At 39.4% G+C, this 69,758-nt stretch overlaps 11 protein-coding genes across 13 annotated transcripts; 7 read left to right on the top strand and 4 right to left on the bottom strand.

The window, feature by feature from the left end:
* Positions 1–13,682: 13,682 nt before the first annotated feature.
* Positions 13,683–20,053, bottom strand: LOC6565140 (the record flags this gene model as incomplete). The annotated part of the gene is made up of 5 exons (XM_001990978.2): positions 13,683–15,540; positions 15,938–16,337; positions 16,409–16,868; positions 17,100–17,680; positions 20,017–20,053. Coding segments are annotated over 5 exons (2,955 nt in total), but the record flags the coding sequence as incomplete, so codon positions are not given.
* A 173-nt stretch (positions 20,054–20,226) lies between these two features.
* On the bottom strand, positions 20,227–29,228 carry LOC122322558 (probable serine/threonine-protein kinase samkC). 2 transcript variants are annotated; one of them, XR_006246696.1, is made up of 2 exons: positions 29,022–29,228; positions 20,227–20,890 (listed from the first exon to the last, which is right to left on the bottom strand). XR_006246696.1 is itself a non-coding variant. In XM_043215302.1 (2 exons), the coding sequence occupies exons 1-2, from the start codon at positions 28,599–28,601 to the stop codon at positions 20,390–20,392; spliced, it is 537 nt and encodes a 178-aa protein (XP_043071237.1). In that variant the 5' UTR covers positions 28,602–28,657; the 3' UTR covers positions 20,227–20,389. The 2 variants fall into 2 exon arrangements, 1 of the variants encoding a protein (XP_043071237.1); XM_043215302.1 differs by lacking the exon at positions 29,022–29,228 and adding an exon at positions 28,566–28,657.
* Positions 29,229–30,746: 1,518 nt separating this feature from the next.
* LOC116805553 (vacuolar protein sorting-associated protein 4) lies at positions 30,747–33,831 on the bottom strand. The gene is made up of 5 exons (XM_043215641.1): positions 33,625–33,831; positions 33,118–33,324; positions 32,099–32,960; positions 31,778–32,006; positions 30,747–31,663 (listed from the first exon to the last, which is right to left on the bottom strand). Exons 2-5 carry the CDS (start codon positions 33,251–33,253, stop codon positions 31,562–31,564), a joined length of 1,329 nt encoding a protein of 442 aa, XP_043071576.1. The 5' UTR covers positions 33,254–33,324; positions 33,625–33,831; the 3' UTR covers positions 30,747–31,561.
* A 473-nt stretch (positions 33,832–34,304) lies between these two features.
* LOC6565041 (protein prenyltransferase alpha subunit repeat-containing protein 1) lies at positions 34,305–36,417 on the top strand. The gene is made up of 3 exons (XM_001990977.2): positions 34,305–35,008; positions 35,077–35,465; positions 35,550–36,417. The coding sequence occupies exons 1-3, from the start codon at positions 34,905–34,907 to the stop codon at positions 36,293–36,295; spliced, it is 1,239 nt and encodes a 412-aa protein (XP_001991013.2). The 5' UTR covers positions 34,305–34,904; the 3' UTR covers positions 36,296–36,417.
* Positions 36,418–39,238: 2,821 nt separating this feature from the next.
* LOC122322822 lies at positions 39,239–39,664 on the top strand. The gene is made up of 2 exons (XM_043215979.1): positions 39,239–39,570; positions 39,633–39,664. Exons 1-2 carry the CDS (start codon positions 39,261–39,263, stop codon positions 39,662–39,664), a joined length of 342 nt encoding a protein of 113 aa, XP_043071914.1. The 5' UTR covers positions 39,239–39,260.
* Positions 39,665–40,805: 1,141 nt separating this feature from the next.
* Positions 40,806–47,165, top strand: LOC6565040 (protein unc-93 homolog A). The gene is made up of 4 exons (XM_001990976.2): positions 40,806–41,388; positions 41,982–42,443; positions 44,465–45,785; positions 46,474–47,165. Exons 1-4 carry the CDS (start codon positions 41,242–41,244, stop codon positions 46,839–46,841), a joined length of 2,298 nt encoding a protein of 765 aa, XP_001991012.1. The 5' UTR covers positions 40,806–41,241; the 3' UTR covers positions 46,842–47,165.
* Positions 47,166–50,597: 3,432 nt separating this feature from the next.
* LOC6564637 (alpha-tocopherol transfer protein) lies at positions 50,598–54,031 on the top strand. The gene is made up of 6 exons (XM_001990975.2): positions 50,598–50,813; positions 52,083–52,242; positions 52,314–52,395; positions 53,120–53,473; positions 53,547–53,683; positions 53,754–54,031. Exons 1-6 carry the CDS (start codon positions 50,675–50,677, stop codon positions 53,821–53,823), a joined length of 942 nt encoding a protein of 313 aa, XP_001991011.1. The 5' UTR covers positions 50,598–50,674; the 3' UTR covers positions 53,824–54,031.
* Positions 54,032–55,762: 1,731 nt separating this feature from the next.
* LOC6565239 (alpha-tocopherol transfer protein-like) lies at positions 55,763–57,840 on the top strand. The gene is made up of 6 exons (XM_001990974.2): positions 55,763–55,954; positions 56,306–56,465; positions 56,525–56,606; positions 57,024–57,326; positions 57,397–57,533; positions 57,595–57,840. Exons 1-6 carry the CDS (start codon positions 55,852–55,854, stop codon positions 57,674–57,676), a joined length of 867 nt encoding a protein of 288 aa, XP_001991010.1. The 5' UTR covers positions 55,763–55,851; the 3' UTR covers positions 57,677–57,840.
* Positions 57,841–58,137: 297 nt separating this feature from the next.
* LOC6565238 (protein crooked neck) lies at positions 58,138–60,510 on the top strand. The gene is made up of 2 exons (XM_001990973.2): positions 58,138–58,286; positions 58,352–60,510. The coding sequence occupies exons 1-2, from the start codon at positions 58,251–58,253 to the stop codon at positions 60,437–60,439; spliced, it is 2,124 nt and encodes a 707-aa protein (XP_001991009.1). The 5' UTR covers positions 58,138–58,250; the 3' UTR covers positions 60,440–60,510.
* A 3,764-nt stretch (positions 60,511–64,274) lies between these two features.
* Positions 64,275–66,144, bottom strand: LOC6565237 (DNA-binding protein K10). Of its 2 annotated transcripts, none has more exons than XM_001990972.2 (2): positions 64,860–66,144; positions 64,275–64,482 (listed from the first exon to the last, which is right to left on the bottom strand). In XM_001990972.2, exons 1-2 carry the CDS (start codon positions 66,006–66,008, stop codon positions 64,357–64,359), a joined length of 1,275 nt encoding a protein of 424 aa, XP_001991008.1. In that variant the 5' UTR covers positions 66,009–66,144; the 3' UTR covers positions 64,275–64,356. The 2 variants fall into 2 exon arrangements, with proteins under 2 accessions (XP_001991008.1, XP_032594414.1); XM_032738523.1 differs by lacking the exon at positions 64,275–64,482 and adding an exon at positions 64,584–64,731 and having other exon boundaries at positions 64,860–66,095.
* A 762-nt stretch (positions 66,145–66,906) lies between these two features.
* Positions 66,907–69,251, top strand: LOC6564496 (vacuolar protein sorting-associated protein 33A). Its single transcript, XM_001990971.2, has 2 exons — positions 66,907–68,503; positions 68,619–69,251. Exons 1-2 carry the CDS (start codon positions 67,067–67,069, stop codon positions 69,030–69,032), a joined length of 1,851 nt encoding a protein of 616 aa, XP_001991007.1. The 5' UTR covers positions 66,907–67,066; the 3' UTR covers positions 69,033–69,251.
* Positions 69,252–69,758: the final 507 nt, after the last annotated feature.

Here is a 69,758-nt window from a genome sequence, read left to right as displayed (position 1 = left end):
ATGCACCTTTAAGTTGTATATAAGAAGACTATGATTAATATTGTAGCATTTACAATCAAGCCATCAATCAATCAATCATGCCAGTTTAATTGCCCCAACCACTTCATTAGCGCCCATTGTACAACTCTATACATACATCCCACCCACTAGTATCTAGTATCTATAATAGTTTTAGAGCAGTCCAGTCGCATTATCCAAAGTAGTACCCATCTAGCTTGAATGACAAAAATCTATGAAAATTTAAACACATGCATATATACGTGAATAAGATTAATTATGAAATTCATTAAAAAAAAAAAAACGGCCGTCGATGCGACGCATGCTGCAATTACTGAATATTGAGCTAAGATGCCATTCCCCTCCACAAACGGTGAGTCTGTCCAGATGGTATTCGTGTAAAGAAAAGAAACAATGTGCCCAGACAGGTTGTACGAGTACCGAACTGTCTTTGCCAGCTGGTCTCTTTTGCCCGTTTTCGTCGTTATCGTTATCGTATATCGTAATCGTTGATCGTATCCTTTATTGGCTTTGGTTCTTATCATACGTAATGCACTATGGAAACGCTCACCCAACTTTGATTTGATAATTACGATATATGTCTGAAATATGTGCATATGTACATATGTAAAAACACATATGCATATACATACATTGATAAGTATATAAGTATGTCTGATATATGATATTGTTTGTGCGCTGCGCTTCTGTTAAACGCTACCACGGCCAGCTACAAATTTTTACTTAATATACCGAACCATCTAATATATGTATATATATATATATATATATATATATATATATATATATGTATATAAACGACTATATATATATATACATATATATATATATGTATATATGTATATGTATATAGCTACTTTTATCAATATACAAATATTATCTTAATGCCTTTTAGTTTCCGTTCGTTTCATACACTTTTTGTTTTCATCTCCTTTTTATTTGTATATCTTGAATTTTTGTGGTTTTCTTAACGTTTTACTGTAAGAAACGCTTCAGCGCTGCCTGCACTCGCCGACATCAAAATCCTGCTACAGCTACAGCAACAGTAACAGTTAAAGTAACAGTAGATGCAACAGTAACAGTAACAGTAACAGTAACAGCAAGAGCTAACAGCATTAAGCGCAATGCATACTGCAACAGCAGCTACAACCACAGCAGCAACAACAACAGCTTGAAACAAATATTGTTAAACAAAAAATGCAAACTGAATGAAAACTGAAAGAAAAACGCCTGCTCTGGCTATTCTGGCTAAGACTAAGGCTTTCGACGGCTCCTGCTTCTGCTCCTAAGTCCCGTTTCCCTGTGCTTCCCGAATCCGGTGCATGTGCGTTAAGTTGCTATAATTAAATAATTATGGTCGAGCAATCGACAAATCACAATTACCAAACAAAAAACGAGCAAATCAATGCAAAATGCAGCTACAAAATAGCAAAACAAATGAAAGCAAAGAAGTTAAAATGAAAAACTGATATGTAACTACAAAAAACCGCTCGCAAAAGCAAAGACAACAACTTTAACAGCTCCAACAAAAAAAAAAATTAAAAAAAAAAAAAACAAAACAAAAAATAAACAACACTTGGAGCACGCTAAGCACATTTGCATCTAATACTAACTATCAGCTACACACACTCAGACACACACAGAAAAAGACACACACTGACAGCTACACTTAAAGTTTTTGTTGCCTAACTCCTCACACTGAAATCTAACGCTTTGATTTATGATATGGTTTTTTGCGCTTACTTTTACCAAATACTCTACTCTACTCGAATGAGCATTATCCAACTACTTGCCTAACTAACTACTTGAAATCGCTTAAATATTCTTAACTTATATATATTTATATATACATAGTTAAATATATACTTATTTAACAAAAGCAACTGCCACATTTACAATCACCGAATAAAATAAAACAAAGAAACATACACACACCTAACCCGTAAATCCCCTCACAAGTTTACAAATTTATTTATTCTTAATTGACACGAACGGCGAACAGAGCGTTAAGCGCTGTTAAAGGCAACAGTGCATCACTGTTGACGGATGTTAACAGCTGTTAACTTTGTGCCAGCTGCCTGCTCATTATTTGGCACAACTCGAGCACCTCACATTTTTTTTGAAAGCACACAAACGAACACAAATTATTCAACAATCAAGGAATCAATCAGTCAGTCAGTCAGCCAACCAATCAATCACACGCCAATACCAATACCAAATCATACACACACTCTAACTAACTCTTTCTCTCTGTCTCTCTCATGCCAAATACTAACTCTGTTTTCTTCAACGTACGTCGTAATCTCTGCCGAAGACACACTGGACTTGTGTGCGATTGATCAGTACTCGCGTTTGACGTAGTACTGATTGATCGCAAACACTCCTAACCGAAACTGGTCTGATCTAATCTGGATCGGATCCGGTTTGGTACCGTTTCGGATCGGTTCGATATTCTTTGGTTTTTCTCTATTATTTTCTGTATGTCAAGTTTAACAGCGACGACGCCAAACGCCGGCACATTTTGTTTAATTCCATTTTGGCAATACGCTTTCGGTTTTTTGTTGGCCAACTCTCTAGACAACTTTTTGAGTTCCATCGTTCAAGCGGTACAATCTAAGCGCAATCTTTTAAGCAACTGCAATTTGCTTTCGATGTGTACATACCAACAATATATACAATAATCAATGATCCACACACACTCTCACTTACACACACACACATACATACACACACACACTCTTATACTTATACTTATTACTTATATAATACTTCGAGTTGGAAAAAATTACACATTATTTGTTTTGGCTTTTTCTGTGTTTCAGTGTACTAATTTATTTTGATCATATAATATTATTTCTAACAAGTTTTTGTGTTCAACTTCAGTGAAGTTCTAATGATATGATAATAATATATCAAATCGAAAAATCTTAAATACTTAAAAACTTACAACCTTTAACTTATTTCTGTTTCTTTTTTTTTTCTTATATATATAAATATATAAATATACTACCTTATTTACACACTGCGTTCTTCTTCTACGTTCTTCTTCATACCAAATCGACAAAAAAAAACAAAAAAAATATAAAAATAACAATAATAATTACAAATAACTAAATTGAAAATAAATATATATGACTAACACATGCGAAAATATATATTTATATATATCAAATCGAATCGAAAACAAATTTGCATATTTAAATACATTCTTTAAATATACAAAATATACAAAAATTAACAAAATCGAAAATGAAAATAAATACCACAAATCGAATACTTGAATATTGCCACACGAAAAATGAAAAAAAAAAAAAAACCAAAATAAATGCAAATGCAAATGAAAATGCAAAAATGAAAAATGAAAAATGCAATATGATAAATAGGCCCGTCGGCTTCTGGGGCAAAATTGTCGGCTCTTTGTGCGTGATCGCTGGTGTGCTGACAATCGCACTGCCGGTACCGGTTATCGTCAGTAATTTCAATTACTTCTATCACCGCGAAACGGATCAGGAGGAGATGCAGAGCCAAAATTTCAACCACGTTACAAGTTGTTCATATTTACCTGGTGCACTAGGTACATATATATAACTACCATATTAAATCGTTTGCCAAAATGACTACACGCCCATTTGAGTCATACAAAACCAAAGCAATGCTAATCGATTCCTTTTCTATATCATCCCAATAAAAAAAATACGACCCAACGTTCGTTACCCCCGAACGCACACACACACACACACACACACACACACACACACACACACGCATACAAATACAAACGCCAACACCCAAAACTAGGTCAACATTTGAAAAAATCCTCACTCTCCGAATCGTCATCGGACATTATGGATTTGGATGATGGCATTGATGCAACCACGCCAGGTCTGACTGATCATACTGGCCGCCACATGGTGCCATTTCTGAGAACGCAGCAATCGTTTGAGAAGCAACAACTGCAGCTCCAACTACAGCAGCAGCAACAGCAGCAGGGACTCCAGCAGGGACAGCAGCAGCAACTGGGCCAGAACGGCCTGAGGAGCACAAATAGCTTACAGTTGAGGCATAACAACGCAATGGCCGTCAGTATTGAGACCGACGTTTGACTACGAAGTGAGTACAAATCCGATATCCTATTCAAATGACACTAGCTGAAAATCGTAACTTAATATTGCCTTCATTCGCCGTTGTGACTTTTAATCTCTTAATCTGATATCTGATAAGAGCAATATTCAGCTACTGTAATTTCTACAACATATTTCCGAAAATACTTTACTTGATTTTCTTTTACTATGGTATGCATGCAGTCAAACAATTGGAACACGAACGAAACTTGCGCAGTGAAATGTTACGTTGGATGCCAGAAACGTCATCAAAAGCAGTCTAATCTAGAATTTTATTAATAAATAAATATTAAAGTAATAATAACAATAATAATAATAATAATAGTAAGCAGCGTAGTTGTAAATTAAACAGCAAATGTAAAACAAACTACACACGCACTCACACACACACACACACACACACACACACACACAAACACACACACAAACACACAGCGCCATTTGCAGCAGCGGCTTGATAAAGTAGCAAAATGTCGAGTTAGCGATAGTTTTTTTATAATACTCAAATTCGGCAGCCAAAATTCACACAGCTGCTCAATGAAGACCGCAGTACACACACACCCACACACACAAACACACACATAGACACAACACAGAAAGAAACAGATACAAAGAAAGTCAACTTAATACCTATGTTCAAATTTAGCAATTAACAACTAACAATCGTTATAGTCAAACAAACAAAATGAAAGAAAAAAAAAAAACAAAAAACTAAAAAATGAAAATTATCTTAGTAGTCTAATCTAATTGGAGTTTCTTCCTTTCTTTAGAACCTAGCTACAAACAAAAAAAAACCAAAAACAAAAACAAACAAATAAACAGACAAAAAAGCAACAATACATACAATACATACAATATCTGCTAATTTTATTTTCAACTTTGAATTATGCTCTATTATTAAATATTAGTCAAATGTTAGTAAATGTCAACAAAAAAAGAAAAAACACAAAAAAATTAAACAAAAAAAAGCTAATGAAAACTAAGGCAATGCAAAAGAGAACATATATAAAAAGCGAGTGCAGCTGACAACGCCCTCATCCTAATCCTTTTATATGTATGTATGTGGGGAGCAGGAAGTCTACTGAAAACCATTATTTGTTAACTCTTCTTTGACTAAATTAAATATTTTCCTAGAGATTTCTTGTTGAACAGAAATTATATAGTTAAAATTATTTAAAAATGCTATTAGCAAAAAGTTAAAGGACAACGTACAATTAAAAAATTGGTATGAACAGCTTAGGTTCACATGCGAGCGAGCGAGTCACGAGTCCAATTGTTAGATCGAAAATAGATAAATACATTCGATTCGTAAAAAATTGAAAATGAGTAGAAATAACGTTCTCAGATGCTCTCAATGAGACAGAGAGAGGTCCCTTTGTACTTACAGAGTACATATGATTATGCATAAGTATCTTAAAATTCAATAGTCCCCGATTGGCAGTCAATATTTATCCATATGAAGGTTGAGGGCGCAGTCAAAACTCATTCGTTACCATTACACACACACACACATGCACACACAGTCACATATACACATAGAGAAACATGAAAATGCTAAAGCATCAAAACTGCCGTTAAGTTAAAAATAATGAGTAAAACCAAAGGATTATATATATGTACAAATATATGTATATATATATTAACATATATAAATGTATATGTGTACACAAAAGCATATACATATAAATAATTATACAAACGGAACTTAAATGCTATTTTGTAAATAAGTAAGTCGGAGCTGAAGCTTAACATATAGACATAGACAAACCCAAAAACCAAAGCAAACAAAAACAACAAATAAAAATAAACATTTACAACAAAAAGCTGCTAACGATACAAAAACAATAATTAAAATTAGCAAACTGCTACACGACAACAAAGAAAAATAAATATCAAAATCATAAAAAAGTTTAAAAAAAAAATACTAAAGAACACGGCAATTACGCGAACCACAAACGATTAAGAACAGGGCCGTTGATCTTCCAGCAGACCCAACCCAAAACCAAATCTCTACAAATTAAACACACATGCTTATAGCAAAAGCTAACCAAGATTTAGGTCACTAGAACTTATAGTTTGTAGTCTCTTTGTATGTCTTTTATGTCTCACATACTTCAGAACCTAATAGATTTATCTGCAACTCGGCTAACCAAACGAGAATCTAATTTTATGAGTTCAACTTTATGTAATATGTCTTACTTTCCAAAAACGTATACTTATATTTTATTTTAACGTTCAATCTAGCGACTTCAACTTTTGTCAAGCTCAGCTTATGGAATATATCTATATATATATATGTATATATATATATATATATATATATATATATATATCTTTAGATATATACAACCGAAACGAAACGATTAATTTTGTGACACCTTTTCCGATTCTAGTTAGTACACACAAAGAGAGATATAATACTTATTTCAAATTCAAATTTCTTGAGATATTCATGAACTTATACACATACATACTTGGTATGCTTCCAAAAACTATAGAAACTAATACGATTTCGATTCTATTCCAAAAGAAACTTTTCAAATTGCTGTGCATTTCGGTAATAACTTCCAAGAATAAAATACGCTTTGCTTGCAACATAATATCAAAGAAAGCAATAATTACTTTTCGATCATCTAGCATCTCACAAAACGAATAGAACAAATTAACTAAGCTGAAGCATACGCAAATGTTTCTGTTAATAATGCGACTGAATAACAACGTTTTTATTGATTTGCTGCTTGTTGTAATTAAAACAAAAAACAAATAATAATATTTATACAAAGGAAAGCAAAAACAAAAACAAAACACAAAACCTGTAAATATGTAAAGAAAAGGATAAAAGACAAGAGAGTTAAATAAATCAAATCAATTTACAGCTTTGAATACCGTCCACACGCACACAGTAAATGATTAAAGCAAACACAGAAGCGATCTCTGATGTGAGACAGAGGGAAAGAGAGACATAGAAAGAGAGTGAGAGTGAAAGAGAAGGAGAGAGAGAGAGATAGAGAGAGAAAAAGTGAGGGGGGGAGATCAAAAGCAAGAGCAGGAGACTCTTATTGAAACACTTTTTAATTCAAAATTAAAGAGCCAAATGAGAATAATGAGATGAGTGAAGCAGAGGTATAGAGAACATTTTAACGTATACTTAATTTGGCCTTAAAATGATATATGCAAAATTTAGTTACATATATACAAACAAAAGTTGAAGTAACCGTTTTGGGCGCCCATACGTGTATTTTTTTATATTATATATTTTATATATACATACATATATATGCATATAAATTGTATATATATATGTATATATTAAAGTTTTCCTTATGATTAGTTTTGTGAGTTTTGGTTCGGTTCCTGAGATCAATTGAGATGAGTTGTTCAAGTGCAGTTCAGCCAATTAATTAGTAAATGAATTAAACTAAAAAACAAAGAGCAATGATACACATATAATATGCATATAAATTCTTAATGATACTATAATATATTATTAATTATAACTAAATATCGTATGGTACACAACAACAACAACAAAACAAATTGCAAACAATAATAAAAACATATCGTCTTCAAGTCATGCAAGAATAGTTGTTTTTTTTTGTTTTTTTTTACCAAATAAATTATTCTAATGCTAGACAAGGCTTACTTAGTAGTAACAAAGGATAAAATAGAATGAGAAGGCAGCAGAGTGCAAGTGTGAGTGCGAGTGAGAGAGTACCACAATAAGAGCACAGAGCGAGAGGGCGAGACAAAATCTGGGCTAACTTGGCCAGGCCAGACATAAAAAAGTGATATAAAACATACATATAAAAGAAAAAAACAAATTAAAAACAAAATTTAACTTGCCAAAATAATTAAGTTTAATACATAATAACACACAAGAACACAAACAAACCCAAAAATTAAAACAAAAACTCTGCTCTCTCAATAACTGAGAAAGCATTTAGTCTATGGCCTAAAGTAAAAGTTCAGCCAGCAGCATAATTATATATCTAGTTTAATAGGCATTTTAATATAGGCAATCCTTATTATAATACTACTAATAATACTAAACAGCAAATACTAAACAAAATACTAATAATCACTATAAAATCTAATACTAATACTGCAACCTTCAAGCTGAGCTTTGCTATCAAGTAACAATTTCCGAAACCGAACTACCAGCAAAATACATAATGCTAACAAAAAACACCAACAACAACAAATACTAACTTATAATGAGATAATTATCTTATAATCTTACCAATAAAGTTGTCAATTTGCGTTGCCTATTTTCAAATTTGGTTTAGAAATTCATTAATAAAGAAGACTGGAATAAATGCAAAAGAAAAAACAACAACACATAAATATATATATATATACATACATATATTTATTTATGTATATATATATGTATATGTATATATATATGTATATATGTATATATATATATATATGCATATATATACATTCAACTTGTGTATATGTAATATGTATACACATACATATAAAGATAACAAGGTCAATACAAATACATATGCGTAGCGTTCGAAATGCATTCGAATTATAAGCAAGGATAAAAACTACTTACTAGATACATATATACAATATATATTAGTGTATATACATACATATATACGTGAAGGCATCCATATGTTATATAAGTCCAAGCCAGTTAACCCAGTTAATTTTGATAAGCATTTTATCCATTCAATTAATTCTCATCATTTTTCACTCTCCACACAAACGTAATAACAGAAACCAAACCAATAATTAGCTCAATATACGAAAGTGAAATCAGAATGAAGGTAGCGCTTTTTTTCGGCATGCCGAATATAAAATTCTCTTGCAGATATATTTGAAATCGATTGTACCTCTGGAAAGCAATCATTATAATCCGATTTAATGTAATTAAATTTTTAGACAAATCCTCAAGACAGATAAACAAATTTTTCCTTTAATTTTATTACATTTACTCAACACATTTGTAAACTTCTGATCAATAATATTCTAGTCTCTTTTATTTGAACGAATACGTCCTGTGAGTGAACTCAAATGTCTGCAGGGGCAAATAGAAAAGAAAACAATTTCAATTACGAATAGTTATATTATGATCTAAATACACACAAGCATATACACACACACAAACACACATACACACACACACCTACAGAAAAGTATTAGAACACGTGCAATTTAATTTTTCAAGCGTCAGCAACAAACAATTTTTTGACTAGTTATAAAATAACAAAACACAAAATGAAACAAAAATAAAAACATGTCATGAGATCTATAAAAAGCGCAAAGGGAAAGCTGCGTTAATATCGCAATGGGGTTAAAGAAAATCCATGTAAATTATGCGTACAACAATAAAAGATAAACAAAGGAAGAGAAAAACTAATTATTTAATAAAGCATAACAAAGATATAAATACATATATATGTATATATTACATACATATATAAAAGTAAATACGCCGCAGCAATTAACATATAAAAAGAAAAAAAGCAGAAGTAAAAAACAAAAAGTTGTTAAGATTCTAAAAGTGAAATGTTTTATAAATAGTTAAACCAAAACAGAAAAGCGAAACAAAAAAAAATATTATATATTAAATATAAAAACAACAGAAACAACAAAAAGACACAACCACAACAACAATGCCCCAAAAAACAATAAGCAACAACACAACATAGAATACAAAAAAAGTCTAAATACAACATGAGCAAGCACAAAATTTACCGTTTGACTTTCAACAAATCTCAATAAATTTTTACAAGCCATATTAAATTGTAAGCGAATCGGATCCAAAATTTAGCAGAATAGAAATGAAATAAAAGCAGATCAAATCTTAGTACAACACTCTCTCACATATACAGACAACATACACACACACACACACATACACCGACACAGACAGTGGCAGACACACGTTACTTTATGAACATAAAAGCAAATTAAATGAAAAGTATATAAAAATAAATTATGCTAAAAAGAACAACTTACAAAAATACAACTCAAATTGCAAAGAATGACTTTCATTTTGCTATCGTTTATACGTAAGTCCTATACGCTGATCACTCTGATGCGAATTGTTAAGCAATGATCACACAAATGTGCCTATCTGCATCAGTTCCTCAACTGGCCACCTCGGAGTATTGAAAAATATGAATCAAGACTGATGGGTTTCATTAAGAAGAAGAACGAGAACGCAATTCACAGCTTGATGTATATTATACATTTTTCTAAATTTAGAGGCGCATAAAATTTTTGGACACACATTTTTATTGTATAACTCATTTTTTAGGAATTTTTCTTTTCAGATAATAAGGAATAGGTGGAAAATATACTTTAATAAATGGAAAATAATAAATTCAAACTGTCTTCTATTGCGTTTACTTTGGGAAAGTAACCAATATTAAGTTATGCCTAAACATTCATATTCAAAACAAGAGAGAACGTTGCAGTCTGTCGTAACCGACCGTGAAATACTCTGTGAAATTCTCTGACACCATCTGATAACAGGTGTCGATCTTTAAAGGAAGTTCCTAATAAACTATATTCCAAGTTAGCCATTAAAATTGTGGTAGATATTGGCTTTTAGTCGTTTTGGGGAGGCCACGCGATAAAAATTGTTGATGGGATTTTCTAGTAATATTTCTTCGAAGTCTGGTAACTGCAGCTCTTAAATTGCGGGAGATAAAAGCTATTGAGAATTTTAGCTCTAAAAAATGTTTGACGATCTTTTATATTTTGTTGTTGACAGGAGTGGGTGTAGTCCAACAATATACCTTTCAAATTTGGTGACTCTATCCTTAACATTATGAGATATATGGTTTTATCGATTTACACTAACAGGTGTCTCGGCTTGGAGAGGCGAAGTGGACGTGACCAGCAAAATACTTTCAAAATTTTAATGACCTTAGCTTACAAATTATGGATGCAAATTGTGGTGCCAATCTTTGAAGGAGTTATTTTTTCACTTTTGGTGACTCTATTTTTAAAATTGTGGGAGATATGCGGTCTTATCGATTTACACTTTCGGAAATATCCACTTTGATGATTATGGGCGCAGGTAAACATTTTTTATCGATTCTTAGCGGCGACTACCAGTAAAATATCTATCAAATTTGACGGTTCCAATTCAAAAACAGCGATGTAGCCATTGCCATTTCAAATTTGTAAGGGCGAGAAACCTGGGGGCGGCGGAGGTGGGCCGATCATATGCCGATCTTTAAAGGACATAACCAATTACCTACAAACCAAATTTGGTGGCTGTATTCTTCAAAATGTGGGAAATATGTGGCTTTTCCTAGGAGGGTAGGACGTTGGACGTAGCACTTCAATTTTTACACTTTGGCGCGGTCATAGATCAGTATATGTTCCAAGTTTCAAGTCTTTGTATCTAAGGGCGTCGAAAAAATTGCGTTCATGCAGACTGATATCGAAGGTATCAGAATGAGGACGCCAGTTCAATTTAATAATACTGCAACATACTTTTATGGCAGAGTAATAAAGTCAATTGTGATTAATAATTAAGAATTAAGTTTTAAGGCATACTTTCAGGCTGAAATGCAGGGAATGGTACAATTTTTGAAAAATGACTTTAGCTCGGCAATATTCTTACAGATTTTTGAAAGTTAAGGTGCGTTAGAATCATAAGGATGAACTCTATCAAACTGCATTCATCGAGCATCTAAGAACCCATCTAAGAACCCATACTCTTGTAGGAACTTCATTGCAGGGCGAACGGAACCAATTTGATATCAGAAAATCATTATTCTTTACATTGTCGTCCTTGTTTAGGACATTCCTTGGCCAATGGGTAGCACTGGTCAAAATAAAGTGTTAGACACCAGTATCTATGAGAATTTGACCAAATTTTAAGCAATTTTCTGCTCTAACAAAAGTCTATTTATTTCAGCCATTTGAAATAATTTAGTCCATTCTATGTACTTTAGTCGGAACGGCAGTCCCAGCATTGTTCGTAGTCCAAAGGACATCCGGATAGTCCTTCAAATTGTCTTATTACGTCGGCTTTTTCGATTTTTCTCATATTCCCTGTGGAATTTTTGCCAAAATTTCCAGAACTTTAAAAAATAAACTGCAACTTTGCCGAATTCTTACATTCGAAGGATGCAGTGCGTTAGAATCACATGGACAAACGCTATCGAACTATATTCAACGAAAATTTGATCATCTTGTTTGTTCCACAAAAGTTAGCTATTCAACGAAAATTTGATCATCTTGTTTGTTCCACAAAAGTTAGCTATTTTAAATTTACGTCAAATAAAAAAGCAATTAAATTTGTAATAAAATTAATATAATATATGGAAATGAAATGAAAATAACAACTTAATAATGTGTCCAGTCGATTTTACATCGATTCAACTACTATTTAGAACTCAGATAGATTGATTTTGGACCGTTTCTTAACGACAGCCTTCGTAGCTACTCAACTGTCTCAAACTGTCGATTACCTACTTAAACTCGAAGGCACAGGATTCCCCACATGTTTTCTATGTGATTCAGGTCGGGTGGTCTTGCTGGCAACTCTAAAAGCTTAAAAGTTTTATCCTGTTGGAAAAAGGCATTTGGGTCTGGTTGGCGCTCCATAAAGTTCACCAACCCTCCGAGCTCATACGGTTTGAAATTTTACAAATCAGGGTCCTGTTGTGATGACTGAATGCAGCCCATATCAAGAATGAAGCACCGCCATAACTTCGAGTAGGGAAGAATCTCTCAGCCTTTTTTAAATAATGCCTGTAGTAATTTAAACCATTTCGACCGTCTAAATTACATTTTTTCTTATCTGAAAAAACCACATTTCCACACTTTTTTCCAGACATATGCTTTTTTTTTACCAAAATTCAATCTGGCTACTTGGTGTGACATCATTAATGCTGGCTTCGACTCAATTTTCTTGCAAACCAATCGATTACTTCCTGACAAAATTTGTTGAACACGACGTTGAGATACTTGTAGCCTTAAATCAATCAAAATTGTAGATGCCGTAGCATTTTTAAGCCGCCCAGCAAGTAAGATTACTGATTTAATTAGTAATTTAATTGATATTTGCCGGTTGCTCATTCCAGTATCCTTGTATGCCAGTATCTTAGCTATTTGCTCAGGTGAGAGTGTTTTTCCCCTTCCCATTTAAAATTTTTGTATGCAATTAATCTATTTTAATCTGTGGCTTTGTGTTAAACATTATATAAATATGTATACTTTATTATCGCATTCACTTTTCCAAAGGCTTGAAAGTGGCTGCCTATATTCGAATTTTGCACCCAAACTAAAAAAAGGAAAAACCGCAAAAACTTGCATTCCAGTGCATCAAAACAGTGTAAGAAGAAGCATCGTTATAAACTGAGTAAACAAAGTCCAGTTAGGAGTGCAAGGGGCACTCGAATTTCGCGGAGTGTATATATATATTTCCCGAGTAAAACCCATCGATCAAATTCATTTAAGCGGCAACATCTCTCAACAAGTCCATAGATGCTTTCTGTAAACCGAAAAAACAACCTCTTCAGTCTTGGGCCCGTCAATGGTCTTAAGATCGTGTTTCTGATTTTCTTAATATGCTAATAATTTATTTTAATGCTCACATTATAAACTTAGCAGCTAAACTAAAGGTGAATAAGACTCGTGTCAGCAGCACAATGCTGTTGCATGAATTTCAAATTCCATTAAACGGTTATTTACAGTGCAAGGAGAAGTTGAAATATTGTTTTTTTTTTTTTTGTTTGGTACGACGAGTTCAACCTACCGACAAGGACACTTGATTGTTCATTTTTTTAATTGCAGGCAGGCGATGCTCGCCGTTCGAAAACGCTGATCAGTTCCACTGTGCGGCGTCTCTCAGATAGTCGATATCACATAGTGTTTACTTATATGTAGCTGGCTACCCTCCCCCTACTTCCCCTCGCGGCCAACCCACAGCCCGACAGCTCAGGGATTAGGCTGCATGCGTGCGCGTCGCAAGGACTTCGTCGCCCTGTTGCCTTTCGCTTTGGACGCGGCGGAGGAGGAGGAGGAAGTGGAGGAGGTGGGCGGACGAAACGTGGGCAGATCAATAAAGATCGGACGATACTCGGGAGCCTCGGGCCGCATCGAGCGCGATTCCGACAGCAGCACATTTGTGTAGTAGTTGAAGTCGCCCTGCTGCGGCGGCTGTTGCTGTTGCTGTTGCGACTGCGGCTCGCTACTTGACAACGTACGCTGGGAGGCGGAACGACCACGGGCCGCATCCGAGCGCAGTAGCCGAAAGAGATTACGACGTGCGGCCTGATCCGTTGTGTCCTGCGTGTCCTGCACGTCCTGAGAGTTGCGACGCTGCTGACTGCTGCCGTTAAGGAAAGCCGCCTCCTCGTAGCGCGGTATGTAGCGGGGCTTGCGGGACTCACCCCGCTCGTGGGGGGTCACATTGAAGCCAAAGAAACGCGGCGCCTGCACCGAAATTAATGGCAGCAGCGTTTCCCGTGCATAGCGCTCGGCACGCTGCAGCAGCTCACCCAGGCGAAATGGCAGCAATTGCACTGTTTGCGGCTCCTCTGCACCGCCAGCCAACTGTGCCATCATTTTGGGTGGATGTGCAGCACCGGCGACAGCAGCAGCGGGAACTGGAGCTGCAACTGGAGCATCAGGTGAGCCCGTTGTCGTGGAATTGCTGTTACCCGGCTCGGGCAGTTGAAGATCCTTGCCGTGCTTAGCTCTCGGCGTGGTCGCCTTCAACACCGGCTCAACAATCTCCTCCGTGGTGGTGGCATATTCGTGTAGATTGCGTCCACGATTTAGAGCCAAGCGGCGGTCCTTGAGCACCGGCTCAAATATCTCATCGGTGGGTGCACTGAGCGCGTCGGACAGGCTGCGACTGGACTCGGCCGCCTCCGCCTCGTTGTTGTCCTTGTCGAGGGAGTTGCCGACGAGTATGGGCTGCCATGGCAGCTCGTCTGTTTGGGTCAGCGGATAGGTTTGATTCTGCGACAGCTTGAAGCTGGTGCCCAAATTGAAGATGTTCTTGCGCTGCTTGACGCTCTCGACGCCATCAACGTTGGTGCTCAGGCCCGACTCCTGCACGCTCGAGTCCGCCAACGGGGTATCTGTGCTAGGCGGCAGCGAAGCCGGCGCTTGGGTGGTGTAGGCACCATAATCATCCTGATTGTCCAGCTCACAGTTGCCCGCCTGCAGGCGCATGCGGACGGGACTGCCGCTGCTCAGCTTGGTGCTGGGGCGGCACAGCGAATGGCTGCGCCCAAAGCTATCTGTCAGCACCACCTTGTCGATGTCCCAGTGGGGCAGGCCCTTCGACAACCACCCACTGTACGACTTGTAGTGTAGGCTCAACGTCGTGGGGAAACCCAGCGCCGGATGCGGCACGATAATCTTCGACACAATGTCGCCAGCGAAGAACTCAGCATCGTCCTTTCTGTAAGAGTACAAAATCAACTTTAAATTTTCGGCATATGTTATCGGATACAATTAGTAAATGCAGCTGTTGGATCTTTTTATCAAAAAAATAAAATAAAATATATATTGATATCCTACACAAAGCTTACTTAAATACGTCTTTTCCAACTGATGACGCTAAAGGAAGAAGTTTTAGGTAAAGTTCAGTTTAAACGGGAATGCAAGCCCCTCCTTCTCCACAGTTTGAATTTAAAAAAGCAGTTAAAAGAATTTGCTTTCCTCCACAAATCGAGAGTCTATTCATAAACGCTCCTTTCGCAATAGCCCCCTAATCGGGTACACTCGCATCACGTTAGACTTTTATTTTCCACTTAAAACTAGCCTTCAGTATTCGGTGCAAAGTTGGCTTAACTCACTCGGATATTTCGAAGGTCTCGTTGAGACCGCCGTCGCCTTCGAGTATGGCTTCTAAGCGGCCAATGGTGCGCAGCGGCAGATCGTTGAAGGAGTTGAATATCTGCAGTTGGAACTGGTGGGCACAGAAGGGCTCCTCATCGCGGGTGAGCAGGTAGAGCTGGCCGCGACCTGTCGATCTATCCGCATAGTAGCCCATATTGCCGCAACGGGGAACGCCCTCGGCCAGGTCCTCGTCATCCTGAGCACAGGGAAAGCATTTACCCTTGAGGAAGTCATCGTAGCTAGCGCAAGGGAACGCGGGAAACATGCAGCGTGGCGCCACCGAATCGATGAAAAACTTGTAGGCGCGCCGATGATTGCACAGCGAGCGTCCCTCCTCGTCCTCCGCAGCCTGGGCAGCTGCAGATTGGTTACCAACATAGTTAAAGAAAAAGTCTTGCTTATATACATCTAATATATATAGATCTTACACCAAATAAAATCCGTGACTGCGCCCACAAAAAGATTTGAGCAGCCGGTCTGCACACGTCCTCCATTCGGATAGTAGTCAACATGGCCCATGGGCTGCCAGGAGCCCAAACCACCCAAGATGAGATTCTCGCCATTCGAATGGATGACATCAACAAACTCTGCATCGCTGCTGTCTAGTCGCACCTTCGGATGCTGTGCCTCAAACAGAGGTCCCGCCGGATCCAAGCCCGTTATGCGCGACAGGCCGGGCAGCTCGGCCCCCGCAAAGCCAGAGACATGCGCTCCCAAGCTAAAGCCAATGACATGGGTGCGCATCAGATTGAGCCCCTTGTGCTTCTGCAGATGGCGCAGCAGCATTGCCAACTGTTTGCCAACCAGTCGTGTATTCGCCGCTGCACGCACATAATTCGGGAATGTGGCACCGTTCTCCCAGTCCACGCAGATCACAATGCAATCCTCCTAAAAAAAATCAATGGAAAGGATTTGTTGTGGAATTATTATTTATTCTGATACAATTCCCTTTAAAGATCGATTAAAAACAAAGTAGATTAGTAACCACGCCAAGAACAAATTGATAATGAATATACATATCTCCAGTAATTGTTAAGCTGGAGACACCAAGTTTTAAGGGCAAATTTCATTGGTCTGGCTGCTTTCCGGCTGCATTCTAACTATTATCAGGCTACTCACCACTGCCATTAGCGCTGTTTTCATCTCGTAGATCCACACGTGCGGACAGGCGGAGCCAAAGCCGTGTACAATGACACGCACTGAAAGCTCATCGAATCCCTCGAGATCATCGATGGAAGGCGGCGGCGGTTTCTTTGGGCTGCCATTGGGCTTCTCTGTAGTCGCATTTAAACCGGCCGCTGGGACGCTGGTGGCTGGTAATGCATCGGCTGCGGTTGCTGGCGTCTCCGACTGCCGTTTGGTCTTTGCCTTGGCAAATGCGGCAGTCATGTTGCGAAAAGAGAGCTCCATGAGCGGGCGGTCAGAGCGCTGGCGCGTGGAGTAAAAGTAAAACTTGGTATTGATCTCCTCGGGCGACGAGGGCAGCATCTCCAGATAAGCAAACGGCCCAGAGTCCTCAAAGCAGCCCAGCTCACCGTAGCAGACACGCTTCACCGCCCGCTTAGAGCGTCGCTGACGTTGCTGCTGCTGCCGCTGTTGGTGTTCGTGCGCCAGCAGCGAGGCATGCACCGCCTCCGACAGTTGCGTAAAATTCGCAAAGCCTTCCGCACTGCTCGATCGCTCTTCCTGTCCGCCAAACGCTGCAATCGGATGAGTAAACAAAACAATTTGAATTTGGATATAATTGAATTGGATATGATTCGATTTATGGCCATAAAATGCGACACTTTGCACTCCAGGCACGTGCCCAAAAAATAACAAGCTATTCAAAATTTATTTGAATAAACATTTATATGAATTCCTATAAAGATGAAAACAGCACATTCGAAATGGGTGGCACCTGCTTAAATTATGTATATATATATATTTAAGTATTTCTGATCGTTCCAGTGAAACGGATAACTACAAATAAAAAAATAAAAAAAAACGAAAATAAATAAATGTTGATAAATCCATCTAGATAATTAGCCAATTCTAACGAAAAAGAGTTCGATCGTAGTGATGATTTTATGCAGATTAAGAGTTTGGCAAGATACCAAATTAAGAATATAAGAAAAATTCAAAATCATAGAAAATACAGACTCTACTCAAGAATATTTCAATATCTCAAATGAAGGGCCGTAGCAATTTCCTTCCAAAACATATTCAAAACTCAAACGGTTTTTTGTTTAAAACACAACAGCGATGTTTATTTTAAGGGAGAATATCTAAACATTAAAAGCTCTGCTTGGAAAATAGCCTACCACTGTGTGAAGCGATAAAAAAGTAATTAAAATATTATAAGTAAAAAACTCTGAATTTCTTTAATGGCAGGCGTGTAAAATGTTTATTTTTTTAGGCACTGCGCCATAATTTTCAACGTGTGGATGACATAAGCCAACCCCACATATATATATATATATATAGATATATATATATGTATATATATTTATATATATATTGTGTTATATATATATATAAATTACCGAGGCGTGAGTGCGTTTCCAAAGCGCTGAAACCCAAGAGGGAGAAAGAGAGAGAGAGAGAGAGATAGGGAATTATACATTCACATCAAACTGTCCACGCTTCGCCACACATGTCGCCAAGTGCCAATAATTATACATTTGATTATCATCTGCCTATTGGGAATCAGGAAGTGCTTGAATAGAACTACGTCTGTCCCAGCGTAAATATGAATACGTGTGTATACAAATGCAGCTAGGCCCTATAGGGCTTCAGCGGTATTCTCTCGCATAGCTAATGTGCTGACTCCCACTCACATTAAAGTAACAAGTGCCCTCCATCGAGCAGCACGTCGTAACGTGACTAATGGGGCTTATGCAACCAAATGCATCCAAGTTTTTCAAAGACAATTTGAAGCAATTTACACTTTAGGTTTCCTAGTGTGGCACATGTCATTTATATATTTATGTAATTGCTGACTTACGACTCAACGTCAAAGATATTTATGAAGGAGCTCCTAACTTCTCAACAACTAAAATAACGCTCAAGAAATGGCATGAAAAACACCACAAGAATATATGGGTAACTGAAGAGTTGAAATACTGTTGATTGTTTCATCATATAGATTTAGGGGTATTTCTTATATTATTATATCCGTTACTTTGTTTACTTTTCTTTCAACTTGGATTTTTAATTTAATTTAATTTCGTATCCTTTAATTCGTGACAATTTAATTCAAATTCAATTTTTGTTTATTAAAAACTTTGTTTTCTGCTTACTGTTTTTAGTTCAATAAATAAACAAACAAACAAAATTGTGGAGCGAATGAAATCAAAATGTATTCCCGAGGGCAGTGTTGCCAATATTTAATATAGGACTCTATCGGCCAAGCTCAATGGATGTGGGATAAGTTAAAAAGTGGTGTTAATAGTTGGTTCAATGTGTGTGTTACTATTGTTGGCTGTTTGAGTTGTGACTTTCGTTGTTTTCATTATTCCGTTTAAGGTTTTGTCAGTTTTTGGCACTGCAATCGCTTCTTCGATTTAGTTGACTGTTTTCGATTACATTTGTGAACACGCTATATATATAAATAAATATATATATATATATATATATGTGTGTGTGTGAGTGTGAGTGTGTGTTTTGTATGGATGGGTGTTGTTGTGGTTTTTATGGCGATTGTGCAATCTGTGAAGTGTTTCGCTCATCGTCAACTCAATGGCAACAATTGTCAAGTGAAACTCGACCGGGGGCCAAACAAATTGAAAGACGCTCACAATCAGCCAGCTCACCCGCTAGCCTTGAATTGGGGAGGGGGAAGAGTGGGGGATTGGGGTGGCTGTGTAGTTTGAGTGGGAGTGTGTTGGGACATATTAAGTGCTGTCTACGCAAACCATCCTCAGTTCAAGTAAGCTGTACAATTTAACACATAATAATTCAATTAGTAGATGTAGGGGCTAAATGGAAGTGGGAAGAGTTGTGTGTGTGTGTGTGTGTATGTAGCTCAATTAGTTAATGGATCGTCTACACTTACCGCTAGTCCGAGTGCCGAGCAGCAGCAGCAGCAGCAGCGCGAGGCAAATGTGTTGCATGTTGTTGTTGCTGGTATTGTCACCGTTGATGTTGTTGTTGCAATTGTAGTTGTTAGATATTATCCAATAACGTATGCAGTTGCCAATTGCATTGATGCTTAAGATGACCTCTCTCTGTCGCTCTCTCTCTCTCTCTCTCTCTCTCTCTCGCTCTCTCTCTCTTTATTGCAATTGCATTGCTCACGTTGTTGTTGTTGCTATTTGAAGTATGATTTTTGGCTGCCGCTTCTTCTTGTGTGTTTTTGTGGTGTTTTTTGTTCGGTGTTATGTCTCTTTCGCTTTGGTAATAGCAATATACCATAAACAAATTCACTTTCACTTATTTGTGAACCTGCCAGAAGCAGTCGCAGTCGCAGTCACAGCAGCAGCAGCAACAGTTGCTGCGGTCGTGACTGGTTGCCAGTTGGCAGTAGTTGCTGTTTGGTGACTGGTTCCTGGCCACGGCCAATAGCGTCTGTGCCGGCGTCTGCGTCTCTGACTCACTGACTGACTGACTGAGCCCAGCTTGCAGATGGAGCTGTTATTGTTATTGTTATTGTTATTGTTGTTGTTGTTGGTATTGCTGCTCTCAGTAAACCGCGTCTGGGGCGTTGGCGTTGTCGTTGACTTAGCCTGCTTGATTGAATTATGTGGCAGACGCACGACAGCATCTGCAGCAACAGTTGCTCTTGTCGAAGCTTTCACTTGACCAACAACAGCAGCAGCAGCAGCAGCAGCAGCAGCAGTAGTTACAGGTCCAATTTGGGACAGTTGCTTGCGTTGTGATTGATGTTGATTACTGATGATTGATTGTTTATGAGCTTTACTTTGTGGTGCCTGCAATCACAAGAAACAACAACAATATTCAATTGCATGTTTAGCTAAATGATACCAAATAATAGGAGGCCTCAAGTGTAGCAATTGATGTTGCTGTTGTTGTTGTTGTTGCTGTAATTTTAATTGTAATTGTAATCGTTTCGCCCGTCTGCATATTGTATAATAAGCCGGTTCGCTGACAGGATGTGCGCTAAGCGGCGATAACTGGCGCTGGGCCATTGACCTTTGTCGCTGTCGTTGTCGCTGCCCCTATCTCTGTCTCTGCCTCTGCCTCTGTCTCTGTCTCTGTCTCTGATTCCCCATCTAAGCAAACAACAGCAACAACAAGAACAACTACAGTTGAAAGACAAAAATCGCTAACAAACGCACACACACACACATTACACTGTACAAAATAAAAATGAATATTTGACAAAAGTAAAAATAAATAAATAAATAAATATTAAATACAAAATTGTAAGTTTGACTATTTATGAAATAATAAATATTGTTATTTCAATGTTTTCAATTAACATTCTTATTACAACTAATTGTTTTAATGTTGGCATTTTAATGTTTTCGAAATTCATATGTGTTTACAGCTGAATATACAAATTAATCAGAAAGGAGATAATCGAATAAAACATTACTGCTTCAGTATTGTAAATATGCACATATTCCGGAACCGGAACCGTGAGCCTACCGATTGAAATTCAGAACTGTAACCTGGCTTAGGGTGCGAATTAGCTAACTACAAGCTGCATTTAGTTTTGAGTTTTGCGGTCAAGTAAATACGCAAACTGTGTGCTGCAAAATGTGGCAACGCCCTGTCAATAAGTTGGCGACATCCAAACGACAAATTGGCAGCGCAACCAGCGTAATTTTGCAATGTTCAAAGTCAAATGCGTGGCGCTACCAGATGAGCTATGTATGCCAAGGTGGCAACACCGCACTGTTAACATTTCGACAGGCAAACCTAGTGGTAATTCAATCTAACGCTTAAGTCTCTCCCTGAAGACGAATTTCGACGAGATTCGAAGTACATCGATATATATATATATTTATATATATATATAAACAAAATACTTGACCTGCTGCCAGAAAAAAACATATATTTAATTGCAACATCCTTTAACTAGTACTCAGATATCTTCACATCAAATATCGCTGGGTGAATTTAAAACTGTGGAAAACGTTTTTCACAAAATTACAAATGACAAAAGCTCTCAGTTTGGTGCACAGTGTAGCTTTAGAGCCGTTAAACGTTAAACGTTGAACATTGGAAGTTGAATGTGGACATTTGGGTCAACAACAGACGGCAGTCAAAAGGCATAAAAACACAACAACACCATGCAACCGAAAAAAAAAACAGCTCTTGCCATCAAGTTTGTTGTCGAGTTTTTTCTTTTGGCAAATTTCCAAAGATGAAATTCCATGAGTCAATTGTGCGGGAGACTGGCGGGATCTGAAGACCGAGGGTGCCACTAGGTGCCATCTAATGAAAGTGAAAACTTTCAGTCATTAAAAAAAAAACCTGATAAGTGATTAAAATGATAAACCGAAACCGAAGCGAAATATTCAGAGCAGCGCTGGAAACTGTAAGTTGATTGATTGATTGATCTATTGACCACATATCGCACCTTCACTTTCGTTGAAGCTGAGACTTTTCAATTAGCATCAAGTTAAACATTAAGCAAGCTCTCCAAATGTTGTCACCGCCAACAATTTTAACAACAGAAGCATTACAACATGTTTGTTTAAAGACGGTCCGTCAAGGAGCTGTTGCTGATTAACTATGCACTGTTAATCAACTCGAGCTAGGCTTAATTTAGTTTCATAAATATTTTGCCATTGTTTTCTTTTATCTCTTTTTCACTCTCAAGTTTCGCTTTTTTCAACACATCATTCCATCTAAAGATAGTGAATCATTTTGTATGCAAATAGATGCAAAAAAAAAAACACACATTCTAATATATGAGTCTTTCAAATACCAAGAAAGTTAACATATAAAATGTTAAAGTAGCGTCAACATAGTGCTTTTAAGAGAGTGCTGTTAATTTAGTATTCATTTTTAATGATCAAAATTTGTGGCCCTAACAATCTCAAGTCACAGTTAAATAAGAGGTACTAATTGCTTATAACTTGATTTAACCAATAACAATTAATCTATATTTCTGCTCTTAATAACAGTTTTTACTCAATTAAGAGCACCTGTTGCTGTTGCTTTGAGTTCATTCACAGAAAATGACAAAGCGGCAAAAGACAATCGCATTGTTTAACGGATCCATCAATCAATGGCAAAAGTTGCGCCCACCCGCAACACGATGTTGAAATGCGGAACAAACGAAGCATAAAGAGTACGCCAATAAATATAGGCAGATGGCGAGAGAGAGAGAGAGAAAGAAAGATAGAGAAATAGAGAGATGATGAATGAAATTGTAGGCTGTAATGAAAAGTGTAAGTATCTGGCAATAATGCTTCTAAGCAGCTTTCTCACGACTTCTACTCATGCTGTCCGTTCTATTTGTCAATCAGTGAGTTAGTCAGTTCATCAGTCCATCAGCCACTTTCAAATAGATTAACCCAATTTAATAGCTGGGCCGCTTTCAACTGCTGCTGATGATGCTGCGGCTGTTACTGCTGCTGCTGCTGCTGCTGTTGCTTCTACTATTTGCCACTTCTTGTTTTCGCAATTGCTGCTAATTCTGCTCATTAAATAGAAACATCGACGCGGCCTGATCGCCTATTCCGGAGAACTGACAGCTCATCCAGTTGGGAAAGCCACCGAGAGTAGGCGAGAAATCGAAATTGCAGACCAAATCGAACCATGCCAAAAAGCGAAAAGCGCAAAACGGCTCTTTAGCTAATAAGAATTGAGTATGTTGAGCTTGCCAAGCGCGAGGATACCCTATACACAGAGTACTACTAGATACTTTTGTATACCCACCTACACCTATCCATACATCTATAATTCTCTTAACGTTCTCTTATAAGTTCAATGTAGGGATTATAAAATCCAAAGGTGTATGTAAGTACATACAAGTATAAATTCTGCATACAAGAGAATATCCGAGAGATATGCCATAAAGAGATAATGAATCAGCTAAGTGAGCTTTACTTGAATTTGCCTCATATAATCATATCGCAAACTTCCTGATGGCTTAAATAATATTCTTTAATATAAAACAAAATTTAACTGAAATCGTTTTATGAAATTTATACAATCAGAAAATAATCGAATCTGAATAATTAGTTGTTTTCTAACAGACATGGAATCGAAATCTACAGATTCCGCCATTCCTATTGGAAATTCTTACGCCATACGCCATACTTCCAAACTTACTGACAACAAAAGGAGAACCACATGCCGCATCTTTCAAATAGATGAACTGAGGCTTAAACATTATAAACATTGTGATACCCAATTCTTGGTCAATTTTTATGGGTCCTATACAGGCTATAACGAAATAGGAACTAAACGTAAGAGGCGTGTGTGCCAACAATGCTTTAGCATTGTGCCAACTTTGGGCTATCGGTTTTCATCGATTTGACACAGAGCGAATGTCTATGTGTGTATGTGTATCAATGTATCTGGTGTGCCAATTTAATGCCAGCAATCGCCGTCGACTTTATTAGTTTGCTTGCAATAAAATACAAAAGACTTAGGCAACGAACTTGCAGTCGCTGGCGCGCAGCCAAAAAATATAAATCAAAACAAAAAAATACGAAAAATACGAAAAATGTTTGAATTTCCTTAGCCAATTTTCGCATGACAGCCGCAGCAGTAGCCGTAGCAAGTCACATAAATAGTTTCCTGTTTGTTACGACGGACTCAACAACAATAACAACAACCAAAGTGTAGTAAAAAGGGAGGCGCTGGACAGTAACAACAACGACTACAACAGAAATTATGATTTAAAAGCCAGCCGCGCATGAAGTTTCCGCCGTTATTTTAGAGTTTAGTGCTGTTGTTGTTGTTGTTGTTGTTGTTATTATTGCTGTTGTTTTTGTTGCTGCTCTGCTGCTGCTGCTTTTGACGTTGAGCTGTACAAAATTAGTTTCTTCTAATAATTGTTACATGTTGTCGTCTTTGTTATTGTTTGTTGGATTTTCACAAGAATTTCCACAGTGGCAAACTCATTGTTCATGCATTGCATGCAACCAAGGAGAAGCAGAAGCCCGAGCCGAAAAGACAATGCGCCATAAGTCAACCAACAAGCCTAACCAACGGTAAAATGCAATGAGACGAGAATAGGCAAAAAGAGCGATAACAATTATATACAATGGCAAACGTATATGACACACTTTATGGCTATGAATATTCCAGGGGGAAACCCCCCCCCCCCCCCACTCCATCCCTTTCTCTCGTTACTTGCCGCCAAAAGTAAAGTTGGGGAAAGAGCCAACTCGCCGAACAGGGAGATGAAAGAACCGAGAAGAGGTCAAGTGAGCATCCATCATGAAAGCGTGGGATGTGTGACGAACGTGTTTGTCTAGAGTATTCTGAGGTATATTGATTCACTTGTATAATGCGTAACAAATAAGCAAAACAACTATCTGAACCAGGGTTTGTTTTGACAAGACTAAATACAGCTGCTTCTTTGGCCCTGACCAACAATATATAGTATATAGAAATAAGCCGATTTATTATAACATCGCATATTTTACATTTATAGTATAGAATATCAGTTGTCATGAGAATGACTATTGTCTCTACACAAAATACACACTATGAAATATGGGTTACCAGTTGGTTTTTGTATGAATAGTTTCTTTTTTCTTTTCACCTGAGGCTAACTAACAAAGTCTCAACAATTTTTTGGATATTTAACATTTATACTGTGTACATAGATTAATTTGTTGTAATCTTATAAAATATTTATTTGAGAAAGCATATAAAAAGTTTTCATAATAAAAATCGCCCTTAAATCCAAAAAGTTTCTTTGCTTCTAAAAATTTGTATTTCAACAGAAACAACCTCCATTTTCTAACTAACTTACCAGATAAGCTACATTATTAAAGGTTGTCTCAGAAAGAGAATGGGTCGAACACAAATCAAGCAAATCGGATTACTATATAATATTATTATTATTATAATTATTATTATGATGATTATTATTATTAATATTATTATTCTTATTATTATTTTTATTTTTATTATTACTACTGCGAGCTACTGGATCTTCTGTACCTCTACCTTGTATATATCCGAATACATATAATAAAAAAGGACATAGAAAAAATCGTTAGACAATGGACATATGGATAATAATACATTCATATATGATAAACTTGAACAAACTTATGTAAATTCATTTTTACTTTATCTTATAACTACCAAGGAAAGTTTTTATTTATAATTTGTGTTCAAAGCCGTTGTCGAGGGTATTTGCGCTTCGGTAAGTGGAGCACACAATTTCTTTCATTCTAGTTCTTTCAATCTATGGCCCCATGGCCCAATTTAACTGGTACTGAAATGCCCAAAGAGCTAACTCCAATTACAATTACACAAATTCTTGCCTGGGGACAATTAATTGTCTTTGTCTTTGGGTTTGTTATTTGACCGCAATATCTCGGGTTGCCCAAGACAACAAAGTACGGCTTATAGTAAATGTACGGCTAATAATGAGCCACCGACCCCAATTGTCAAGTGCACTCTCGATCTGGATCTCGGGTTTCCCAGCCATTATCATAATCATAATCACATATAATTGTATCTGTTAAGCCACATCTAGCAAGAAGTCGGCTGTACTGTAGAAAGCTGAAAGAAATTAAAGATGTGTAACCGGATGCAGCGTAAGTAAAGTGTTGCAAAGTGCCCAAAGCAATTTTCACGAGGCTTGTGCTTATTAATTATTTTCCATCTAGTACTCCGGAAGTTGTTAACAAGGCTAAATTCATTACTTAAGAAGCTTAGTTTCCAGCTCTCAAGTGGGTTAGGCGATTAAATGCGAGCGAAATTTTGTTACTACTTGTCAAAAATATATTGCTTGTCAACATCAGTTTAGTGTTGACATTTTTTTTGTAATATTGTGTAGCTTCATTAACTGCGGCCTAGTTAGATCTGGTAAGCTGTTCCATCAACCCTGTTTCTAGCACAAATTCAACGATTTTTAAGGTTAACGAATTCTTTGACTTCTTAGCTTAAGGCAGGTTTCCCAGGCAGGATATTGCACCTTAGCTATGTGACCTCCTTATCAAGAGACCAGTGTTCTGAGTCTGTTCTTTCCTTTGGATATTATTTGCTTAAATAGTTGCTGATTATAGATTATACCCGGTGCCGCTACCCAGCCCAATTGCCGCGTATGTCTTTCTTCGTTCCATAATACGGTTCCGTTTAATTTCCCTCCCACATCCCTATGACCCGGAATTCATCTTAGGGCAAACATATTGAGTTGATCTACCTTAGTCCATACCTCCCTACTATTTTTTACATAATTTTCGACTTCTGTAGTGCGATTTTGATAACGGAATGCAGTACAAGATTTTTATCCGTTTGTATTTGACTTGTTTTCAAATATAATTGCACATATCTAAGATTTGAACATAAGCTCGAGCCAAATCAAGTGACGTTTTAATGGCCTGCACTTAAAAAAGAATAAAATTCAACATAAGACATTAATTCCTATACCATTTGCAAATTTGTATGGTTCCAGTGGTTAAATGTATAACTCAACGATTTGCAAGCCAATTTCCAAGTGAAAATGGGCAATTTGAAAGTAAAGACCTGTGATTTTTGTCCCCACTTGTGGCGCCCAATTGACGCCCGACCTTGCCTCTGTCAACAAGCACAGCAGCAACAACAACAACAACAAGAGCAACAACAACAACACATAAACTCGGCTATTGGCAGTTTAAAGCACGCAGATTATGTTAAATCGTGTTATTCAAAAGCGACACCAACTAAGACAACAACAATGATGACAATAAAGTGTTTAACTAAATTTAAAATTGTTTTTTTTAATTTAGTTTTTTGTTGTAGTATGACATTGAAGGAATTTATGCACTTTAATTGAAAACAATTTTCGTGGTAGCGGGTTCCAAAATACCCTGTCATACAACAATATCATTAAATGGGTATTTGAAAAGCTATCCACAGTTATGGTCGTGTCTATCCGATCTAATGATCTATAAGAGCTAGAGCTAGAACATTGAGTATGGAGCTTCTCGTATACTTAACGCTCTGTGTTCACAACTTGAAAAGTATTCGTAAAGAATTCGTTGCAGGGTATTCATTGATCGAATAATGGCTGCTATTTGCTATTTTATTTCGACTTGCACTATTGTTGATTTAGACTTAACACCATGAATTTGTTGTGCGTTGCTGCTATATAAATTGGCTGCCTTTTGTCTCTTTTGGTCTCTCTGCAATTCGTGTCAATGTCAGCATGATATTATTATTATTATTATTTTTTTTTTCTTATTATTTATTTCAACTTTATTAATCTCTTTTTCTTGATGCATGCTGCATTGGGGAGGAGGGGGGCATGACAAGTAATGCTCTCCACAAACGGGTTTCAACAACAGCAGCAACCAGATGCATAATCACAAAAACAACAACAACAAGTGCAAGCGGCAAGCAAATACTAAAAGACTTAAGCGACAAACTTGCAAGCTTGCTTGCTGCAAGTGCAGAAAATTAATGAAAATTAATAACAAAAACAATACTAAAACAACTAAGGCTTGATATACATACGTGCACATAGTGTGTATGAGTATATATGACAACCATTTGTGAATGTATTCATTTTTGTGACGGTTTGTGATAAGCAAAAGATGCCATCAACAACAACAACGCCAATAACAACAACAGCTGCTTCTGCTTTGGAGCCCAGTCCCAGTTTACAGTTTCACTTGAGGCGCGTGAAAGTTACTCTTCACAACAAAAACATCAAATCAAAAAACAAAAAACACAGAAAATAAACAACAACCCACATACAAGCACACACACACACACTCTCTCACACACACATATATAATTGAAAGACAAAAGTACAAAAAAGGGCAGGCCAAAGCCGCAGTTGAGTCAAAGGCAAAGGCTAAGCTTAAAGTAACCATTAAAATGCAAGCGCAAAGCAAAGCACAGCAAAATAAGTAAAAAAAAAAAACACACACACAAAAAGAAACCAAAGCACAAACTGCAATTACACACTTCTTTCTTTTCGCATTTGATTGTTTAATAGTTTGTCAAAACTTGTCAAAAGAAAAAAAACGTTAAAAAAAAACCGCCACACAAAAAACAAAACGGTTTTAAAATGCAACGCGAAAGACGACAACGCTGCAAATTAGCCGCTCCGAAACGTAAACGATAAACAGAAAATGCCGTCACGAACCTCAGCGCGTCGCGGCTGAAGATCAACTGAAACGGCAAACGAAACACGAACCTCGCGAAACTCACAAAATTCGAAGCAGCTTTAGTGCTTCGGCAAAAGCGCTCGTGCAGACCGAAACAGACCGACTGCATACTCTACAGTCTACACTCTACTCTCAATTGGCGTACTCGTCACCATTCGAAGCACGTCCGATTGCAAAAAGCCAAAACCATAGAAATATACAACAAGCAAAAAGTAAAAATCACAAAAACAAATTGCCAAAGCCACGTTCGTTATGAGGGTATGGGGGTGGGGGTGGGGGTGGGGTCTTCGTGCGGCTTGTGTGCATGCATGTAGGGCCCACTAGCCGGACTAGCTATTTTTGCCTATGATTGCAATTGGTTCCACAGAAACCATCTGAAAACCACGCGCCGCTCTATTACCCACAGAAAGTTCTAATTTGACCCACTTGGCTGGCTGGCTGCCTGGCCTGGCAAATGTGAACAAGCACAATAAAAACGTATTGGTTTCTACCTCGTTAGTTAAGTATGCATTGGGTATATATTGAAATGTTTAATTCCATATGTCACTTATCTATCTGCATAGGAAATACATCTATTGACATATATTGCTGTTCCTCTCTTAACCAGATTTAAGTTTAGCAATCTTTTTTTTTTTTAATTAGCCAAGCACTTATGCAAGTATACAAGTTCTATAATTTACCTTTTCTTACTTGTTGGTTCCATTTAAAATATATACATATATTATGACAATTTTTGTGGATATCATATCATTTTATTATCGACCCTAGCATATTTTTGGACTTGATCAATTAACAAGACCTTTCCATATTATGGGTCAACACTCACATATTCAAGCTATTGTTTATGATAATAGCCATTACTGCACATAATAATATTTAACTATTGTTCACAAATTTACCATAGTTCTGACCAGTACACAGATTTCGGTAGTTACTGTGCCTACATTGCTATTCTTTTCATTTCAAAACTTGATTTGGACTGGAAAAATTGCGTACTATTTAAAAGTTGATTGGCTTGAAAACATTAAGCTCGATCCATCCAAAAATGAAAAAAATCACAGCCATAAACTAGATTTTTAGTTAATTTTGAAGAATGTTACAACTTCCTTCCTATCATATTACCTATTAAACAATTTTTTACGAAACTTAAGCAAAACAAAAATTCAAATACCGAAAATAAAGTTTAGAAAATTGCGGAATAATGGAATACTCGTTTTCCCTTAATTCTCGTGCGCTCCCAATTGCAAAATAAGTATTTTTATAGATTCGTAATAGTTTATTTAACAATTTTAAAAACTATGCAAAATCGAAAAAAAATAGTGAAAGCAGTGCCCAGCGATAGACATATTTTTCGAAAATAATTGCAAATGGATTTCGAATGAAATTTTGAATTTTTTTGCTCACATTTTACAAGGCATTTTACATTGATTTCTTTTAGCTGCGTATAAAGAGCTCAATAAATTCAATATTGTTTATTTTATACATTTGCATATATATATATATATATATATACATATATATATATACATATTTATTTTTTTTTATCGGTTACATTTAAAACAGGCTACTTGTCTGCTGCTTAACTGGCCAATTGATCAATTGTCTGGCTGGCTGTCTGTTTGTCAAGCTGACTAACTGGCTGGCTGGCTGGTTATCTGGCGGAGTGAAGGCATTGGCAAACAATCTAACACCCCTTGCAATTTACAAACATTCACAACTCACACACACACACTCAATCGATCTGCATGACACACATACATATAGATTATAATCGTTTCGGGTTTTCTATTTTGTCGTTTTTGTTTTTTTTTTTTTGATTAACATTAAGAGTATAAAAATACATTGACAATTTGTTCTCTTCGTCTTACTGCCAGCAGCAGCAGTAGCAGTGGGAGGAGGATACAGACGGGAGGCTATTGGTGTTTGTGTGTGTGTGTGTATGAGTGGTGTAACATATGACAAGACTTGAAATTACAATTTTAATCATAAATATGTATATAATTACTATCAATCATCAGCAGCACAAACCTATTTCGTGTGTTACCAACAAAAAAAACAGCAAGACGAAGAAAATTAATTGTATATGTGCATAAATGTGTGTGTGTGTGGTGTGTGTGTGTGTGTGTGTGTATGTGTGAGTATGTATGTGTGTGTGTATGGTGTGTGGTGTGTGTATGTGTGTATGTGTGTGGTGTGTGTGTGTCTACAAGCCAGTGGTGTGTTGTTTGGTTTTGTTTTGTTTTTAGTTTTCATCGATTTATGCAATAGGCAACAATTAGAATTAGCTGATGGCGGCGGCGGTGTCTTTAGCATCTGATGCCGGCATCCTGTCCGTGCTTAGCCCTCCTGGCCAAAGTCCTCTGTGAATTTGCGCAGCTTTATCAAATCGTCCTCGTTGACGGTCGGTTTCGTGCGTGACAACGATTTCAACATGTCTCGCTGCACCAGAGAGAGATACACAGAGACAGAAATAGAGAGAGAGAGAGAATCGATAACATGATCACACTCAAGGATATCAGATTGTGATTCCTATCAAATACGGCAAATACGCACCATGGTGACGGGCGGTTCGAACAGCTTATCGCTGGGCACATCCATCCAGTTCATTTCGGTGGCGCCCGGATCACCCGGCGAGCAGGGCACCAACAGATCATCGACAGTCTCCTCCTTGTTCACTGGACTTTGGCCAGTGACGCGCTTAAAGTGGGTGGCTGTTTGCACTTTGCGCACCGGTTCCATTAGGGCATCGCGCACCACAATAGATATATCGGCGCCAGAGTAGCTGCAGACAGAGATTGCGATTTGAATCAGTATATGGTATATATACAAATATACATATGCATATGGCAGATAGTTGGATAGGTTATGCCTTACCCATCGGTCTTGCCGGCCAGCTCCTTGAGATCCTGCTCGGTCAGCACGTGCGTAGTGTTGCCCAAATGTATCTTGAACATGACGAGGCGAGCGTGCGCTTCCGGCAACGGAATGTAGATGCGCTTCTCGAAACGTCGACGAATGGCCGAGTCGAGGACCCAGGGTATATTTGTGGCGCCCAGCACTAGGATGCCGTCGGTATCATTGCCAACGCCCTGCATCTGGACAAGAAACTCGGTCTTGATGCGACGCACGCTGTCGTTCTCATTGTCGGAACGGGCCGAGCACATCGAATCGATCTCATCGATGAATATAATCGACGGCTTGTGCTGGCGCGCCAGCTCAAAGAGATTCTTCACCAGCTTCTCGGACTCGCCCAGCCATTTGGACATTAGATCGGAACTGGATACTGAAAAGAATGTGGAACGATTTGCCTCGGTCGCGACAGCTTTGGCCAAATACGATTTGCCCGTGCCGGGTGGCCCAAACAGCAAAATGCCTTTCCACGGTATGCGTTTGCCGGTGAACAGCTGCGGAAACTTGATCGGCAGGATGACAGCCTCCTTGAGTGCCTCCTTGGCGGCATCGAGGCCAGCGACATCGGACCATTGCACGTGCGGTTTCTCAATCACAATGGCACCCTCGAGTTTGCTTTGCAGCTTCTTCTTCTCTGGATCATCGTCGTCCTCGTCATCGCTGTCGCTCTTTTTATCCTTGTCATCCTTGGAACTATTCTCGCCACCCTCCTTAATCGGTTTCTTCTTGCCCTTTTTCAGATACTCCTTCAACTTCTCGGCCCGATCCAAATACTGTAAGCACTTGGCCCGAATCGAGTCCTTGGCTTTTTCGCCCTGCGCCTCATCTGCAAGGGTGTTTTTTGAAAAGATTGTCAGTTTTGAGTGGGGGGCGTTACTCTATATATAATATATATTGGTCGAATCGAAAGTGCACCTTTAATGTGCAGCTATTTGTCTCCTAGCTGGACCCTGTGACAATTATCAAGCGAGCACTATACTTACATTTAATGGTGTGCAGAAAATACTCGACACCGTGCTCGTAGAGACGCAGCGCCTCGGCATAATTCTTATTCCGATCCTCCTCGGTGGCCTTTGTGACCAGATCGATGGCCTTCTGCAGGGTGGTGCCGGCAGCCATGAATGTGTTGTTTTTGCTCTTGTTGCTGCAGTTGTTGCTGTTGTATGGAGATTACCGTCTGTTTGCGGCTGCTGCACATTTTGAAATGGAAATGAAAAAATAAGTTGCGAATGACGTCACATATTGACTTTTATAAAACGCAAACAGCGAATATGGCAAAAGTAAAACACAAGCAAAAAAAAAACGGCGAGAAAACAAGAAAACAAATGGAAAACCGAAAGCAGTTCTTCACTCACACAAGGAAAATTCAATTCCAAATTTGTGTATGACTAAGCAGGCTGCGGTAGCATTGACAAAAACAAAAAATACATGACGAACACGAAGGCGAAGAGTTCTTTCTTTTTGTTTGTTGTTTGTTGCGCATTACTCACCTGTATATTGTTTGTTCGTCTTGGTTGCTCGCAGTTTCGCTAATTTGGCGATTTATGTTGCTGTCGCGAGGACAGCATGCGCCAATTCAGCAACACAAAATAATAAATACGGAATTACTGCGAAATTTCAACGGAATGACGATGTAGTCGTCGATATCAATGCGTTTGTGTGTGTGTGTGGCGGGTGGTCCGCCGACTGCCGATTGTGGTCTATCGATAGATTGTGGCGGCTTTGCGATAGACTTCTGAGTAATCACTCAGATAATTGAAACGTTTCTAAATTGAGAGCATCGATAGTTGTTGGTATTAAATACTCTTAAGAATATTCGATTTGTTCGAATAAGCTGTATTGAAAAGTCTCTTTGAGTAAACAAATGAAATTCCACCACATATTTTGTACAATATTCTGTAAGCAAACCAAAGTATTTTCTTAATTTAAAAACATCAACTACGATCTCTTGGTATTTTTTTTAGGTAATTATTTAGCTTCTTAAATTCGTCAATCTGTAAATAGGCTTTTATTTGCCTCAAGTGTGCAGTTTAACTTAACATGTTAAAAATTACCTGATGTTAATTGACAGCTGTGCATTGCTTTTTACAAGGCACTCGATGCTAGCTGCTAAGTATCGATACCTACAACAAAAACAAAAAGGTACATTTATTTACAAACTAATTTGTTTAACGTGTTTCGTTAGCGCCTTATGTGAATTGAAGAACAACACACAGTGCAGCTACAATGCGTGATTGACCAAACGTGGCGTATGTCCCAACGCTGGCTCGTTAAAAAATAACTACAACAACAAGCACCATATAAATTCAATTCTAATTGAAATTTATTTATCAACGCGGTCACAGTCGCAGTCGCTTCGTTTCGCGTATCGTCTCGTATATGTGTGCATGCATATATACATATTTTAGGCACTGCCAGCAAGCGCAAATGTCACAGTGACGATTCCCCATCCGCCTTCACCGGCAGTCTCCCGCCACACCACCCAAATCCCCCCCACACACACACACCCTTCCCCCGTCATATGCTTTAGTGGCTGGTGAATCTCTTAATTAACCAAAGATGGGCCCGCGTTTGGCTTGATGGAAAAAGCGAGGAGCAAAAAAATTAAAGAAAAAATTCAAATAATAAAACGCACACAAGATGTGGTAAAAATTGATAGCAAATATTAATTGATGACAATAAATGCGCCTAACACAATTGAATCGAACGCAAACGATCAATAGTTGTCAGCAGCTGGAGAAGAACGGATCGAAACGGAGCATCTGTGAAAATGGAAGGCGAAATGAACGAAATGGACGCGAACAATGAGAAGAAAGTGCTCTGTGAGAAGATCATACGCGACATAAACGCTGTCTTTCTCAAGGATGCCGACTTGTGAGTTTTATTCGTTGCTCCGCCCTACTTAATAGTTGCAATTTAATTAAATCAATCCAAATTTGCAGAACCTCATTTGAGATTATACCAAAGGAGACGAATTGCAATAAGTCGCCGGTGGTGCATGTGGAACACAATCTGGGCCTGGAGTCGTGGTGTGCCCAACATGTCTACGATCATGCCCATCGCACGCTCATCTCTCATCGCCGCCAGACAACACAACAGCAGCTGCGCACCCTGCAGCAGCAGCAGCAGAGCGACTCTCTGGCCAAATACCTGAATGTGGCCCTGCTGATCAATCCGGATGTGACGACGTTCTGGCACATACGCCGTCAGCTGGTGCAAAAGAATCGCCTCAGCATCAACAAGGAGCTGCAATTCTCCGCCCTAGTGCTCTCCATTAAGCCAAAATCAAACGAGGCGTTCGCCTATCGTCGTTGGCTCTACTCCTTTCAGAGTAGGTCACATCAATATCATATCAAGACCAATACCAATAGCAATATATAATATATATGTATGTTCTATATTATCTCCCTACCAGGCGCCGATGCCATTGACTGGCCGCACGAGATAAGCATATGCGAGCGTGCCGCCGATCGTAGCGCCAGCAACTATCACGCCTGGTCTCATCGCCAGTGGGTGCTGCAGAATGCACCCTGCCTGCTCCAATCGGAGATGATGCGCACGGAGAAGTTTATGCGCAAGCATATTAGCGACTATAGCAGCTATCATTATCGCCAGGTTCTGCTCAATCGAGCCTACGAGCTGTGCTTCTATGGGGCTGACGAGTCGCAGCCACAGTTGGCCAGTTTACGGGATCTGCTCGCACAGTACGAGTTCAACTGTGACGCGACCGATGAGACAGTCAATGAGCCGGGGGAATCGCTGCTGCAACTGCTGTTGCCCAACCTGAATCGCAGCGGGATTAGTGAGCAACGTTTGCGCTCCTTTCTCTACTGTTGCAACGTGGCCGCCAGCGATATGCGTCTGTGTGTGGAACAGCGGGCGTTGTATGGTGGACGCGATTGCTTCGAGCTGCATCGGCGCGCCTCGCTCAAGTTCATCGTGGAGCAGTGTGTGCGCCTGCTTACTGGTCTGGCCAGCGGATCGGGTCGCTATCTGCCACCGGCCAGCGGTGCACAGGTGAGCGAGTTACGCAAATTCGATTGTGAGTCGCATCCGTTTCTCGTCGCGGTGCGACGTGTCGAGTTTGAGTTAGGTGACAAGCACAGGCGCTGGTGCAATATGCATCTCAATTTTGGCCAACAGGAGCAAGCCAGCAACTAAATTCAAATCCACTCAATCCACTTGTTGGTCAAATGTGCCGTAAGCGCAACGCAACGCACTCATTGAGGCTGTTTCGTTCTCGAGCAGAATCGAAGTCATACATACATATGCATATCATATATACAAACATAAAATATATATAATTATATATTTATATATGTATATATATATATATATATATAATTATTTTTATATGTACAAGTAGTGCTCGTTATGTAGAGTCTACAATTGTGGACCACTCAAAAAAGAACCTTGTCTAATTCTTAAGGCTAAGCTCAAAGCAAATCATTAATTTATTCTGTACTCCAACTCAACTTGATAATTATCTTGAACGGTGCTCGCTCGATAATTAGAAATTCGAAATATTATAAAACCATTTTTATTTTCTGATCATTTAAATCAATTGAAAATTATTTGAGACAACAATCATTAATTTGTAGCTGTTTCCATAATTCGGAAGTATTCCCGAATTAAAATCACTAAGCGTTTTCAATTTTGAGCGAACACTGTATATTATATCTGTTATGTGTGCACATCAGGCTATTGTTTAACTGAATCTGATTCAGCAATAAACAGTATATATGAATATATACATACAGTTACCCCATCAACTGGGACTTTTGTGCATACAACAACAATTTTCATGCATTTCAATCGAGATCAATCGTAAAGTTCAGTTAATATATCTCGTGTTCAATCTATATATATATTTGTGTATATATATATATATATATATATATATATATATATGTATGATTGTAAATATATATATATATATATACATATTTATTTATATATAAACTTATTTTAAATACTCTGTTAGTTATATATACGTAGTATTGTATAATGATATAATATGTATAGGCGCACTTTAAGCGCCATTAAATGCTCTCTTGTTAGCCAATTTGCAGTTAGTTTTAAATAAATACAACAATAGCAAAGATTTTCATACACTGGCGTTTTTAATTTGATTGTCGTTTTGTAATAAATCCGGGTTAATCAGGGCATCAATCAAGTCTCATTCCGGAGCACCTCTTTCGTAGAGTAAGTTTTTCTGAATGGTATCTTGATCAAAATTATGGCACAAACTCTAAAACTAAAACCTAATTTCTGATCGTTTTTTTCCAGAAAAAGAAAACCAAAATAAAATTGATTAAACTTGGTATCTTACGACTTTTGTAAATCCGTAAATCGTTTTGTTGCGTATGAAATTCGGTATCTGAATATGGCAATAATTGTACCAACATTAAATAAACACTCACTTTCAAAAGCTCAGTTCCAAACCGTTTTTGGTAATAATCATAATGCTTTAAGTTGGACTTAAAACTAATTCGTATAACAATCCATTGTGGTCAACCCTAATATGGTTTTAAATAGTGGACATTATTCGCTAGATTCATTGAAGGTTTCATTTTGCAAACAATTAAATAATTCTTGATTGTTCTTGTTATTTTTCGTGGAAGCCGCAAAGACGCAGCCAAAGGGGGGCGGGTGCGAGTGTGGGAGTGTGGGAGGCGACCAGGGAGAGGAACGCATCGCATTGGCGTACACAGGCAGCAGCATCAATCAGTGCGCATGTCAGCTGCTAGCAAGGACCATACTCACCACAACAACAACAACAAAAGCAGCAGCAGCAGTTGATGGAGCAGCAGCAATGGGTTTTTGGATTTTTGGTTTAGTGTGCTATTGGAGGAGTTTGCGTGTGGCGGCTGAGCCTTGTGTGTTGCGAAAGCAACGCGTGCCATAGAGACAGAGAGAAACAGGGAGAAAAAGGGAGAGGAGTACAAGGACGAGAACGAGGACGAGAGACCCAACGAGACAAATAACCAGCAGCACCAGCAGCAGCAGCAGTAAAAACAGAGACAGACACACTCGAAACGAGAACGGTCCTCAACTTGGTCGCTTTTAGCTGAGCGCAGTGTTTGTGCCAAAATTGTTTCTTATTATTATTGTTAAGTAAATAAACAAGGTGAGCAAGCAAATCAAATTGATCAACTGGTGCAACTAAAGAGCAAAACACATCGAACAGTAGAATACCATATATATATATGTACAAACATATATGTATATGTATATGTATATGTATATGTATATGTATATGTATATGTATATGTATATGTATATGTATATGTATATGTATATGTATATGTATATGTATATGTATATGTATATGTATATGTATATGTATATGTATATGTATATGTATATGTATATGTATATGTATATGTATATGTATGTGTATATGTATATGTATATGTATATGTATATTCTTATGTATATGTATATGTATATGTATATGTATATGTATATGTACATGTACATGTTTATGTATATGTATATGTATATGTATATGTATATTCTTATGTATATGTATATGTATATGTATATGTATATGTATATGTACATGTACATGTTTATGTATATGTATATGTATATGTATATGTATGTGTACATGTTTATGTATATATATATAGGTATAGGTATATGTATGTGCATGTATATATGTATGTGTGTGTGTACGTGAGTGCTTATAACTGGGCTTTGCCTTTTAAATATTCATTCTCTGGCATTTTTGAATATTTTTATTGTTTACTGTTTTAATCCTTTAACTACGCTTCAGTTGCTGCTTTAGGTACAAAGTCAGCCATCTATATAGTTCCCGCCCAACCACCCCCTACCCGAAGGTCGTTACTTTTTAAACCAGTTGACAGCAGCTCTGAGGCTGAAGCTTAAATATATATACACACACACAGACATTAATAGTGCTGTTGAATTCTTGAGGAGGCTGCTTTGACAGTTGACTTTTTTTTTTATATTTATTTCTTGTGTTTTTCTTGTTGTCAGGTATTGCAAGCAGGCTATTTACTTCCCTTTAAGCAGCCTAGTTGCACATACTACATGTGTTCACAATTTGACAAGAGCTCTTAAGGATGGCAAAGTGACTATTTCACAGCAGTTCCAGTGTATGGGTGCTGGCAGCGCCAGTGCCTCCTGCAGTGTATTGCATTCGGTTTGGGTATGCAGAGTCGGTGGACTCGATTCACTGCGCAGCAGACACTTGAACATTTGTAGGCTTCCAATTGTTGCACTCATGCGGATCACGCAACAAACAAAACGAACACTCAAAGATGCCAAGGGATCTATTCTCCGCGTGCAATGTGCCACAGCAGAGCACCACAACCTGACCATATGGATCCATCCTGTCCTGGCTCTGGCTCTGGCCCTGTCCCTGAACATCCAAGTGCGACATATTCGAATTGAAACAGAAACTAAAGGTTTGCTTTGCATTCACTTGTGAATCCACCATCATAGCTTCATCATCCGCAATCACTTTCAGCTGCAACGCTGCATCGCTCCATCGATCTGTGAGGCTTAAGCTATTAGTGTTGTATTTGTTGAAAAATCATTCGCCAAATTTGGGTGAACTTAAGTGTATGGGAAAGACTGCTCCTCAGCGTTGTGGCAGCTCCTCCTCCAGGCTTGTGTGCAAATATCTAAATAACAGATCCCTGCTAATGTGACCCTTGTGCAGAAGCTTGTGAATATCCTCCACATGCGAAGTAAGGTAGGCAAGCGCCTCTTTTGGCTCCTCAACGCTACACACAATTGTTGTCACACTTTTAATTAGTTGCCGCAGCACGGGTATATTTCTTTCGTTAAATATCAGATCTCGTTGTCCGATAATGCGCTGCTCTGACATGGACATGACCTTCCTTTTTTCAGGTGTACATGTATAATACTGCACACACGCACAGACACACAAACACACAGATATACACATTGTATATGCGTTAAGTTTTCCTTGTTCCGCTGGGTTAGTTTTAAATGTAATCTTTAATTTGATTGTCCTTTTGTCGTAAGTCCGGGTTAATCAGGGTATAAATCAAGTCTCATTTCGGAGCACCTCTTTACCAGAGTAAGCTGTGCTGTTTGAGCTGATTGGGATCTCGATCAAATGTTTGAAACATTTTCGTAATAATCATAATGCCTTAAGTTGACCATTGGCCTATATATGTACATACAGTGTATATACAGTGTATATACATATGTATGCATCCTTGCAACATTGCTTACGTGTATGTGTTTGTGTATTCGTAGCTTATGTATGTGTTGTATATGTTTTTATCAGCCATTTACTGCATAACAAGTTATCATGTCTCCTTCCTCCCTCATCCCTCCCAGGCAAACACACCCACGCCAACTTAACAGGCTAGAAGAAGAGCGCAACATATCGAAAAATCGAAGACAGCAACTGGTGCATATCCTTTTAACATCAACAACAAGAACAGCAACAGCAACAACAACAACAACAGCAACAACAACAACAACAGCAACAGCGACAACAACATTGTCATCGACTTGCACATTTTCTTTGCATTGACTGCGCTGCTGCTGCCGCTGCTCGCAGCCGGCAGCGGACAATGAACCCGCAAATGCAGTGTGCCCAATAACGTCAACTCACACACACACACACAAGCACACACGCACACACAGAGAAAGACAGAGATAGAGAGAGAGAGAGAGAGAGACACAGAGAGACACAGAGAGACACATCCTCCCTGCACAGGGCTTGACATGCATATCAGCAGGCAGAGAACGTCGACGACGGCGGTTGCAATGGCCAGAAGAACGTTGGCGTTGAGCACGGCGAGAGCGCAAGCGAAGCAGATGACAACTGAAATTCGAATGTGTTAGCTGTTAAATTCGCCTATCGTCAACATAACAACATTTTGAGTCATGTCCACACTTCGGTTTCCGTTTCCGGCATGCACTGACATCAACAAACAACAATCTCAAGATCAGCAATAACAATAAGAACAGCTCGTTGTAGCTACAGACAATTTGTGCTGAAAACATAATCCAAAAACGAACACAACCGCATCAGCATATATTATATAAACATATAATTATATAAACTTGTGGCATAAGCAAAAGGCCTATTTAAAATGGGCAGTCTGCCGAACTTGCACGAGCTGGAGGCAGCGGAACGCAAACGCGAGAAGCGCAGGGAGTACGAGCTGCTCCTGGAGCAGCGTGCAAGAGACACCAGCCGGGAGCGGGAGCGTTTGTCAATTTTCGCCCAGCAGCGAAAGGTGAGTTTCGATTACTGATGCCCATTGTTTCGATATATATATATATATATATATATATATTAAATTCGTTTATATTGGATATCCAATTAATCCAATTGGGAAGGCTTTCATACCCATGTAGATGGTATTATAATTTTGTCATGAAATATGTAACGCATTAAGGGAAACATCTCATCATCACCATGGACATACATACATATATATTCTTAATCCATATCACTGTCCGTCTGTCCGTCCTTTCATCGGTTAAAATTTTGTTGTCTACCTCAGTTTTACAGCTATCTTGATGAAACATGGTATAAATCCGTTTACTGGATTGCATCCCTATATATAAAGCTCCCATAAGCTGTGGATTATTTTAAAAAGTTGCTTTAGAATATGATTCTCGAAAATAAAAGATTATTTTATTATTGGCATTTTTTCTTGGTTTTGCTTTGGTTTTAATGCTTTTTTGGGAAACCATTTCTGTATATAACAGGGGAATCCGTTAAACGAGTCAACATAATGATTCATGAATCAGTTTTCCATAGCCGGAGACAGGGTATCTGGTAGTTGGTCACTCGATTAAATAATTGATTATTGTTTTTCTACAGCAATCGTCCTACAATGCCTATATTATGGCCGGCCTGGGCATCGGCGGTGGCTCGTTGAGCCTGACAGCAACGGCGACGGCGAGCAGTACGGTGGCAGCTAACGGACATGGCAGTGGCAACGGAGATCTGGCCAGTGGCAACAGTGCAAAGTCTCCAGCAGTCGCAGCTGTGGCACCAACAACGACAACGACAACAGCAACCGCAACCGCAACATCATCGTCGTCCGTGGCAGCAACTAAGATGCTGAGCAGCTTTGCAATGCTGGGATTGGTCACCAAGAAGTATTCGCATCCATACCATCCGCATCAGCAGCACCAGCATCAGCATCATCATCAGCAGCACCAGCAGCATCAACAGCATCACCAGCATCGGCATTCGCTTACCACAAGGCATCGCGTGCTGCGGACTCGAACACGCAGCTCGGGCGGGGCACAGAATCTGTGGGACGAGCAGATGATGGAGGTGAGTGCAAGGATGGCTGGGGGTTTTCGGAGGTGGATTGTGAATTGTGGATGGGATATATTGCCAATAAATGCTGCAGAGTGCAAACATAACACTGCAACAAATAATCGTAACATGCGTGCGAATTGCTCAATTTATTTGTAAACAAGCTGAACTGGCGTGGAAAGCTGCCCTTTATTAAGGCAGTCTCGACTCAAATTTGCCACGCCTGCTCTACAATGACTTCCTGGGGCATTAAATTTCAATCCTACACTGAGTACTGTTTAGTATATATATTTCTTATTTCCGAAAAATTTTAAGAAACAAAAATCTTTAATTTCGAAGATATTTTTTTCATATGTTTCAAAATTATTTTTAAAAGCACGGACCATTTTCTAGTTTTGAGGAAAATTTAAGTTTTATGGTAATTTTTTTCTGAGTGCATTCGTCGGAGATCCCTCGCCACATTTATTTATAGCTTTTGCTCTCGACTCTGTGCTACCGCAAGATTAGTGGGTTGCCAATTGTGGGTTGCTGGGTGGTCGCGGGGGGAAACAAACGTCAGAGCAGCAATCAGAACATTAACGGGCTTAAAGCTTGCACTTCCGCAATACATAATTAAAGTGTAAACAAAGATACACTGAAATGCAGAAAATCGCCGTTTTTATTATAAACATTTCTAATTATATGATATAAAAATTCCAAAATTGCTGTATTTTTCAGCAATTCATTTTTAAATTGTAGAAAGTATTTCTAACAAGTAAAAAATGAAATTCCGTCATATAAAATTTGCCAAAGGGCTGATTTTTGTTCAGAGTGTATTAGTTGTAGACGTGTAAGCAAAAATAGATTCCATTCAGCAGGTTGGCTGTGGCAATGACATTCTTCAAAGTGAAAAGTGTGGCAGGCAGCACTGCAATATTTGTATTTTAAATGGAATTTAAAATGTAAATTAGTCGAGGAGGATATCGATTCGAATCCCAGGCTACTGCGTAATCATCCTTAAATGTATATTTCCCAAATATCAAAATTACTTTGATCATTTTTATCCCTAGTTTAAAAAATATCGGCATTGTTAAAATTTAAATTTCCCCGCATTTAATCCAAAAAATGGGAAAATTCATACACATTTTGATGATAATAATTTTGTGAAGTTTAGCAGTGCCATCTAAAAGGTTAGATTTGGGAATTTCACCAATTGAAATTCAGAATCGGAATCGGAAGCTAAATTTAACATTAGCTTAAGACCAAAATTCCGAAACTGATATTATTTGTCGCGAAAAGACCGTATTGTAGACCGTATACCATCATAATGGTCGATCCCGTTACATATGTATGTATTATACGTCAATTTTACCGGCATCACATCGTAAAAGTCAAGGTACCCATTCGTAACCGATTACCTTAAACCAATTGGTAAAATTACCAGAATCTGATAAATATACAAGCAAACAAAGTAGTAACAAAAAATTAAATACCGAAAAGTAATGATTACACTTTATTTATTTATTTTATATATTTATTTCATAATTTATTTATCCTCGCAAAATTGATGATACACTCTAAATAAAAATAAAATAAATACATTGAAATAATCAATGCTTTTAATCTTAGACGATTAAATATTTGTCTTTCGAGAGTACATATTATCCATGTTGTTCTAGCCAGTATATATAGCCAGTCCAATATTTATTAGTAGACTCTCGTCTTACAAGTGCATTTTATGTTCAACAACTTGTCTTGAAGTTCATTTAAAATATAATATGTGCTGACAATAATAATTAAAAAACTCAACGTAAGCAGAAGTAAAATATTAAGTTTTCAGATTCCTCAAATACTAATTAAAGAAAACGCCGCATAAGGCTCCACATGTCTCTTTGCTTTCCAAAGGTGAGGACATGTTGACCAAGGCATTGGTGTCGTTACCAGTAATTTGAACACAGTGAACTGAGTATGCCATTTTTATGTATGCCCTCGATGAAATCATGAGCTTTATCTCTTATGTTACATACAAATGCATTTTTGTTTACTTTGTTTGACAGCATTTGGCCGCCTACTCACCGTCACCCATCTCGACGCGTTCGCATCGGATCAATCCGGTATCCTCGTACCAGGTGCAGGCGGCCTTGGCGGCATCACGACGTCGCGAATCGATAAACAGTTCGATTGGGGCAACATCGATCCGTCGTCTGATAACGCTGAATAATCGCAATTGCCGGCATAAGGTGCCCGCCCATGTGCGCCAGAGAGTGTGGCGGCAGTTCACCTGCCTCAGCATTGGCCACGGCCTGATGAGCGCCGTCCTGCTGCCGGTGATGGCGCTTCAGGGCTCCAATTCGGTGTGGCATCATCGCGAGCAGTGGCTGCCGCTCGGTCCAAACATTGGTTCGCTGCTGTTGAGCGCCCTATTCCTGCTCGCAGCCTGCACAAGTCTGCCCAGCACACGGCTCATCCGACGCTTTGGCTATACGCCGCTCCTGACGCTCAACTCTGTGGCTGTGTCATTGTTTCTGCTCTCGCATCTGTATGCCAGCATCTATACGCTGCTGCCGGCATATCTGCTGCTGGGCCTCACCGTCAGCGCCGCCACCAGCTGCAAGGCGGCCCTTATTGTCCACTATGGAGGCCGGTTGAGCTGCTCGCAGCAGGAGTGCACGGCACAGACGCAGACGCTGACGGCGTCGGATGCCTTGCATGAGGAGCACAAGATGTTCTGCAATCGTGATCAGAAGGTGCGTCGCTTGGCCCGCTGGTTTCGTGCCGCCCACGATATGGGCCTGATATTGGGCGCCCTGCTTGCCTCCCTGCTGCTCCACTGCAACGTTAATAATTCGAGCTGCCTGCCCGCAAATGGAACGGCCGAAAACCACTTGCCACAGCCGGAGAACTTTTACAATCGGAACGAGCACGGCGAACGCATCTGCGGCGCGGATATGTGCCCGTTGCTGGAGTCACAGTATCAGATGGACAACGGTTCACGATCCATCTACGCCGATTTCATTGAGAGCGGCGCCCGTGCCGGCGGGCAATCGCTGCTCTGGGTCTATGTGCTGCTGTCAGTGATGGCGCTGCTGCTATCGCTGGTCCCGGGTCGCCAGGTGCAGGTGCTGGTCAGCGGGCATGTGAGGTATGAGCGTGCCGCCAAGGATGTCACCGATACGCTTCTCTTCGCCGGACCGCTCTCATATTTTGTGGGCACCGAACAGGGATACATGCTCGGTGATTTTCTGCGCGCCTTCTTCTCCTGCTCCCTGGGCATTAGCCTGGTGCCGGGCGCTCTCATCGGCATGGGCCTCATGCAGCTCATCGTCTCCTGCACGCTCAGCATGCTGTTGCGGCACACTAAGCGCATTGTCGTCATCCGTGAGTATCCCACTCCCACTCCCACATCCACCCTCGACCCATCTTCTGATATATTTCCGTCTGTCTGTCTATCGACTAAGTTTTTCTCAGTCCTAAAGTTGTCATACTCAGAATTATCCGGATCCGAACATATACATGTATTTTCATATTATTATTATTATCTCCGTCCCCATCAAGTATACGTGTACATATATTCTTTATTAGCATCAGCAGCCGAACCGATATAGCTTCATATGTGCGTAGGTCCGTCCGTCTGTATGAATAAGGGGATCTCAGAGACTGTATGAGCTAGAGCTTGCAAATTTAGAATGTAAGTTCTTGTATATCACGCGCATATCAATTCTATTTTAGTTTATCGATAAGTCCCCTGTTTCGCGAATTTCGAGTCAAATCAATTTCCGTAACAGCCGTAACTATAAAGACACAGACTTCCAATTGATATGTAATAAATAGAAACTTGCACTGCATTTAATATTTTTTAGTACTTGTACCGATCACTTCCACACCTGCTTACATTTAGGTGTGCAATGAATAGTATTTGTAGTTAGCAGATGAGTTGAGGGTATCCTGTAGTCGAGCTCACTCGGCTATATATGTATTTCGATCTGGATATATCTTCCCGTTTGCTAATTATGCTTTTTGTTTGTGGTTTATTTTGCTGCTTCTGCTATTATTTTTGGCTTTGCAGTGGCTGGTTTCTTTTTCCATTCGTGCTTGCTGCTGGCGCTTTCCAGCTGGAAGCCATCGAGCGATGACAGTGCTCTGTTCTACGTGATAGCCGCCTCGTGGGGCGCCTGCAATGGGATGTGGGAGACGCTGCTGCTCTCACTGGTCACGCTGAATCACGTGCAGCACGAGCACGTGACGGAGGTGACGGCTCCAATGCAGGGACTTCGTTTCCTTGGCCTGGCCATAACATTTGCGGCGCACGGCTTCCTCTGTGAGTCGTTGAAGATAATTGCGCTCGTTGTGCTGCTGGTGATCTGTGTGCCGCCGTATGCGATGCTGGAGATGCGACTGGAGGCGCAGCGCAAGGCGACGCTCATCAGCTTATGACGCAGCTATTTCAGCTAGTCCCGGAGACGGGGCGCTGTGGCACGCACGCACACCATGTAGATGCGTATGGCGCCACAGGCTCAGCATTCAAGTGTTCGACTGATACCAAGGAATAGCCACGATTTCGGACACCGTCCCGTGCAACTCATTCAGTATTCAAACAGAGACAAAGAGACAAACGACAAGGAGATGAAGAAGAGAAGAAGCGAATGCAGTATTTATGTCAAAGATTTCCACCCAAACCCAAATTTTGTTGAGGCATGCCCCAAGTCCAAGGAATATATGCCAAGCCCAAGTCCATACACACAACTGTACTTAGCACGTACTCTGTATATATATATATATATATATATATATATATATATATGTAGACCCTATATTTACATATGTATCTATATGTCTGTAATGTAATCAAATATTCAGCCAGCGCCAGCAAAGTTGTTCGAAGTCTTTGAATTAACTGCTATATGAAATTTGAACAGACCGAGAGACGTCCCGCAAGCTCTAGTTGAATGTAATGAATGTAAATAGTGGAAAAGTATTAACCTTAAGACTTATTAACCTTATCAGCCCTAGGGCTTAAGGGATTATTAAAATACTATGATTAAGCGAGAACTCTGTGCCATATAAAAGTATTCCTCATTGTAAATGTAAAGGGCAAACTCTCTAATCGTAAGCCTGCATATACAAATATATATATATATATATATATATATATATATATATATATATACAGGTCCTAGATCCACACACACCCAATAGATCCTGTTCGAAATTTAAATTTCGCTTAAATCTAAATGTAAAGGAATTGTAATTGTGGGAAATTGAAATTGTGAACATGACTGAAGTATGAACTTGAGAGATGCAACTTGTTAGCTCCTAGAATGTATTCGTATAGTTTATCTTGTTATGTTATATATATATATATATGTATGTATATATGTACACGTATATGTTGGACGTATTTGTTGATTGTTGCAAACGAAATGTTTTCCCTATGCTTTCTTATCTCTCTCTCTCTCTCTTTCTCCACTTCCCCTTCATTATAAATGTACATTTTAAAACTCAATTGGGCAACAAGAAAAATATATATATATATATATATTTGGCAGTTATATTATAAATGTATAATCGCTAGGTTAGCCAAGGTGAAATCCTAAAGTCTAGGAACAATGTTAACATTTTATGCAGAAATGAAAGACAAATTTTTAAAAATCCACATTTTCTAATTGAAACTTTACATGGACAATTATTGGATCAGCAAAAGCTGTGGAAGTATTTCGAGTAGGCCAAAATGGAGCACATTATGGGTGCTCTTGTACTCCAGAGAGTTATAAAGTGTTTTTTTTATATATATACATATGCATGTACAAGAAATCAATTTCAGAAGATTTAAATCAATGTTGAAATAAATTTAAAACAAAACACGTAATTAAACCTAACCGAGTTAATCAAAAGCATACCATAAAAATACCTTTAAACAACTTAAATAAAACCAAATGAATTAAATAGTCATACACTTCTGAAATACAGCAAAATCTTAAACACATGCCACACACACATAAAAAACATTTACATATATTATGTAAACAATTTATGAATATGAATATGACAACTTATTTATATGTGTACAAAATCAATAAAGAGTTAAACCACATGGTTAACCACATGCCCGATTTACTCCTCTCATTAAGCAGTGCTCGTCATAAGTTTTCCACGTATTACACTCTAATTTTAGTTTTGTTTTCGTTGAGTTTCTGTTCAGCTCCTTGTGCATCATAGATCATCTATATATATGTATATATATATCTATATTTTTAAATTTACTTGCAATATGCACTCTCTTTCCGAGGAGTGAAACTCCATTGACCATGCTTGAAGCAAGTTGGAATTTCAACTTCTCTGCTTTGGACTTTTGTAGAAAATTAAGCACAAAAATGGCTTTCAAAAGTGATTGAAAATTAGGTTAATTTTTTCTGTTTTTTACACAACAAGCTGACATGCTGTGTTAGATAAATGGCGTTTAAAAATAAAAATTATATACACATATTACTCATAGAAAAGGTTTATCAGACGAATGCTTTCGCGTGTGGTGCCTGTCAGGGAAGAAAATATATGTAATATAAACACATACATTGGTAGTCCACGAATATAAGCTCCCAAAAATGCAATAATAATAAGAACCCTGGAAGTACTTGCTAGATTCATGCAAAAACAAGAGAGAGCGTTGTAGTCGGGTAACTGCGAAATACTTTGATGCCATAAGTAATACCAGCTTATAACAGGTAGCCAAGAATATGGTGGGTGAAGCCAAGAAATACCGTCCAAGTTTACCTTTAAAATTGCAATAAATGTAGGCTTTTGTGCATTTTGGAGGACGGAGCGGGTGTGGCCGAATGTATGGCACGATTTTAGAAATCTACACTCCAACTTTCCTAATTGTTGCTCTTAAATACTGGAAATAGAGGCTTTTATAGTTTTTGGGGGCTGAAGGGGGCGTGGTCCAAATGTCGCAATTTTAGCAATATACCTTTTGAATTTGGTGACTCTAGCTTTCAAATTGTGTGAGATATATGGATTTATCGATTTACACTAAGATGCTTATCGGCTTATCGCGGAGGTGAAGTGGGTGTGGCCATCTAATTTTGTATCGATCTCTTAGGGGAGTTACCAATAATATACTTTAAAAATTTGGTGAATCTAGCTAAGAAATAGTGAAAGATATGTGGACTCTCAATTTACATTTTCCGTAACTTTGGCGATTGTGGGCGTGGCCATAAAAAATTTTTCGCGTTCCTTATCAGTAATATACATACCTACAAAATTAGACGGTTCTAATTTAAAATTTGAATTTTGTAGGTGCAGCGGACCTGGGGGTGGCGGAAGTGGGCGTGGCATATGCAGTTCTTTAAAGGACTTCGCCAAGAAATTTGGTGACTGGAGCCTTATAATTGCAGAAGATATGTGGCATCATCGGTTTGCAATTATCGATTTGATCGACTTCATAGACCCCTAGTAAACGTAGCACCCCAATTTTTACAACTTGTCTGTCCCGGGCACAGACCAGTATATGTTCACAGTCTCAAGTCTCTTTCTCTAAGACAGACAGGCAGCATGAGGGAAATTGCACAAATCCAATATTCTATGAGACCTTCGGTGTCAAAATATAATGACTAAGCACTCAAAAGACTCATGCTATATTTGCTTTGTTTAATTTGAATACTTCTTTTTGTATATTACATACCCTCTCTATGCAAGCAAAAAGTCGACAAATGCCTCTATTTATGGCTGTCAGTGTAAGCATTTGTGGTCAATAAGAGAGTATAGCTTATTTACTTACAGCGCCATTGATGACGTCGATGCTTTCGCCAAAGCTCAAACCAGTCACTTACATTTATATATATATATATATATATATATATATTTAAGTAACCTATATAAATAGAGAGATAGATAGAGAGAGAGAGAGAGTGATAGAGAGAGCGAGCCGTTGATGAGAGAAAACTGCTGCTTGTTCGTTTCAGCTTGTTAGGCACTCGTCTTAAAAATGATTCAAAGCGGAGCTTATTAAGCACCCTCCCCCATCCCGTCCCCCATCAATAATCAAAGCTGTAAGCGAGCAGGTACAACTAGTTGAATTAAACATAGAATACAGGCGTATAAAGCTATGTGAGTGTTTACATTAGTGTGTGTTTGCTTGGGGTAAGCAAGCTTTTGGGGGCTTTATCAATTGAACGGCGCGATTTTTGACACAGTCGCCGCTCAGCTGCTCGGTGAAATCTACGTGGCTCGCATTGCGTTGCTGGCCGGCAACATCAAACGGCTGAGAGCCCATGACAAAGAACAATAATAACAAGATGATGACAGCAACAACAACAACAACAACAACTGCAAATGCCCAGGATGTGGAGGCCAAGTTAAGAGAACTGCAGAATTGGTTCGAAAACGAACCAAATTTGCCCGAAAAAATAGGTAAGTGCTATCTTATCGGACTATATATATCTTGCAAGTAATGGGATAGGTTCAATCTAAATGTGAATATATTGAATACATACATGTATACATAGATAATATGTGTGTACTTAATATATATAAACACTACATATGTAATAGGAAATAAAAAATGCATCCGAGTAAACCAAACCAATGCTGTAACTCGGTATGACAATCGCAGCTGATAGTGTTATCAATACAAATAAGCCCTAGCATTAGCTGTTGTAAAGATAAATCATTGCTCGTATATTTTTATGCATGTATGTATGTATATATACATGTATGTAGCGAGTATTGTTGATTTTAAAAGCGTATAAATACTTATTAATTAAATTCCTCATGCGAATAGCAGCATCTGTTTTATATACACAAGCGTATTCAAGAGCGCACACAGCTTTTCGCAAGGGGTGATTGGGGAGGGGAGTGAAAAGGGGTTTCTGGTTTTAATTATTCTTTTAATAGCCAGAACTCAATTTCAAAAACGAGTAAGCAAGATATAAAAAAGTTGTGCAAGTATGTAACCGGCTGAAGGAAGCTACTCCGACTCCATGAGGTCTATATTCTTGGTTGACATCAACCACTGAGTTGATCATGTCATTCCGTCCGTCTGTCTGTATGATTAAGCTGACCTCAGAAACTATCACAACTAGAGACTTCAAATATAATGTAAGTTCTCGTTTACTGTGCGAAACACGTATAGTGTGTGGTCGACACGGTGAGACGACGTTTAGAATCGCTCTGTTTGCTCTGGCGAGCAGGTCTTTATTTTGTTCAAATTTCTTAAACCTAAATACATTTGTTACTTATCTAACGCAGTCGCTTGTTAGGCGACTGCAATGTATCTCCTCTGCTACCTCTATCAGGGCAGCCTCAAGTACCTACCCTTGAGAATGCCACATGAGTCCGCTATCTGCTTCATAGAGCGTCACACTTGAACATACTTGAACATTTACCATACGCATATCGATTTTATTTCATTTTATCGATAACTTCCTCCGTTTCCCCAATAGCCATACAAGTCGATTACCGATAGCAAAAGCCAGAATTTTAAAGATATAGTTTTCTAATCGAAAACGTATACACGTTCACAAATAAAATGAATATTCTGTAACAATTTTATTCAGATTGATAGATAAATTCATGTGTTCAGGGTATCTCCAAGTCGAGCTCTCTCGACTCGATCACTTTTACTTCCTTATTATATGTATTGATAATTGTACAACTTGAATTTCTAATCACCAATTGCAGAGCCAATTTCATTGCTACGGTTTCTCAAGTGCGTGGAATATGACACAGATAAGACTAAAGCCCTAATCCAGTTGAACTACAGTCTGCGCAATAAAAATCCGAATATATTCATCGATCGCAACATGGACCATGAAATGACCGCCAAGGGTCTACGCGTATCGTATGTCAAAAACTCATTCAATTTGCATCGTCATTATCATCTCTCAAAAAATCCCTCCGATTTCCTTGCAGGGATCTAATCATTCTGCCGGGCGTTACACCCGATCGGCATAAGCTGCTATTATTTCGCTTGGCAGACCTTGATCCCAGAACGGTAAGCTTCATTTATGTATATAACTGTTTAAACTAACTTTTGGAATAATGATCATCAACACTATTCACTAGTTTCTTTTTTAATGCATGTGAACTCCAAGACCCTGGTCCTGATCCACATATTTTTTAAAGCGACAAGAGTGGAAAATATTTTTATCGAATATACTAGAATACAGATATACTAGAATATATCTTCCGGTATTAGACGGGCCCAAGTTTTTCTGTCCGTCAGGTAAATTTTTTGATATTATAAAAATGTGTACCGCTTTAAAAAAATAGTCGGATGTCAATATCTCCTAATACCTTTTTGTACACATTTTTCAATGCATTTTTATTTTAATCTTTTAAATACAATTTTAAACTAATTAGTTGAAAAATAATCTAGTTTTATGCTAACTAATTTTCGCCCATTTTGCGACAATTCTAAATGCGAATTTCTAAATAAGAAAGTAATGTTCTGAAAATCACATATTCAATATTTTTTAGAAGGTGCTTTGCAAATTGGCTTGCCAATTGCTCTTTTATACTTTTATTCTTTTGACCCAACCATTTTCCACTCAGGTTGGTGCACTTGCAGTCGTCAAAACATTTTCATAAGATCTGAAAAAAAATGTAAATGAATACTCAAAATCTGTTCCTAATGCTCACTTACGTGTTGAAAGGAAACTACTGTGAATATTGTAGTTAGATGGATAATTCATTAATTTCAACGCTTGAATCCCTAGCGCAACTCTGTGGAGGAAAGCAAAATCTTCTTTATGATGGCCGATGCACGTTTCACCGAACCCGATATTGAAAGATCGCCAGATGAGCTGTCTGCTCATGGTGCAGAAAATCATTCCGCCCACATTTTTGATGATGACATTGCTGATGGCGACGTTCAGATAGTTGATATCAGTGGCTATACAATGAGGCATCTGGCCTATGTATCTATCTTTGTGCTGCGCGTCTACATGAAGTTTCTACACGAGGCATATCCATCCCGTCTGCGCGCCATACATGTTATAAATTGTCCATCGTTCCTGGACCGAATGATGGCCATGATGAAGCCATTTATCAGAGAGGAGGTCTACCAAATGGTGAATGGAATTATAATAGCGCTTGCTCATCCAACCGTACTAAGCTGTTTTAAATGTCCATTCATTCATGTAGATCAATTATCACACCGAAGGCATGGACAGTCTCTATGAACTGATACCCCGGGATATGCTGCCCATGGAGTACGGCGGCAAGGCTGGCACAGTTGATGAAATTAAGCAACGTTGGTTGCGAATCCTTAAGGAAAAGACGTAAGTCAACTGTAACTGGCCTGTAAAATATCTGCTAAAATACAATCCACTTCATATGTGCATATTCCAGAGCCTATCTCAGCGATGAGAAATACTGGAAGGTAACATCGGAGAGTAAAAGTCGCTGGTCCTGGTTCTAATGCCTATGCATATATACTTCGCTTTAGTGGATTATTACAGTTATTACAGAGTTATTGCCGCAAATGTGATTATTAATAACTTAAGTGCTTACAATACAAAATATATTTTTACACGTTGTATGTATATGCATATTGTAATGGGGTAAGCAAGCACTATCCTTAGTGTTTGGTTTAAGTTTTTGCTGAAATACATAATTTGTTCAACCAATGTCCACCTGACTTTATTTATGCCAAAATTGTACACTTGTAGAAAATAATATATGTGTTTGGAATTTGAAAATATGGAATTTTTATACATATACAAACATATCTATATATTGGTAATACATGGTTTCTCTTGACTGATTGACTGATTCGTGTAAAAATTCGTACAAAACATTTCGAAAATTCCATTTATTACAGTTATTAGAATTATTGTAATTAGTGTTATTATTTAACAAAAAAAAAACAGCGTCCATTTCCAATGAAGCTTAAGGTCAATTAAAATCTGACTTCCAAGATTCCCAAATTTCAATAAAATATTTTTCAAAAATTAGTATATGGTATTTACCCAAAATTAATGGAGACAACCAACACTGACAAAAATACTCTTGAGCTTAGAAATTGCTTTGGTTTTGACAAAGCTGTAAATTATAATACCCCTTGTAAGGCATTTGATCAAGAAATATGTGTTGGCTCAAACTAAATTTATTTTAAAATGTATTATTACATAAGCATGAAAAGCAAGAAAACAAAACAAAAAAAAAAGATATATATAAATATATTTTGCTATTATTTCTTTATAATGCAAAATTGTTTGAATGTGTTTAGTTATTAGAAGTTGATTTGGCAATTTCACGTAAGCTACAGAATCTGTCGGTGCCCCTAAGCTGTGTGAAGATTTTGCATGAAGTCACCAGTAGTAAGTATTCAGTGCAGTATTCAATATAAAATGTCCGTCATATGGCTACACTGTCTCTATAGAGCTGCTCTTGAACGCCCTGATCCATGCGACACTTGGCATACGCTTAGTCCAAGAGGGCTATGACCCGACTATGATGTGGATCCATGTCCACAGCATGGTGTTCCACATGTAAGCACTGGGATTCTTTTAGTGCTACGCCACTCCGGGCTAACTATAATGTTCATTGTCCTGTTCATCGTCAGTTGTCCGTATTATTCAATGATCGAGGAGCCGTCAACGGTCAAGTACCATTTGAATATCGTTATGAGTGCCATCGAATCACTGCTCATTGTCACGAGACTGATGCATCGAACTGACGCCTACATTCTGTACACAATGGCAGCCGTTCCAGAAATACTGCACTCACTCGCCACGCTGAGTACATATGCTTCGTCCATGCTGCATTTCAGCAGCAGGTTGGTTTACTGCAAGTAAAGTTTTAATGGCCCATTAAATGTACGTACGTATATATATATATATATATATATGTCAATTTAATATATCAGAGCGGAGACATGGCCTAATGTTGACTATTCATTGTATAACTCATTAGTAACCCCATCGAATGGTATTGCTTGTTGATCAGTTATCAATTGATAATAATTGTGGCAAACGGTTTCATTTTCGTTTTCAGTTTGAGTTGACCAAAATTTCCAGGGCTCTATGTGAATTCTATGCACGAGCAGGTGATTAGATGGATGCGCAGAAGCTGTAACTGATGGGGAAGATACAAATTTAGGCACTATTAAGCCGCAACAATATGCCAAATGGAAGCGGAAAGCAATTAAAAATATGTACGTGTTTAATTGCCGGCTCGAGAGTCGAGAGTCCGTAAATATTAGAGCTTGGATACGCGCATATGTACGTATTCGCCATATCAATCAGTATTCGCATTTAAATATGTACACGAACAATAATGTTATCCAATATTAAAGGCGACACTCGCCCAGTCAGTTTGGCAGCAGGCTTCAAGCGCAACAGTACGCACAATATTTGCTGCGGCGCACACATTTGAAAACCGATTACAAGAGAACAAATTCGAATTCGAGTATTTTTCGCTTCGATAACGATACGATAACTCAAGCATGAGCAGCGATAGTGAAAGTGAGAATCAGCTGAGACGCGATCGTAATTTGGCCGAGCTTTGTGTGTGGTTTCGCGATAATGAGAGCTTGCCACAGGAAATTGGTAAATATCAAGTGGGACGTGTGTAGAATGATGCCCCCGACAACGGCTGATGTAATGCCAAAAAGGACGCAACTGAAGGGGGTTGCTGGGGCTGCCTGCAACAAACACAGCATGGGAGCTTGTTGAAATGTTGCCAGCCAGCCAGCCAGCTAATGTAAACACTACACTCGTCTCCACTGCTCTTGCCACTGACCGTATATGCAATAATATTTAATGAGGTCGTTAGCAGGCAAAGAAGCATTTCGCACATTTTGGTAGTCAGCTTGTGGGCGCCTGTTACGTCATAAAGCAACCATTTGAATATATATAAATTATTTGCGTGAATAAATCTTGATTTCTTTCATTTTTCAGAGCCTTTGCTGCTGCGACGCTTCTATCAGTGCATGTACGGTCATGTGGAGGACACCAAGAAGCTCATCGAGGTGAACTACGCGCTGCGCAACAAGCATCCACATCTGTTTATCAAGCGCGATCCACTTGACGATGACAGTCGCCGCACCTTTGACTATGCGTAAGCTGATTTCGCATCCCATCGCAGATTCTATAATTTGGCTGAACTTTCGATTTCAGAGATATTCTACCGTTGCCCGGTCTGACACCAGAAAATTATAAGGTCTCCCTCTATTGTTTCAGAGACTTTGAACCGTCGAAGGTAATCTTACCAATTAAAAATGTTCACTGCGAATTATTTATGCTCATGCACGGAGAACTTTCATTAAGTCTCGAAATGTTCAAAGCATTTTTCAAATATAGCAATCAGTCAGAAATGCAAATACCAATCTATTTTTAAGCAAAATCTGTAATTAAAATCCGTTCCCAGTGATGATTGTCGAAATTATACATATTACACTAGTGTTTTGTCAGTGTTAGTGTCAGTCTGCTTCCATGTAAACTATTCATCCATTAATTTTTTTAAGCTTTCTTTATCAAACTCGGTCCCAATCCAGCAGTGTGTGTTTGTTTTAAAAAATATGTTGATCAAGTGAACTAATACAATAATCGCATTGCTTGGCAATGTATATTTAATTTTCGATGTCCCCAAGATAACATAATTTTGTATTACTTTCAGATGCATCACACGGAGGATACGCGAGCATTTTTCATGGTCACAGACTGTCGCTTTATAACGGTCGATGATCCGGCTCGTCCCGAGGTCCTGTCGGAGGGTGAAGTGCAGATATTTGACATGAAGGGCACCACCATGCGTCACATATCGCGTCTGACGATTAGCACGCTGCGAGCATATATTAAGTTCCTGCAATTAGCGTTCCCAGTGCGGCTTAAGGCCATTCATATGGTCAACTGTCCCACGTATATCGATCGCATTGTGAGCGTGGTGAAACCGTTCATCAGCGATGAAGTCTTCAAGCTGGTGCGTTTCTTTACACCACCATCGCGAGCTGTTGTCGTCGAATATAGTTATACTTAAATTGTTATTTTAGATACGCTTTCACACAACCAGCATTGAGACACTGTACACGTTTGTGCCGTGCGAGATGTTGCCCGAAGAGTATGGCGGCTTTGCCGGGCCGCTGGCCACTCTGCGGGAGCAGACACAAAAGGTGCTGCTCGAGAAGCGGTAGGCATATGAGAATCTCATTATCTAAAGTGTACCACTGAATAATGCTTAAATTTTTCAGAGAATACTTAATGAATCCCAATCATTGGCTCGTTGAGAAGCCCGAGAAACGTAGCGGAAAATCGTGGAAACTATTTAATTAAGTGGCCTGATTCCTGCTCACCTGAAACATTTATTTTTTTTTTGTACTGTGTAATTTGTTTCTAATTGTGTAGCTTTTGTATTGACTATATTATATATGCATATGTTTATTTGTATCTAATAATTAAAGTCTGGGATTATCCCTTGAAGGGTTATTACACTGAAATTGTCAAAGGGGCGTATATTTTATTACTTCCGTTATGTGGATATATTTGTCTAGTAATTCTTATTTGAGTCACAGTTAATTATGTAATTTTTAGCACAAATGTATCAAAAGGAGTAATTATAAATATACAAAAATGTGTTACAAAATAAATTCAATACTTTGTTTAAATACGTTGATAACGCGTTATCGCAGCATAGTCGTTTGTTATCGAATTGAACTCGATAACAATGTAGACATACTGTGAGTGGCAAGCTGATGGGAAGAAGCAGCATTCGCAATTGACACATCGCTAATGGTGTGTTTGTGCTGGAATCAGCCACAACGCGTAGTGCACAAAAAACCGAGTCGACTAAACTTTGTTGATAATCTGAATTTTAAAAACAGCAAAAGAGTTAGACTCAAAACAGAGCATGGATCGTCCACAGAAAATGCCCAAGGTGGCAAAGGTATGTAGAACAAGCGCGCAAAGTAATTTTCCGGCATTGTCGCAACATAAACGTTTGGGTTTCAGGTGAAAAACAAAGCGCCGGCCGAGGTGCAAATCACCGCGGAGCAGCTGCTGCGCGAGGCCAAGGAGCGAGACTTGGAGATACTGCCGCCGCCGCCGAAGCAGAAAATCTCAGACCCCGCCGAATTGGCCGACTATCAACAAAGAAAGCGCAAAACATTTGAGGATAATTTACGCAAGAATCGCATGGTGGTCAGCCACTGGATCAAGTACGCCCAATGGGAGGAACAGCAGCAGGAGATTCAGCGTGCGCGCTCCATATGGGAGCGGGCGTTGGACAACGAGCATCGCAACGTTACCATCTGGCTCAAATATGCCGAAATGGAGATGAAGAACAAACAGGTGAATCACGCCCGCAATTTGTGGGATCGGGCCGTCACCATAATGCCGCGCGTCAATCAGTTCTGGTACAAGTACACCTATATGGAAGAGATGCTTGAGAATGTCGCTGGAGCTCGGCAGGTCTTTGAGCGCTGGATGGAATGGCAACCGGAGGAGCAGGCCTGGCAGACGTATGTCAACTTCGAGCTGCGCTACAAGGAGATCGATCGGGCGCGCGAGGTCTACGAGCGTTTCGTGTATGTCCATCCCGATGTGAAGAATTGGATTAAGTTTGCCCGTTTTGAGGAGACGCACGGATTCATACACGGCTCGCGTCGTGTCTTTGAGCGTGCGGTGGAGTTCTTTGGCGATGACTACATTGAGGAGCGTCTGTTCATTGCGTTCGCACGGTTCGAGGAGGGCCAGAAGGAGCACGATCGTGCGCGCATCATATACAAATATGCGCTAGATCATCTGCCGAAGGAGCGCACCCCCGAGCTCTTCAAGGCATATACAATACACGAGAAGAAGTATGGCGATCGGGCGGGCATTGAGGATGTGATTGTGTCAAAGCGCAAGCATCAATACGAGCAGGAGGTGGCCGCCAATCCGACCAACTATGATGCATGGTTCGACTATCTGCGCCTCATCGAGGCCGAGGGCGACAAGGATCTCATTCGGGAGACCTACGAGCGCGCCATAGCCAATGTGCCGCCGGCGAACGAGAAGAACTATTGGCGCCGCTACATCTACATGTGGATCAACTATGCCCTCTACGAGGAGCTCGAGGCAGGGGACACGGAGCGCACCAGGCAAATCTACAAGACCTGCCTCGAGCTGATACCCCACAAGCAGTTCACTTTCAGCAAACTCTGGCTGCTGTACGCCCAGTTCGAGTTGCGCTGCAAGGAGCTGCAGGTGGCGCGGAAAACGCTCGGCATGGCCATTGGCATGTGTCCGCGAGATAAACTCTTTCGAGGCTACATCGATCTGGAGATACAGATGCGTGAATTCGATCGCTGTCGTCTGCTCTACGAGAAGTTCCTGGAGTTTGGGCCCGAGAATTGTGTCACATGGATGAAGTTTGCCGAGTTGGAGAATCTGCTCGGCGATTCGGAGCGTGCCCGCGCTATTTTCGAGCTGGCCGTGCAGCAGCCTCGCCTGGACATGCCCGAGCTGCTCTGGAAGGCGTATATTGACTTTGAGGTCGCCCTTGGCGAAACGGAGCTGGCCCGCCAGCTCTACGAGCGCCTGCTGGAGCGCACGCAGCATGTGAAGGTCTGGATGTCGTTTGCCAAGTTCGAGATGAGCAACAGCCATGGCGATGGGGGGGATGCCGATGCCGATTTGAATGCACGCCTCGCTCGCCGCATCTACGAGCGGGCCAACGAGATGCTGCGCCAGCTGAATGACAAGGAGTCGCGTGTGCTGCTCCTGGAGGCGTGGCGTGACTTCGAGCGCGATGTCAACGATGCACACTCGCTGCAAAAGGTGCTGGACAAGATGCCACGGCGCATTAAGCGGCGACAGAAGATCATCTCCGAGGATGGCGTCGATGAGGGCTGGGAGGAGATCTTCGACTATATATTCCCCGAGGATGAGATGGCGCGACCCAATCTCAAACTGCTCGCCGCCGCCAAAATGTGGAAGAAGCAAAAGGACAACGATGAGGATGCGCTACCTGCTGCATCGGATCCAGCTGATGCAACAACATGTCCTCCTCCTCCTCCTCCCTTAGCTGCAGCTAATTCAGGAGCAGCTGATGCATAACCAAGGCCACTGTTCCCATCCACCTACCTCCTCCCCTTTCTTTAAAATTAAAATATCAAATTTACATAGAATTTGTGTACTATTTTTATTTTTATTTTTCTTTCCTTTTTTAGATTTTAGGTGATTTTTACTAAGGTTTGCTGGGTTTTTAGCCAAGCTGGAAGATTTATGACAAGGTTTTTGACTAATTTAATTTTAAATGACTTTCTAAGTATCTACATAGAATAACGAAGTACTACATAATCATTATAAGTTCTAAGGAGACTTTTTATAAGACTTTTCCGTGGTTTTAGTATTTTTAACCCGAAGAGCTAGGAAAATGTGGAGCTAAAGTACATTTAAGGCACTAGGTTTGAAAGGATCTTCAGGTTTCAATTCTGCACAGATTTCACATATATAGTATCAAATGTTTTGACTAGGGTATGTGTTACTATTTATACTAGGGTCTTAAAAGTTTGTAATTTATTAAAATAAAACAAGTAGAGGACAAGTAAAGAAAAATTGAATTAAAAAAAAAATGAGAAAGGGGGTACTACTGTACTAAGTTCGCAAAGGACTGCAAATAAATACTTGAACAGCAAGATAGTTTAATAGGCACAACTGGGAACTGCTACGAATTATATACTTTAGTATACCCTTTCAATTAATTTAACTAAGAGCAGCAATGTGAAGACATGTAGGTGAAGAATTTCGACATTGTCATCAATGAAAGTGCACAGACAGAGTCGCACCTGCGTCGCCGATTGATGATCGTATAGAGTTTCCAATTCCCCGTACACTCAGCTCCAGTGCTCGTGTGTCTCGGGTAAGAATACAGAGAAACGCCGTCGGATTCGAATAATTCGCCCAGAGCTGTATAAGCACTCCATGTGGAGTAGCTGGATGGGAAAGGCGTATCCACCGCTACTTCCATATTGATTGGCTTCTGGCTTCGTATCCGAATCAACCTCTTTGACTACCTTATTGCATTGTGTCAAACTGATTGAGTCAAGACGATGTGTCCACCTTCTCACCATTGTGCCTATACATGTATATCTGGATAATTGCAGGACAAGGCAAAAGCTAGCAAATTGTCCCACGCACACACACAAATAATAACAAAAGATCAACCAAAAAGAATTGCATTTAAGTTCGGTTTTTATTTGTCGTATTTGCAAAATTTGTTAATTATTTTCTTCTTTTTTTCTGGTTCGAGAGTCGAGCATTGGATAAGGGTGGACATCTGGGTTGCTTGGATGTGCTGGGGAGGGGATGATATGGGGTATTCGGGTGGGTCGGTAATGTTGCACTTTCTAAGCGAAATTACAGGTTTTCTTTTTTTTTTGTGCAATAAAATGAATAAATGAAATGAACTAATTATCAAGTGTCATCAAGTCGTTCACGTGGATAGATATTTTTAAGGACTGGCACCACAATTGTTTGTGTCTGGCATCAACTTTGTTTTTGAATCAATTGTCAAGGGACAATTAGAAATGGTCCCGACAGACGACATGATATGAAACCTAAATAACAATTCGGATAGATAATACACAATAAACAACAACAACAACAATTATTATTATCAACAACAATAATCGTTGACTTGTAAGTAAGATGTCCATGACTGTAGGATGGATTTAATGGGGTGCCAATAGTTTCATAATAAGTAGAAAACCTTCATTTTCATCGACTAAAGCAAAGCTGTCTTCGGGCAACCTACTGAATACTCTGGCGAAGACCAACTGATTCTATGTGAGCCACGTATGCAACTCCTGAATTTCCGATTGTAGCTATATTTTACTAAATGACATGATAGTCGGATCTTGATAAAATTTATGGTGAGTTTGGTCAAGACAATGTATATTGCCATAAAATAAATGTGAAATAAAATCCACCGAGTAATCCGGTGACAGAAGTATGGTAATGTGACCTGGTCCGATCCGACTCGCCTTAGACATACAAATGAACAAAATCGAATATTTTTTTCTTTTTTTCGACACTCGACTGTAGATATTAGATAGACGGTCTTATTTTCAATATTCAATTTTTTGTACACATTTGGGACACAATACACGGATATGATGTTGCAATGCGGTATTTTTATCATTTCGATATATTGGCTTAAGCTCACGTAAAATTTTTTACACTAAGGAGCTCATTTCTGGTAAAAGTTGTCACTCAAATGCCTGTCATTATGGTTGCGGGCTCAAATCCTTACAATATCAATATTATCTTAGTCTTTGCTGCAGGGCTTGTTAAAATTAATGTTGTTTAATGTGTTGTAACTACATGCAACAATCGCAATAATCATAAACTATTTCATGGAACCGGGGATCACGACAACAATGAAAATGTCGAAACTCTAATATATATATATATACATATACATATACATATATATATCGTGAGTTCCGCGCCCATCTTGGATATCTATTAAGAAAAATGTGAAGTATGTATGTATGTATGTGTATATGTGTTTTGTTTTGTATATTTCGCAGATAGTTATGTATATGTTGGTTGTTTGTGGTTTTCATAGCATTTACATAATCTCAAGAGACGTAGGTATACATATTTGTTCGTATGTAGATATATATATAGTATGTATGTATATGTAAGTATGTACACAAGAATTGCAAAACTGATTTGATCTATAAGCAATAAATATATATAGTATGTAATTGTAGATGTAGATAGTTAGTTGGCTAGTTAGTTAGTGATAGGATGGCCTTAAGAAACTTGGACAGTATAAAGCTATGCTGCGTGGGATGTGCTCGTTGGATGCGATTGCGATTGCTATTTTTTTTATTCTTTTTTTTTTTGTTTTTTGGTTAACGGAGAAAAAACACAAAAACAAATCGTCGATGCACACAATGGATGATACATTAATTAACTAAATCTCTTTGAGGTTGTTTAACTCAAATCTTAATTTTGTAATTTTTAAGAATTAATTTAAAAATACAATTAAGCAAATACTATGATTATCATAATAATTAGTTGTTTACAAGACAAGAAACATTGAGTTGCTAAACTTTTGTTATAATTTCTTTTGAAGTTTTTCCTTGTTGTTTTCCCTTTCTTTTTGTTGTTGCTGTCGATGTTGGTGTTGCTAAATTCAATTTAAAACAAAAATAAGCAAAAGCAATAAGGAAAGTCTTCAAAGATAAGTGCAAATATTAACTAGTTTACAAACTGGCGCTCAAAATTGCAAGTTATCGCTTCAATTTTGTTTATTTTCTGTTTCTGTTTCTGTTTTCTTAACATTTTTCCAGTTTTTACGTTACATTTTACATTACATTACGTTAGAATTAACAGTAATAATACATACATACAGTTGAATGGCGAACAAACAATGAAATCCAATATTCTTTTCAAGATATTTTCCTCTTTTTCTTCTTTTTTTTATACTGACACTCAAGCACAACTTAATGCAGTGTACAGCTATTTAAATATTTCTCCTGTTTCTTCTGTAGATTTGCGTTACATTTATTGAATTAAGCTCAGTTCTCAGTCGCAAAAATCAACAATACGACACAAAAGTTTGGTTGTTTTCTTTTTTTGGCTGCATTTGCTCATCGAGAAGAAGTCTTGTTGCTTGTTTCTTTATATCGTTATTATTATTATTATTATTATTATTTGCTTTGTTGATTGTTTGCACAACCAAAAATTGTATAATAATTCCTAAATTTCATATTTCCTAGTGTTATTTTTGTGTTTAAGCTTGCTTGTTTCATTGTTTCTATGTTTCGTTTGGAGGGGAGTTGAATTCATAAATATTCCAGGCGAACAAAAATAAATTAATCTAAATTTAAATTGAAAAAAAGAGTTTCTCTTTTAATTGTTAGCCGTTTTGTTTTTGTTTTTTTTTCTTGTTTTTTTTTTTTTGTTTGTTTGTTAAATCGCCGGCTGTGGCTGTTGCTCTGTCTGCATTTTATTTGCACTTAATTCGGTTTGATTTTGGTTTTTGCTTGGACTTGTGGAATAGTTGCATCATTTGTGTTTCCGACCTTAGCGGCAGCGTTCGGATTTGAATTTGCATTTTTCTCATTGTCTTTGTCTTTGGCATCCTGCAAAAGAATAATGTATTGATGTATGCCAACGATATATTAGAAACAAAAAAACAACAAAAAAAAAAAACAACAAAAAAACAAATATATCATAACTGCTACAAACTAACTAATAAAGCACTTCCTTAACTCAATTACAAGAGCTTGGAACTCAAAACTAAAGCCTAAGCAAATCTGTTGTGCCTGATGTATGTGTGTGCGTGTATATGTGTGGGCGTAATGTTTTGTCTGTGCGTGATCGCTGTTTGGCTATAATGAAGAGATTTGAGATGCATTTTGAATGGAATTTGAACTTTGTTTCTCTTGTGTCCGTCGGGAGAGTGATTGATAAAATATATATATTTATAATATTTGCTGGACAATTTATTGAACGTTACCTTGGCCATCACCGTGGCGGCCTCCTGTTTTAGATACGTCTCGCGCGCCGCCTCATACATGGAAACGAATTTGTCCCGCTGCACTCTGTACTGGGCAAAGAGGTCGTCATCCTTGTTGCCTTTTAGGCGATTCTCAATGTCGAGCTTGGCGTCGTGAACGGCGCGTATTTCATCATTGACCCAGGGCTTGTCAATGGGATACTGATTCACCAAATTCTTAAGCGTTTTGATCGTGCTCTTGCCTTTGACCGCCTGTTTGATCAGCTTGGGATTTGGCTTCTTGATTTTGCCGCCGTTCATATTGCCGTTCATGTGGCCCATGCTGTAGGGTCCGGGGCCGGGACAGCCGGGTGGCATGCTCCGTGGTGGCATACGTGGTCCCATTCTGTGTGGTCCCATCAGCGGCGGCGGCGGCAGTGGCGGATGATTGAGACCGCCACGTCCGTTGCGACGCATAAATGGCGGAGGCGGTGGGCCACCCATTGGTGGCATTGGGCAGCGCATGGGCGGCATTGGTGCTGGGAAACGCATTGGTGGATATGGCGGCATTGGGCCGCCACCATTTGGACCCAGGACCCCACGTGGACCCATCGGGCAGGGTCCTGGACCCATGGGACCCATCATGTGACGACCGTTACCGCGCATCGATGGTCCCCCTCCACCTCCACCTCCCATTCGGCCCCGGTTCGGCAGCGGCATCGGTTCATCAAAGCGTTTGCTATTAGGCGGATGGAACCGCGGTATCCAGCCATTGTTGCCATGCATTTGCATCTGCATCTGTGGCGGATACTGCATGTTGTGCGGATGCTGCTGCTGGTGCTGATGTTGCTGGTGGTTTTTGTTGCCTTTGACCTGCTTACCTTTAAGCGGCTTCTTTTTGCCCCCATCTGCCTGGCCCGATGCAGAGCCAGAGTTGCCGGTTGCCGTCGCGGATTTGGTCGGTGGTGCTGGCGTCGGGTTATTGAAGTCTATGTAGAGCGGATCGCTGGGCATCTGGCTGGATGAATACATCATTTGATTCGCTGCCTGCGCCTGTACCCGGGGCCGGAATGGCTTTCGGTACGGTGCGATTGCGGCACGTAAATTTGAGCGTTGCGGCTGTTGCATTGCCCGGTTCTGTTGGAAATTATGATTACCCTTGGATGCCATTTGTGTGGCAAGTGAAAAAGTATTTGATTGGCTCACTCTCTGCTCCGACTAATTGCCAGAGTCGCAAACAACAGAACCAATTCTATCACACGCTTAAATATTGCTACTATATTGTCGTTGTATATTTCGTAGAGATGATCAACAAATTTACGTACCTGTGACTGTCAAAACTATCAACTATCGATAAATTAAGTTGCTTGCACAATTTATCGAATTTTAAGACCTAGTTTGAAAATGATTTTTATGCGCTTACGAAATGTTACGGTACATTAAAAAGTAAACTATCAACTTAGTACTAATTTAATGTTAGTTCAGTTTTGATTAGACGGATCGTGATAGGTTTAGGCGTACTTGTCAACCTCTCTAACCCAATATATAGCTAGTAGAGAATCACAAAATATCTAATTAAAATTATTTTAATACGAAAATTTTTACAAAACGAATAACTCTTTTCTACAAGAGCATGCCACCATCGGCATGCCAAACATAACTGTTCTTTCTTGTTTTTGTTTTTAATCGTTTTCCGAGGAACATGAATATTTAAAATGATAGTTAACATATACATACCAAGTGGTTTAGCTCATCAATTTTTTGATTGTGATTGCAATTTAAGCTTTTGACACTTTATCGATTGCTTTTTGCAAGTGTGTACACACTTTTCATATGGCTTCAATTTGAACATACCAACCGAGACACAAAAATATCACAATTAAACCATGTGAAAATGGCTAATTCAGTATATGATTTTATAGCTTCTACTTAGCATAAATGACTTGATGTAATGTTTTTATTTTTCTTAAATTCATTTGTATGCTTAACAGCTTTGATTTAGTTATGGTGTGTAACCACTGTTCACTGCGCAGTTCAGAACAGCTGTTTTGTCGAACTGCAATGCGGCTTGTGGGCGTTGCGACTACCACCTACAGTTAGCTAGCTATTAGAAGACGAAAGGAGTTTGAAGATCTGACAACGCCATCAGCGGTTGCACGGTCGCTAGATTGACTACAAGTCTAAAACCAAACAAAGACAACAGCAAGAGAGCCGGACCAGGATTAGTCATGTTTCCATATTTGCGTAGTCATCGCGTCAATTTGCAGCTGCTGCAGGAGAAGTCCTGTCGAGATCTGGTGCAGTTGCTTGAGTCCATCGAGGGCACCAAGCTGATTGTGCTAGATGACAGCATGATCGGTCCGTTGGGGTTGATAGCGAAACCGAAAATATTCGCAGAACGGGGCATTAAGCTGCTATCCCTGAAGCCGGAACAGCACTTTCCCAAGGAGTCGCAAAACATAATCTACATAATTCGGCCACAGCCATCGCTGATGGATCACCTGGCGAACCATGTGAAGGCAAACACACAGGCGGGTCGCCTCTTTCACATCTTCTTCGTGCCGCGCCGCTCATGCATGTGCATCAAGAAGCTGGAGAACAAGGAGGTGATCGGTGCATTTGGGTGCATCGAGGAGCTTGCCTGGAACTTTCTGCCGCTAGATTCCGACCTTGTCAGCATGGAGACAGCGAGTGGGTATCGCGATGTATGCGTCGATGGCGACACCACATCGCTTTACCAAGCAGCCATTGGGCTGGTGCAGTTGCAACGACTCTACGGACGCATACCCAAGATCTATGGTAAAGGTGTGCAGGCCCAACTGGTTTGGGATCATGCCAAGCACTTGGCCATCGATGAGAAGGCGCTGTACAATGGCGACAAGGGCGCCATCGATCAGCTCATCTTGCTGGATCGAGGCATCGATCTGCTGACACCGCTGGCCACTCAGCTCACCTACGAGGGCCTCATCGATGAGTTCTTTGGCATTCGCCAAAATCAATTGACCCTCCCAGCGGAGCATTTTCCATCGTATTTTGCCAGCGGTGGCGACTGCACCAGAGATGCAGCAGGTAATGGTGTCGATTCGGAGCGGAGCCTGCTGGGCGACACAGATCGCAAGACGATCATGCTGCATTCCGGCGAGCAGCTGTACGCCGAGCTGCGCAACAAGAACTTCAATGAGGTGCGAATGCTGTTGGCGCTCAAAGTGAAGGACATCCAGTTACAGATGAATGTGAATCGGCAGGGGCAGTCGGTGCAAGAGATAAAGAGCTTTGTGGATCGCCTGCCGCAGCTAATGGAGCAGAAGAAGGCAACGTCCGAGCATACGGCTATTGCCAGTCTAATTGATGAACACCTGAACGTTCACTCGTTCAACGATGACCTGGCTGCCGAGCAGGAGTTCATGATCTGTGCCGACATTGACAGAGCGAGCGCCTACATTGAGGACCAGATTGCATGCCGGGCCGAGCTGCGAAATGTGCTGCGTCTCATTTGTTTGCAGTGTGCGGCCGGCTCTGGCCTAAAGGAGCGTGTCCTCAACTATTACAAGCGTGAACTGGCCCAAGTCTACGGAGTCGAGGTGCTCTTAAGGATCAGCAATCTAGAGAAGGCTGGACTTCTGCGCACACAGACCGAGTCGCGTGCTTACGCCGTGCTCCGAAAGGTAAGAACCGAACAACGAATCCAACGACTAACGAGTGAAAACTAGCGAGTAGCGAGTAACGAGTGACGAGTGCAAATTATACAATAAGTAATTATTGATTGCATTCCTTCCACAGACCCTACATCTGACGGTCGATGACATCGTTGAGGTCAATCCGCATGACATTAGCTATGTGCATAGCTTCTATGCACCGCTGACCGCACGGCTCGTCGAACACTCATTGAAGCCACTCGGCTGGCAGACGCTCAAGAGCCAAATCAATAATTTACCCGGCCCAACATTCGAGGACTTTCAGGTGCAGTTGATTGGGATCGGTGGGCGGCCAGTGGTCGGTGCCACGCCCAGCGAGGCATCGCTGATGCATGCACGACGCGTTGTGCTCGTCATGTTTGTGGGCGGATGCACTTTCGCCGAGATCGCAGCGTTGCGCTTCCTCGCCGCCCAGGAGGACAACAATGTGGAGTTCTTAATTGCGACGACGAAGGTGATCAACAAGCATACATTCCTCGACAGCCTGTTGAGCTTGTGAAGCCATCGCCTAAGCCGCTGGGAGGCACACTATTTATGCAAGGCATGTGGCCTGAAGCGCGGGCGCAACGCCGCCTCTCTCCCGAAGCCCTGACCCTTACTGTTCCGCATAGAGCAGAAGCGCAGCACTGGCTACAGATCGTATCAGCAACCAGATTAAGCAAATGAAGAATTATATATATTTATACAACAAACTCCTATATAAAACAATGCGAATTCAGAGTGTGCAAATTCTACATTTCCGTACCACTTAAACACACACACACGCACAAGAAGCAAATACACACACGTGTGTGTGTGTGTTTCGTAAACCGTTAAGTATGCATATATGTACACATTTATATATGCCGGCAAATAATTATATTTATGTATACCCACAGGTATTTCAAATGTGTATATATATGTACAGTTTGTAAGTGCAAAAGCTTTCGAAATTCCTTATGTGTGTAGGCAATATATATATATATATATATATATATATATATATATATATATATATATATATATATATATATATATATATATATATATATATATATATATATATATATATACTTTGTACCTGTGTACATATAAAACTAGCTCAATACACAGATTGCAAGTCAACTAGAAACTATAAAAGAACACTCTTTGTCCTATACACGTATAACATGTAATGAGCTATGTGTAGTTTAAATCTTGTAAGGGGGCAACAATCGATGCAACATGCCGCAAACACCAAAAGTGG

The sequence above is a fragment of the Drosophila grimshawi genome, unplaced genomic scaffold (genome assembly GCF_018153295.1).
Source record: "Drosophila grimshawi isolate 15287-2541.00 unplaced genomic scaffold, ASM1815329v1 contig_1006, whole genome shotgun sequence".
Classification (NCBI taxonomy): Eukaryota; Metazoa; Arthropoda; class Insecta; order Diptera; family Drosophilidae; genus Drosophila; species Drosophila grimshawi.
Note: the sequence above shows the minus strand (reverse complement) of the source record. Positions and strands in the feature narration are given on the sequence as shown.

Coding starts and splice junctions, on each gene's coding strand:
- LOC6565238 (XM_001990973.2), top strand. CDS start 58,251: ATGGATCGTCCACAGAAAATGCCCAAGGTGGCAAAG. Junction 58,287..58,351: donor AAATGCCCAAGGTGGCAAAG/GTATGTAGAACA, acceptor TTTGGGTTTCAG/GTGAAAAACAAAGCGCCGGC.
- LOC6565239 (XM_001990974.2), top strand. CDS start 55,852: ATGAGCAGCGATAGTGAAAGTGAGAATCAGCTGAGACGCGATCGTAAT. Junction 55,955..56,305: donor GAGCTTGCCACAGGAAATTG/GTAAATATCAAG, acceptor TTCATTTTTCAG/AGCCTTTGCTGCTGCGACGC. Junction 57,327..57,396: donor GCGATGAAGTCTTCAAGCTG/GTGCGTTTCTTT, acceptor TTGTTATTTTAG/ATACGCTTTCACACAACCAG.
- LOC6565041 (XM_001990977.2), top strand. CDS start 34,905: ATGGAAGGCGAAATGAACGAAATGGACGCGAACAATGAGAAGAAAGTG. Junction 35,009..35,076: donor TTTCTCAAGGATGCCGACTT/GTGAGTTTTATT, acceptor CCAAATTTGCAG/AACCTCATTTGAGATTATAC. Junction 35,466..35,549: donor TTGGCTCTACTCCTTTCAGA/GTAGGTCACATC, acceptor TCTCCCTACCAG/GCGCCGATGCCATTGACTGG.
- LOC6565040 (XM_001990976.2), top strand. CDS start 41,242: ATGGGCAGTCTGCCGAACTTGCACGAGCTGGAGGCAGCGGAACGCAAA. Junction 41,389..41,981: donor TTTTCGCCCAGCAGCGAAAG/GTGAGTTTCGAT, acceptor GTTTTTCTACAG/CAATCGTCCTACAATGCCTA. Junction 45,786..46,473: donor TAAGCGCATTGTCGTCATCC/GTGAGTATCCCA, acceptor TTGGCTTTGCAG/TGGCTGGTTTCTTTTTCCAT.
- LOC122322822 (XM_043215979.1), top strand. CDS start 39,261: ATGGGTGCTGGCAGCGCCAGTGCCTCCTGCAGTGTATTGCATTCGGTT. Junction 39,571..39,632: donor AATTGAAACAGAAACTAAAG/GTTTGCTTTGCA, acceptor AATCACTTTCAG/CTGCAACGCTGCATCGCTCC.
- LOC6564637 (XM_001990975.2), top strand. CDS start 50,675: ATGACAAAGAACAATAATAACAAGATGATGACAGCAACAACAACAACA. Junction 50,814..52,082: donor AAATTTGCCCGAAAAAATAG/GTAAGTGCTATC, acceptor CACCAATTGCAG/AGCCAATTTCATTGCTACGG. Junction 53,474..53,546: donor GAGAGGAGGTCTACCAAATG/GTGAATGGAATT, acceptor TCATTCATGTAG/ATCAATTATCACACCGAAGG.
- LOC116805553 (XM_043215641.1), bottom strand. CDS start 33,253: ATGGCTGCCGGCACCACCCTGCAGAAGGCCATCGATCTGGTCACAAAG. Junction 32,007..32,098: donor CTGGCCGGCAAGACCGATGG/GTAAGGCATAAC, acceptor CTCTGTCTGCAG/CTACTCTGGCGCCGATATAT. Junction 31,664..31,777: donor TCGAACCGCCCGTCACCATG/GTGCGTATTTGC, acceptor TCTCTGGTGCAG/CGAGACATGTTGAAATCGTT.
- LOC6565237 (XM_032738523.1), bottom strand. CDS start 66,008: ATGGCATCCAAGGGTAATCATAATTTCCAACAGAACCGGGCAATGCAA. Junction 64,732..64,859: donor CCGCCACGGTGATGGCCAAG/GTAACGTTCAAT, acceptor TCTTCATTATAG/CCAAACAGCGATCACGCACA.
- LOC6564496 (XM_001990971.2), top strand. CDS start 67,067: ATGTTTCCATATTTGCGTAGTCATCGCGTCAATTTGCAGCTGCTGCAG. Junction 68,504..68,618: donor CTTACGCCGTGCTCCGAAAG/GTAAGAACCGAA, acceptor TTCCTTCCACAG/ACCCTACATCTGACGGTCGA.
- LOC122322558 (XM_043215302.1), bottom strand. CDS start 28,601: ATGGTTGTCATATATACTCATACACACTATGTGCAC. Junction 20,891..28,565: donor CTCATACACACTATGTGCAC/GTATGTATATCA, acceptor TTGTGATTGCAG/GCACCACAAAGTAAAGCTCA.